The sequence below is a fragment of the Physella acuta genome, unplaced genomic scaffold, assembly GCF_028476545.2.
Source record: "Physella acuta isolate Inbredline_101_S28 unplaced genomic scaffold, ASM2847654v3 ptg000562l, whole genome shotgun sequence".
Classification (NCBI taxonomy): domain Eukaryota; kingdom Metazoa; phylum Mollusca; class Gastropoda; family Physidae; genus Physella; species Physella acuta.
The window spans coordinates 526,260-587,207 of NW_026732081.1; the positions used below are offsets into that span (position 1 = coordinate 526,260).

Genomic DNA, 60,948 nt, shown 5'->3' on the forward strand with positions numbered 1-60,948 from the left:
TCTGATCACTGCTCCACCAAACTCTGGCCACTGCTCCACCAAACTCTGGCCACTGCTCCACCAAACTCTGGCCACTTCTCCACCAAACTCTTGTGACTGCTCCACCAAACTCTGATCACTGCTCCACCAAACTCTTGTCACTGCTCCACCAAACTCTGGCCACTGCTCCACCAAACTCTGGCCACTTCTCCACCAAACTCTTGTGACTGCTCCACCAAATTCTTGTGACTGCTCCACCAAACTCTGATCACTGCTCCACCAAACTCTTGTCACTGCTCCACCAAACTCTGATCACTGCTCCACCAAACTCTTGTCACTGCTCCACCAAACTCTGGCCACTGCTCCACCAAACTCTGGCCACTGCTCCACCAAACTCTGGCCACTGCTCCACCAAACTCTGGCCACTGCTCCACCAAACTCTGGCCACTGCTCCACCAAACTCTGGCCACTGCTCCACCAAACTCTGGCCACTGCTCCACCAAACTCGGATCACTGCTCCACCAAACTATGGCCACTGCTCCACCAAACTCTGGCCACTGCTCCACCAAACTATGGCCACTGCTCCACCAAACTCGGATCACTGCTCCACCAAACTATGGCCACTGCTCCACCAAACTATGGCCACTGCTCCACCAAACTATGGCCACTGCTCCACCAAACTCTGGCCACTGCTCCACCAAACTATGGCCACTGTGCCACCAAAATCTGGCCACTGCTCCGCCAAACTCTTGTCACATGCTCCACCAAAATCTGATCACTGCAATGCTCCACCAAACTCTGGTCACTGCAATGCTCCACCAAACTCATTGGTCATTGTTCTACCAAAATCTGATCTCGTTGAAGTCAGTTTTTGCCAGCAATAGTTTTAAGATATCAAATCTGATGGGGACGGAGTGGTCTAACGTCTCGAGTTCAAATCTGTTGGGGACGGAGTGGTCTAACGTCTCGAGTTCAAATCTGATGGGGACGGAGTGGTCTAACGTCTCGAGTTAGAATCCGGGTTCAAGTCAGGGAAAGGGAAAGTAAGGCTGCTGGGCATAGTGCTGACCACACTATCTCCTCATATGCCGAGGTCACAGAAACAAGTGAACTCTACTTCACTTGCCCTATAGACGGCGAGGTTTGAAAAGGGAACTACTACTAAATCTTATAATCATGAGGCTGTTTCCCAGTGCATTTTACATACGGCATAATTAGTGGATAATTAATTACATCAGACACTTTAATAATTATTTTTGAAAATGGAAGAAGAAAAAACCTGAGTTCTCAATATTTCCATTGCACTAATGAGGCTCTTAATGCAAACACGACATTAGGGGGATCCAAGTTGTCCCGTTAAAACTAAGCTGAAAATTAAACCTAGCAAAATACCTCCCCCCCCCCTACCCGACCCCCTTATTTAAAGCAACACCTGAGTGGGCGCGTGCCGCACGTCATGTGACGATGTCCACGTGAGCTCTAACACCCTCAATCCCGTCACAAAACGTCTCGAATTGATTCCTTCATTGGACAGGCCTGTGTCCACATTTGCGGAAAAGATCTTCGCGTGGTCCCGCTTTACATATTCGCAGCTCAGCCATTTAAGAACATGGTCAAAGAACCTAATCCCCAGTTTTTTTTCGTTCGTAACTCCTCTGCCAACGCGCTAATTCCTCAGCGATCCATAATTTTTACACGCATTTCTTAAGTCTATTTCTCAGTGTCGATGTCTTTAAAATTCTAAAGCCTGGAGTATGACGTCAATTTTTTTTTTGTGTTTGTCCTCAAGCGCTCGCCAATTAAAGAAACGAGCAGAAACCTCTTGAAGTCCGCCGCTTCCAGCTCGAGAAGATGGCCCAATCTGGCCAAGTCGCGTGCACAGGTCTTTTCGTGGGCCAAGCAGACCAAGACCAAAACAAGAGAACCGATCGATCAAGATCTTCAAGGAAGATTTTTTTTTCTGGCATTGGGAGAGGTGGACTCTACGGCTCTTGTAACTGATTGGTGGACGAGGTTACATCCCCTGTCTCGTGCCCCCCACCCCCCTTAGCTGAGCCACGGTCGTCAGATTCCTATCGATCTCCGCCTGCCCTCCGCCCTACGCTGCCCTTTCCAACGTGAGGGCACGTCTTCAGGATATTAGGCCACGCCCCTTCATCCTATTTCTCCCCCCCCCCCCCCACCTTCTCCCCCTCTTGGATCCATTCTTCCAAGATGTGTTTACTAGAGTTCCATCACTTGGAAGACAGAAATTGAATGATAAAGTGGTAAAGTTCATTCCGCCAGGCATACGTCAAAACCTCTCCAACATCACAACATCATCTGCGATAACATCACAACGTCATTTATAATAACATCACAACGTCATCTGTGATAACATCACAACGTCATCTATAATGACATCACAACGTCATCTGTGATAACATCACAACAGCATCTATAACAACATCGCAGGATGAACATCACCCATCCGTCAAAAATGTACGTCTCCAATTCTGAAGAAGCAAAATCTACAACCACCTTTAAAACTGTTTTATTGAACCCAGATATTCTTTATAGCTGTATCCAAATGGAGGGGGGGGGGGTCACTAGCAAGTGCTAAGGGGGTCGCATAAACAATAATGAATTCTATAAAAACATACAAATAAGAGTTAAAAAATTGTAACTTGTATTAACAAACCAGGAGATATTTTAATTCATTGAAAACAACCAATGACACATTTAAATGTTGAGTATAAGTTAAAATGTTATAATTGTAAAATAAAGAAATGTAATATAATAGTTATCTCCCATTGAAAATTCAAAACTAATAAGGGATGTAATCTATAACTACTTTCCCAAACGTTGTAAGAATAAAAATAGAAACCGTAATAAAAAAAATCAAATGTAGAACATTGAACATTATTTTTAAAAATACAAATATTAAACGTTAAATTTGATCATTAGCCTATTTATTATTTTTTCTCTACTACCTCTTTATGAATTGTATTCAAATTAAATTTTAAAAACATTAAAACTATCAAGTAGTTTGTTCCTAGTCAAGAGATAGATCAATTTTATCAAACACTCTACAACTGTTTTTAACGTTTGTCTAGTTTACAAAAATGTATTTTTAAAAAAAACGTTTTCAAAAGAAAACAAATGCCGATGTATTTTAACTGGGACACCCAAGTTATCCTACGATAATTGTCGCATGACAAAAAATGTATCAGAAAGCTGTACAAATCACACCGGCATCTGGTGTATGGTACTGTACGGTCACACAGACAGACGTCTGGTGTATGGAACTGTACGGTCACACAGACGTCTGGTGTATGGTACTGTACGGTCACACAGACGTCTGGTGTATGGAACTGTACGGTCACACAGACGTCTGGTGTATGGAACTGTACGGTCACACAGACAGACGTCTGGTGTATGGTACTGTACGGTCACACAGACGTCTGGTGTATGGAACTGTACGGTCACACAGACGTCTGGTGTATGGAACTGTACGGTCACACAGACGTCTGGTGTATGGAACTGTACGGTCACACAGACGTCTGGTGTATGGAACTGCACAGTCACACAGATGACTGGTGTATGGAACTGTACGGTCACACAGACGTCTGGTGTATGGAACTGTACGGTCACACAGACGTCTGGTATATGGAACTGTACGGTCACACGGACGTCTGGTGTATGGAACTGTGCGGTCACACAGACGTCTGGTGTATGGAACTGTACGGTCACACAGACAGACGTCTGGTGTATGGAACTGTACGGTCACACAGACGTCTGGTGTATGGAACTGTACGGTCACACAGACGTCTGGTGTATGGAACTGTACGGTAACACAGACGTCTGGTGTATGGAACTGTACGGTCACACAGACAGACGTCTGGTGTACATAACTGTACGGTCACATTGACGTCTGGTGTATGGAACTGTACGGTCACACAGACGTCTGGTGTATGGAACTGTACGGTCACACAGACGTCTGGTGTATGGAACTGTACGGTCACACAGACGTCTGGTGTATGGAACTGTACGGTCACACAGGCGTCTGGTGTATGGAACTGTACGGTCACATTGACGTCTGGTGTATGGAACTGTACGGTCACACAGACAGACGTCTGGTGTATGGAACTGTACGGTCACACAGACGTCTGGTGTATGGAACTGTACGGTCACACAGACGTCTGGTGTATGGAACTGTACGGTCACACAGACGTCTGGTGTATGGAACTGTACGGTCACACAGACGTCTGGTGTATGGAACTGTACGGTAACACAGACGTCTGGTGTATGGAACTGTACGGTCACATTGACGTCTGGTGTATGGAACTGTACGGTCACACAGACGTCTGGTGTATGGAACTGTACGGTCACACAGACGTCTGGTGTATGGAACTGTACGGTAACACAGACGGACGTCTGGTGTATGGAACTGTACGGTCACACAGACGTCTGGTGTATGGAACTGTGCGGTCACACAGACGTCTGGTGTATAGAACTGTACGGTCACACGGTCGTCAGGTGTATGGATCTGTACGGTCACACAGACGTCTGGTGTATGGAACTGTACGGACACACAGACGTCTGGTGTATGGAACTGTACGGTCACACAGACGGACGTCTGGTGTGTGGAAATGTACGGTCACACAGACGTCTGGTGTATGGAACTGTACGGTCACACAGACGGACGTCTGGTGTGTGGAAATGTACGGTCACACAGACGTCTGGTGTATGGAACTGTACGGTTACACAGACAGACGTCTGGTGTATGGAACTGTACGGTCACACAGACGTCTGGTGTATGGAACTGTACGGTCACACAGACGTCTGGTGTATGGAACTGTACGGTCACACAGACGTCTGGTGTATGGAACTGTACGGTCACACAGACGTCTGGTGTATGGAACTGTACGGTAACACAGACGTCTGGTGTATGGAACTGTACGGTCACATTGACGTCTGGTGTATGGAACTGTACGGTCACACAGACGTCTGGTGTATGGAACTGTACGGTCACACAGACGTCTGGTGTATGGAACTGTACGGTAACACAGACGGACGTCTGGTGTATGGAACTGTACGGTCACACAGACGTCTGGTGTATGGAACTGTGCGGTCACACAGACGTCTGGTGTATAGAACTGTACGGTCACACGGTCGTCAGGTGTATGGATCTGTACGGTCACACAGACGTCTGGTGTATGGAACTGTACGGTCACACAGACAGACGTCTGGTGTATGGAACTGTACGGACACACAGACGTCTGGTGTATGGAACTGTACGGTCACACAGACGGACGTCTGGTGTGTGGAAATGTACGGTCACACAGACGTCTGGTGTATGGAACTGTACGGTCACACAGACGGACGTCTGGTGTGTGGAAATGTACGGTCACACAGACGTCTGGTGTATGGAACTGTACGGTTACACAGACAGACGTCTGGTGTATGGAACTGTACGGTCACCTTGACCTTCATGGACCACATTACCTCCAACAAGCCCGGACGTCTGATGCGTAAGTTGCCACATGCTCTCGTGAGCATACCGGATGTTGTCGTTTGTACGTGGATAAAAATTAAACGGTTACCGATTTTTTTAAATAGAAATTAAAACCTTGTGTTCTAGTGCAGATTTTTCAGTGCAGAAACGAAAATTAACAAATACGGTGAGCTAATAGACGGATCTAATAAATGAACCGCCTTGATAGACACGGGGTCAACATGACAAATGTCCCGTTATAACTAAGCTGAAACATGACCTGATGTAACGCTATAACTAAGCTGAAACATGACCTGATGTAACGCTATAACTAAACTGAAACATGACCTGATGTAACGCTATAACTAAGCTGAAACATGACCTGATGTCATTGTTGTTTTCCAACAGGCTTACGTCACTCGGCCATTAGTTTTATGCGCTACTAACGTAAGCATATCTAATATATAAAGCTCAGTTCTGTAACGTGTGGCAAAAAAAAAGTTTGTCGTTGACAGTTCTATGGATTTAAGTGTTAGATTTTTTATCGTGCTCATAGTCTAAATTTACGAGTCAAAAAATTACCATTGAAAGTCTTTAAAACAATGTTCACTCTATTTACTTAGAAGAATAATTTTCAATTATGAACGCGACATAAAATGTTTAAAAAGTGTATCGACGTTTATAAAATTTCTAAAATTGTGTCGGAAATGTATTGACTGCACAGTTACTTCCCTTTAATAAAAAAAAATTCTTAAAAAGAAAGAATTTACATTTTATTACTTTGTTTTTGGTGTTAAGAAATAAAAAAAAAATTACATAATTAGCGGGGATTGATTAAGTGCAATGTCGTTAGGTATTTTTAACACTGCCTTTTATTTATTCTATACACTGAACATACTGTTCAATAATTATTATTTTTTTAAATCAATAACATTTAATAAGCCAGGTCCTACAAATCCTATATGTTTATTTCTTTCCATTTACGGATAAGCTTGGAGTATTATCATTTTTGTTCACTAAATTGAAACAGGCGCGTCCGCCGGCGCCCTTGCACGGTTCGATTTGGCACCCTGGGCTATCATGTGAGCGCTATGCTGCATAGTTTTGTTTTTAACAGTGCGATAGACTATGGGTAAGAAAGGTTACTATAGTCTTTAAGTGAATCAAATCCGGGCGTCCTCCGGCACCCCGATAGGGTGCTATTTGGCGCCCTGGGCCTTCCGGTGTACGCTATGGTATATACGTTCGCGTGAGTTCAAAAGACTATGAATAAGTTATGTACTATAGTCGTTTACTAAGTTCAATCAGGCGGTGACGTCAAGGTGCGTCCTCTGGCGCCCAGACAGGGTGCTATTTGGGGTCCCGGGCCTCCCGTGTTCGGTTTCGCGCCTACGTTCATTAAAGTGAGTGCAAAAGACTATGAATAAGTTGGGGTACTATAGTCGTTTATTAAGCTGAAACAGGCGATTCTGCCCCGGGCTAGACTCTGAGCACTGTGCGTTTATGTTCGCGTTAGTGTTTTCTTTGTGTTTAGGTTGGGTTTGCGTTAGTGGTTGCGTTTTGATTTGGTTCGTGTTTGTTCTTTCTTTTTTCGTTTTCGTTTGTGTTTTATTTTCTTTGCGTTTGTGTTTGTATTTGTGGTTGGTTTTGCGTTTGTATTTGGTTTGTTTTCGTTTGTTTTTTCGTTTGTGTTTTTTTCTTTGGGTTTGTGGTTGGTTTTGCATTTGGATTTGGTTTGTTTTCGTTTGCTTTTTCGTTTGTTGTTTTCTTTGTGTTCGTATTGGTGTTTGTGGTTGTGGTTGGGTTAGTTGTTAGGTTTTTGTTTTTGTTTGTATTTGTAATTGTGTTAGCGTTATGTTTGCGTTTTGTTGTTTTGGTTTTGGTTTGGGTGTGCAATGCCGGGTTTATGATGATTACTAAACACACAGGTAATGGTCTTTAACAGAAAGGTTTTTCACAGAAGCCAGAGCAGGGCCTGGCCGGGACGGCTAGTTCTGATATATAGTACGATTTACCAGTCGTAGATAGACATACCACATGATTATGGGTAGTCGTTTCATTGGTAGCCATAATCCTCTGATACATTGATAGTTGGATATTTAGTTTTTAGTCAGATGAAAATATATAGTAGTATAATTAAAGGTTAATTGAGGTTCTAATGTACGGCGTTGGGAGAGCCATTGGTGGGATGGTGTGGTCGGGTAAGATAGCGTATGGTTGCTAAGTCAAAAAGTCCAGAGTTCTGACCCCCAGGTAGATGTAGCTCTTTAATGTGTTGAAGTGAATCGCCTTTTAAGAACGAATATGAAGAAACAGAAGGAAGAGTCGGTTGTTTACTTAATCTAAATTTAACCAACTGGTTTGGAGTGGATGGTTTAATATAGCTGGACAAATGGACATTTAATACACGTGCAACTAGATTGGGTTGAGGTGAGTTTACTTAGTTGGTTTCAGTGACCAATAATGTGGCGTGTCTAACCCTTAAAACTCAAAACATTTATATATCAAATAATTGATCAATTATAGCAGGGGTCTCCAAACTACGGCCCGCGGGCCGTATGCGGCCCGCGACGTCCTCTCGTCCGGCCCGCGGAGATCTTTTTGTCCACGGAAAAAAACGTTTGTTGGTGATGGCTGAGGAACTTTGCCCAGAAAAATCAAAGACATGCCTGGAAGAAAAGGCCCCTGAACTGAAATTTGATAGTTAATGCGGCCCTCGGACTGAAAAGTTTGGAGACCCCTGAATTATAGTCATATCATTAAGCAAAAAAAATTACAGAATAAAAGTTATGAAATAAAGTTGTGTCGGACCCTATACTCAAAGCTAAAATCTACAAAAGTCACCAAGTTTAAAGGATAAATATAAGCGGTAAAAGTTCAATGTACGTATCACTAGCTGACATTAACATTGATATCTAGACTTTCCGGTTCCATAATATACATCGTATATACTTATATATATATATATATATATATATATATATATATATATATATATATATATATATATATATATATATATATATATATATATATATATATATATATATCAGAGGATTTGTCGAGAAGAGCTGCTAGTGGTGCTAGTGCACTGGTCAAAGCGTCATTAGGTAAACGAGTTTCCCCACTCGCTGATTGTGTAACGAGACCACGCACCTCGGAGACTAACGCGGAACTCTGGTCATGACCCAGGGGCGACAAATGACAATTCCAGTTTGACATTTTTTTTCTCTTTTTCGCCGCTTTTCGCTTGATTGCCTGTCCGCCCGCGGGATAGCCTCCCCTGACCCCTGACCCCACCCCCAGCTGTCGCCTCTACCCTACTCATCATCTGCTTTGTGGTGGAGGCCCAAAAATGGAAACACCAAGAGGGAGGGGAAAAAACTTTAAACTGAAGACCTCGGTAATCGATTAGCTCCCTTTATACTTTTTTTTCTCGTGGCTTTCCTCATTTGTGCTGACTGTCCCTCGCGTGATTGTTCCAAAACCAGAAAGTGAGCCGTTTGTTTGATTGTGGTGCAGATTGCTAGGCCGCAACTCTTGGCTCAAGTGGAGAGCGCCATTTTTTTTGTGTGTGTGGGTAGCGGTCAACAATGTTGAAGTTTAATTTCCTGATCAAATAATTGCCTTGAGGTACTCAAGCCCGTGCCGGGTTTGCATAAAAATGATATCGTAAAATGGAAGAAAATTAAAGAGGACAGGGGCGGCGTCATGAGGCAAGCGTGGAGTGGGTTCTGTAGAAGATGAGTACCCCCACCCAGGGTCGGGGCACGCAAGGGGGACTCTGGGTTAGAAAAACATGGATGACGCCCCCTTCCGGTCTGGCAGGTATTGTGTAATAATAAACCCCCATAACTATCTAGGACAACTTCCGGTTATGTATTGTGACCCCGCCGAGACAATGTAACCTCTTGAGGTCGGTGCCGGCAAGTCAAGAAATGTCAAGACAAGCCAGGAGGACAAGACCGGCAAGATTTGGTGTCAAGAGTCTTTACGGTGGAGCCACCACTCGGTCAAATGTGTAGAGAAAGCCGTGTTGTTGTGTGGCTGCTGTTCTGTTTGACTTGCTCTTGTAACTTTGTTTCGTGGCTTTAGTTTTTGGGGTAAATATTGACAGATTTTTGTATTGTCAGTGGAGGCTACCGACTATTGACATGCTACAATCTAGCATCCATTTGACGCTACAATATTGATATACTAAAATATAATAAACAGTGAATGCTACTAACTATTGATAGTACACTATTATCCAGCATTATATGCTAAAATGCAACGTTCGTTGGATGCCATTGACAGCTAGAATGCTAAAATCATACATACATAGAATCTTTTAATTATTAGTGGTCAGCATAGTGACAAGTAGCAAATAATAATTTTCCATTTTTTGAAAAAGAAAAAGATTTTTTAAAATACAAGTTATAAATAAATGCTTTCTAAAAAGTATAACTTATGCTATTACATTTTTCTCTTTTTGAGTTTTTCATGAGCTAGTTCTTTCTGCGTACTCATACATTTTTTTTTCTTTTGACAAACATTTTAAAAACTCTTTATTTAAACATTTAACACGAATTGTAAGCAATATGCTGCTTTTTTCAAATGCATGTGCAATGCACTGCACAGAAATATTTATGTCTTATTAAAAAATACAAAATATAAAACACAACCTCGAATGAAATGTTAGTTTAAAGTCTGAAATATTTTGCTCCCTGTAGCGGGAAAGATTGACAATGAAAAATGCTATTCTTCATTTATTTCATGCATTTTTTCATGCATTTCCATTCTATTATGATTGTTTTTGTTTTTTGTTTTTAAATTTAAGACGTTTACTTCGTCAAAGATATGGCAAAATTTTTGCTTACTGTCTTATTTTCAAATATTTGTTGGAAGCGCCATCTTCCTGCGATCTTCTAGACATTCCATAACGTCCAGGTATTTATTCTACAGGTCAAGCTTAAATGACGTGTGGTGACGTCCTTACCCGGAAGTGGAATTACGCTATACACATTAGCCTTGTATTATAGCCAAGCTGCCAATCCCGCTGTATTTGGCCAAGAATTTGAAAAAATCTGGTCGCGTTGCTGCCCCCACTCTGTGTGCACAACAGACGTGTGACCTTTTTTTTTTGCTCAGAAGCCATTTTTTTCTCTAGCCCCCCCCCCCCCTCCTCCACCACCACCCCCGCCGCGCCTTTTTTTTTACTTGTGTATTTTGTGTTATTTATTTTTATTTATTGTTGGGTTGAAGCAGATTTTTTTTTTTCGGGCTGATACATTTTTTTTTTCCCTGTAAAATATTCCATTCTGAAATCCATTTTCTTGTAAGAAGCTTCCCTAGTTTGTTAAAGATTAACGTCCTGATTCCAATCATTTTGAGGAAACTTAAATGACATTCAGATTCCAATCATTTTGAAAAAAACTTAAATGACATTCAGATTTCAATCATTTTGAAAAAAACTTAAATGACATTCAGTATTCCAATCAATATGAAATAACTTAAATGACGTACCCTCCTCAACTTTGCCATTTTTGTAAAGTATTAAAGTTTATATTAGGATCGAATTGAAGTAACAAACACTGTATCGTCAGAAAACCATCAGACTTCACAACTATAACTCAACTCTCAACTCATTTAGTTGTAGACCGCCGGCTTGTTAACCCGAAAGTCACGAGTTCGAAACCAGGGCTCGAAACCGTGAAATCCCTGTAACCCCCATCCACCCCCAAACCACGCCTACTATCCCCCTTCCCACAAGCTATGATAGCTTATATTAGTAATGGAGAAAGTTAAAAATAATGAATGGTTTTTTTAATGTGATTTCTGTTGCCAAAGTCAAAAAGAAACTAATCAAAAGATGTTTCGTTGAACAAATTGTATTAAACGTGTGTGTGTGTGTTTGTGTGCGTGTGTGCGTGTGTGCGTGCGTGCGTGTGTGTGTATGTGTGTGTCTGTGTGTCTAAGTGTCGATGTGGGTGAGCATGTTCTGTCATTCAATTTATTTTATTTTTATTTATGTAACTAGAAAGTGACGACCACAAAAAACTAAATTGTTTCAGATTTTTCTCCCCCTAATATTGTTTAGTTACCTAAAATATCAGCAACAACAACTATAACGACTCTCTACAAACATTTTCCAAAAATTACAAATTCAAGTTTTTTTTTTCATATCTATGTATTTTAATGCACTGAAAAAAAACAACTTAAAATTACTTTGCAAAAATCAAAGTCCCATAAATGTGAATGTACATTTTGTCGATAAGATCTGAGGTCTAGAGAGAAAAAGATTAAGTTCACTGTACATGAAACGTTTATGTGGTGCTTTTTACCACAATGTCCATACAATGTCCATAAAATATAAATCAAATACTCAGACACGCATACCACAATAAATACAAATACTTACATGTTGTTAACATAATATTAACATGGAATGCCCAATATATTCTTGAATATTTATTAACACCCAATAGTGGCATCCTATCCACATTCTATCCGGGACATAAGCACACCATCGCACCACGGAGCCATGCAAATAATTTGTGTTTAACCTTTGACTTCCCAAATTAAGTCGCACCTCTTAAAACTTACGTGAAAGCGTGGTCGGACAAGAAGAGAGCATGCCGAAATCACAGAAACAGATGAACTCTACTTCATCTGCCATACTGATCACCAGATCAGAAAGGGTAATTTGTTTTTTAATTCCTTAACCTCTACCCTCCCCCTTTTTTCCCCACTGTAGCAGCATTTCTAATTTTTCACAGCTTCCAGGTTGGATCCGAACCCGTGTCTAACACCGTGGGGTTCCCAGCGAGACTGGCTGTATCGTTGCACCATTTCATAACAAGATAAGCTTTATCAGCTCGCCAACACACGGGCGCCCCCCGGGCTACTCATCTCAAATATAAATGTCGGAACTGTGTGGACCCCCCCCCCCCCCCCACCACCACACCCCACCCTCCCACCGGAGTTTTTAGCGTGTGGAGGGGTTAGAATACAGAACTTTCTTTTTGTTTTGAATCACTCACATAATTATAATTAATGTTTAAGCTTACTTTACTGTTGGTTATAACTTTTTGCTAGGGTGTTTAAATTACTTGCTGTGTGTTTAACCTTTTGTTGTGTGTTTAGATTACTATTAGCTGTGTGTTTAACCATTTGTTGTGTGTTTAGATTGCTATTAAGTTTAGTATTAACTATGTGTTTACACTTTTGAAAAGTTAAATCGTGACTGAATGTAAAGTTGACTTATGACTGGATGTAGAGATGACTTATAAACCTATGACTTTATAAAAAGTTGAATTACAACTCAATGTAAATAAGATATGTAACATGATTCACATAATCTAATTATTAATGGATGTTGAAATGACATGATGACATATGTCATTTATTACAACACATATACACGAAGTTCGAAATATAAAGAAATAACTGTATATTGTATACACACCAACATTACACACGAGCCTGACCGTGTGTATTTCATCATTTTAAATTCAGCCATTTTTAACAGCACATTTGTCTAATATTATATACAGCCTTTTATTTCTCCACGGGGGGAAAAAATCGATTCTTTTGTCTTGCCATCAATAAAAACAAATAAAAAATAATGTGAAAAAAAGTTGTTCTTAGTATCTCCTCCTGCCCTTCTTTCTCCCTTCCCCCCCCCCCCCCCCCCTTCATACGCTTTCGTACTCTCCTCGACCTATTTCTGGTAAAGGGCCTTAACTCGCCGGGACGCTTTAACTGAGTTGTTCCCCTTGGAACAGACGTAATCAATAGGAAGAGGCTCGCGAAGGTGCCGAGACTGGGCGATTATTATTTAATCGAATAGAGTTGACGAGGGAAGAATTTCCTGTCATCTAAAGTCGGCCCCACTCAAATAGTTGAGATGGGGCTCCCGATTAACTTCGGTGCTGTAATTATCAACACTAGGGTTCTATGGTTAATATTTAATTAAGGAATATTCTATTGACGAGGCGTGGACTGCGATACCGGTAGCTGATGAGGGAATTAATCTTGTATTTGGTTACGTGAAGGGTTGTGTTACCGCCCTTTAAAAGGTTAGATAACTGCGGGGTGCCGGGTGTACATCTGTCGGGTTATACTGAAGGGTCTGGTGAGGTGTTTTACATGAAAGTTATATTTTAAAATGTTACATAAAGGTGTGAGGAGTTATTATACGTACATGTTACACAGATTATACAATTATTTTATTAATAAAATGTGTTCGTTTATACAAAGTGTGATTTTATTATTGGGTAGTAAAAAGTAGTACCCTCCCTTGATTTTGAGGGTAAAGTAGGCCGAGTTAGAATGCTATGTTTAAATTAAGGTAAGGAACTGTGAAGGTGTCCTGGTATGTTTCGGTAAGGTGTTAACTTTAGGCTAAGGTTATGAGTGTAAGTTAAGGTGTTCAGGTGTAAAGGTTAGGGTTTGGGTAAAATCAGTAACAAACATTTATGACACCAGTTTAGTTATATATTTAAATTAATAGTGCCATTGCTAGTTGTAATATTTGAGTGCATAGAGATGCATTCATTATTTCTTTAAAGATCAAATCTCGGTAAAGCGTTTCCTGTTTACAGGTTGAAGAAAGTTTTTTTTTCTTTTCGCGGGACTTACCCATTCTAATCTTCAAACACTTTCTAGGTAAAGCCGTGAGGAGGGTTAGGGTTTAGTTTTTAACTCACAAACAAGATCAGCGAATGATTATGTGCAAGCCTGGAAACTAATTTGGTTGCATCTCTTTACAACGTGAACAACAGCTCTGCTGCAGGAAGTGTGGATGTGGAGGTGTGGGTGTGGGTGTGGGTGTGAGAGTGTGTGGGTGGATGTCTTCGTGTGTATCTTTGTGTAGATGTGTGTGGATGTGTCTCTATGTGTCCTGTTTTATATCTAAATAAATACATACATATATATATCTATATCTATATCTATATCTATATCTATATCTATATATATATATATATATATATATATATATATATATATATATATATATATATATATATTCGCCTCTGTAATTCTTGTGCAAGTTTATCTGTATGTGTGAGTGTCTCTGAATGTATGTGTGATTAAGTGTGTGTATGTTCTTCTCCCTGTATAAGTGTGTAATAGCATGTGTACCTGTGAGTTTGGATTTATGTGATTTATATATAATACGCGTATATAAATATATAAATATATAAATATATAAATATATATATATATATATATATATATATATATATATATATATATATATATATATATATATATATAAATATATATATATATATATATATATATATATATATATATATAATATATATATATATATATATATATATATTTATATATATATATATATATATGTGTGTGTGTGTGTGTGTGTCCGTGGATGTCTGTGTGTAGTGACTCGTGTGTGTGTTGGTATGCGCGCATGCATTTGATTCTAATCACCATTCAACAATTTTCTGACCCACTTTCAACTTGACCTTCAGTCCTCCAACCGACCTTCAACGTTTTCTCAATGAACGAGGAGTCTAAACTTGTTTTTACCTCCCTTTCCACCTGACTTTTTTTTTTCCTCACTCACCACAGGGCTAAAAGATAAATAAAGATTTTTTTTCTTTCTTTTTTTTTCACCTTTCTAAATACGTGAGCTCTATACTCTCATTTGCTTGTTAACTCCATGACATCAGTACATCTTACACACCCACACACACATACCTCCTTATATATATATATATATATATATATATATATATATATATATATATATATATATATATATATATATATATATATATATATATATATATATATATATATATATATATATATATTCATATACATATATATGTAATTGTGGGGGAGGGCTGCGGGGCGTGAGTGTGGGTGAATATAAATATATATAAATATATATATATATATATATATATATATATATATATATATATATATATATATATATATATATATATATATATATATATATATATATATATATATATACATATATACAAAATATATAGGACCAATATGTGTGTAAATATTCAGGGTTCATAGTTTGACGTTTATTTACTTATATCCTGCACGAGCACCCGTCCCTTGCCCTTACCTGCATGCAATGACCAAACAAAAGCAGATCGTAATAAACTCACCGGTATGACGTAACGACCAGGCAGACGAGATACAGCGTCATGGGAAAATACCCGAAGATCAGATGGTCTGGAAGGAACGTTTTTTTAACCTATATTTTCTCTCTCGCCCTATCTGCGCGTTCATTCAGCCCTATTTCCGGTGTTTTTCTCCCCTCTCCCCACTTTTAAAAAAAATTCTTTGGCATCAGGTAAAGTCGCAGAAGGAAACAATGATAACTCTACATGCCAGCTAATGTGTTCTACAGAGCGGGGCGACGCCTTGGATAGCTATGTATCCACGACACAGGATGGAGCTAATAAAAATTTCAGCAGCCAATTTTTTTTTGTTTAAATGCTCGTCAGAATTGTTTAAGTTGCGGGTATCATGTCGCCTCGCTCTGGCTTGAAACGAGATCTCGTTAACTCGAGAACCTCGCGGGTTGAGAAAACAGAAAAGTTTGGGGAATAAATTCTCTTGTTGTTCTTTCTAGAACATTCGGTACCCAAGAATCTGTCCAGCGTCGCATATGTTGTATAGGGTATATGTTATAGGGGTGGGTTCAGTTAAGCGATACCCATATTTAAAACTGTATTAGGAGTCATTTTCAGAAACTTATTCTGAGCCCCTAAATTATAGACATAACAAAACGTATTAGAGCCCACATAATTTAGACCGTTCTTGCATATATCTTAGCATCACCTAAATGCAATACTGAATTCAAAGAAACACAAACAGCTGAAATAAATCAAGATAACTTCGAGTATTCTACGAATTTCTAATTGTTTTTGTTTTATAAAATGTTCAATATTCATGAGTGAGTACAGTTTAAGGACAATGGGTTTAAAAAAAAAAATTCACAATGTGGTGATGGTGTGGTTTGCTCTGTGACCCACCATCTTTACTATCCCCACCCCCAAAGGACTGGTAACTTGACCCAGGAGACGACTGGAGACTTTCTGGCAAGCAATCACGTGATCTAACAGATTTTCATACGAGATACTTTATTTGCAGTCGAAAACAAATGTTGGATTTTTTTAATGTGCTCATGTGTATACATGTACGTATGGAGACAAATGAACATTACTTAGTAAGATCGTGTCTAATTAACTAATAATGAAGCAGCTGTCACAGTTTCAATGAAAGGATCTAATTGAGTGATTACAAGAACGGCTAGCTCTCATTGTGACAAGTAATGAATCGTTCCGTGTGACTTGAGCTAAACTTTAGCTCCGGGGTGGGCAGTGAGCCCATTATGTGTTGTCTAGCTTAACACAAAGTGATATGATGAGTTTAGGTAACACTTACAGGTGAGTGGTTTCTGTTTTAGAAATAGACTGCTGTATTGTAAAACTTGATTAATAAGACTTAATTAGATATGCTCTTCTTGAAACAAGGGTTAAATTTTAATTCTTTGAACTCATCACAATTTATTTTTTTCGGTGTTATTTCGAATTTTAAATATTGAGCAGGTATTTTAATTATCTTTAATCGATGTGGACACGTCTTGCAATGTAAAATAATTAATTATTTATGCACATAATTCAGCGGTAATGGTGGAAAGTGAGTGAGTTGTTAATATATTTGTACCTTGTGGATTTTTTTTTATTTTCAGGAAAGATAGAAAATGATAGGTTAGGCTTCGATCTGTTGATGGTGTGGTTTGGTGGTTGGGTGTGGTGGAGGTGTTGTGGTGGTGAGGGTGTGGTTGTGGGGATGTGGTGGCAAATGTGCACTTGTGGTGGTGATGTGGTGTTTAGGATGTGGAAGTGGTGATCTGGAGGTGGGGATGTTGTGGTGGGGGTGAGGTTGTGGTGGCGGGAGTGTAGTTATGGTGGGGGGGGTGGTACTGGTGTGAGAATTGATTACAATAGATCCCGTCGAAGAATAACATTATAAACAATTAGCCTCGGTGCTGACCAAACATAACTACAGACCCACCTCTCTTCTCTATCAAAATCTAAATACTTTTATCTCATTTTGACATCGATATTTCCAATTACTTACAAATACAAAATAGTATTCGTTACTACATTTACGTAGAAAACTAAAACACCCTTCGTCCTGTCTGAAATTAAAGCTTCAAAATCTGAAGGAGAAAACTCTAAAAACAAAAGCCTTGCTGAATGAAATGTCATGGTGACCTAGTTTCCCTACTGACCTGCTTTCCCTCACCCCACCCACCCCGGGATCCAATATCATCTTACTACGTCACCGGTGCGCACGTGCCGTGTGAAAGTAAAACCTACCAAATGCTGGTGACCCCCCCCCCCCTCCTCACCATACACTCACACTCTACTGTAGTTCCCTCCCTTACCCCCCCCCCCCCTCGAGCTTCCTGTACAGGTACTGCAGGTGTTGTTTGTTGGTTCCAGGTCTACACTGCTACAGGTCTCACCATCTGATTACCACGTCAGCTCCCCCTCCCCTCCTCCCCCTTACCCAGAAGGCACCTTGTGTTTTTATTTTTACAAACATTTTTCCCTCGCTTCCGTCCTGCACTTTCGCTTCCTTTACCTCATTCACTATCGTGTGTCGAATCAAGCGACTGCGCATGCGTTAGAAGAGCTGTTTATTCTTTTTTTTTTCAAACTCTGAAAGGAGGAACAAGTTTCTAAAGCATGTTTCTAATAATCTATATATAAGTCGAATAACCTTTTTTTCTTTAAAATAACCCGTAAACTCCGGTTAAAATACTAGTATCACCATAAATACCAATTAATTCACTCTTTTAACTACTACCCCAATATTAAGCCACTTTCTTCAAATCGCAAATCTTTCTATTTTTTTTTACCTCTCTAGCGCGCAAGATTATTTGTTTTCTGTGTGTGGTTTGCCCGCCCTAATACGATACACTGTTGATATCACAATAGTCAGGCTCCTATATTTCATTTATTTCAACTAACGAAAAGAAAAAGAAAAAAAAGTTGAAAAGGATAATAAGCTAAAGATGTTGGCAGGCGTGATGTTTACCCGCCTACCGGAACCTGCACGGCAATCTCATCAACGATGTGCCAAAATAAAACTACAGGATACTCACGCCAAACTTCACGTGCACAGCAACGAAGCGTGTGCGCGCGCGTGAAACAATGGCCGAAGACATGGGGCAGGCACCTATAGGTGCACACCAAACCTTTCTTGCTGTACGATTGCCGAAGTCGAGCCCTGTATGCCAGGATTCGGCGGGACTGCAGGTTTTAGCAATCTGGCAAGGTTTTGTTTATCTGGCAACCGGAAGGAAAATCGTTCACCAGTGCCGTGCCAGGATATACGAAAAAATGGGACGTATCCCTGAGCGGGAGGGTGGGGGTCTAGAATACAGGGGAAATAATCCTGTTACAGCAGGATTAAAGAAGGGGAATAACCTGACACTCAGACACCATAACTAGCCATACAGCTGACACCATAACTAACAATACAGTTGACACCACAACTAACAATACAGCTGACACCACAACTAACAATACAGCTGACACCATAACTAGCAATACAGTTGACACCACAATTAGCAATACAGCTGACACCACAACTAACAATACAGCTGACACCATAACTAGCAATACAGCAGACACCATAACTAGCAATACAGCAGACACCATAACTAGCAATACAGCTGACACCATAACTAGCAATACAGTTGACACCACAATTAGCAATACAGCAGACACCATAACTAGCAATACAGCTGACACCATAACTAGCAATACAGTTGACACCATAACTACCCACAAACCTGATACACAGACACAATAAGTACCCACAAACTTGACAAACAGACACCATAACTACCCACAAACTTGACAAACAGACACCATAAGTACCCATACTCCAGACACCCAGACACACATAACTAGCTAACACCTGTCATTTAGAAACCATACCTCACCATACTGATACTCAGACACCATAACTAGCCATACACATGTCACTAGAATATATGTTATTCAATTAACCCTAATTTATCTAAAACGGCATTTATTTTTGTTCGGAATATGGAGTCAATCATCCAAAAAATTAAAATCTATATTCACACGATAAAATCTAATACAGTATTGAATTTACTTTTCAATTATTTTAGCCATTAATATTTAACGCTCAAAGTAAAGTTGCAATATTTCTGAAGCGATTAAAGTATTTTTTTTGTTAATACACAAACACATTACTATATATAGATTGTATTCCTTAGAGGCCAACATTACTGGGCCTCGTATATTATACTAAACATGTCATTTTTCGTTAGAATTTAATGGAACAGCTATAAAAAATAACATAAAATATAGAATCAACCCGGAAAATCAATACAGGGTTAAAAAAAAATATAAAAAGCCGACTGTTTCATTCGGGCTTAAGATCGTGTTTTTATGGTCAACATTTTTAAAGCCCCAAAACCTGGTTCCAGAAGCCATTCAGTTCCAGCCCTCGTCCATGCCCGGCCAAGATTGAAAATTTTCCCCCGCCTAATCGCGTTACAGCCGGCAAGTTTGCCGGTTGTTGCCGGGAGACAGCCCTGTACATTTCATTTACTCACCCCCCCCCCCTCCCCACAACGTGAGCACAGCCACGCGGAAAGACGGGTGGTGGTCGGCCTTTAGGCGGTGTCGTGGTGGCGTGAGGGGTAACACGTCATATCCGGGTCGACGTGAGTCTCAGGGGGGGGGGGGGGGAAGATGGGCATGGGAGGGGCGAGTTGAGGAGAGGGGAGGTAAGATAGATGAAAGGGAAGGTAAGAAGGGTGGAGGGGAGGGGAGATAAAGGGGGGAGGGTGAGACACATAAGGATAAGACTTTGTCAGAAGAGAGTAGTGAATAGAGTGAGAGATATGGGATAGGGGAGGTATGACAAAGTAAAAGGGAGGTAGGACTAGAACAGAAGGGAGGCAGAGAGTTTGGGAGATGGGAGATTTGGAGAGAGAGGAAGAGAGCGGAGGAGACGGGACTGTGATGACGCAAACATAACTATATTTAGAAGTTAGGAAATAGCCATCGGTCAAGCAGAACCAATCAAATAGCCCGACCAATAGAACATTAGGGAACCGGTCATGTGTGACGGTCAGCTGATTAAGGCGGTTGATCCTTTCAAACGTGTAGTAAGTAATTGGATCAAATATTAATAGATAGTTAAGTTGGAGATTTGAGCGTATATTAGTTAGGTTATAGTTAAGTAGTAGATCGTGGTAGTAATAGAAAGTTATAGTCAGGCTAGTTGTAGAAGTTAAGAGTAGGACAGTAGAGTTAGAACTAGGAGTAAATTGATTGTGCATTTATTAAATAAACATTGAATTTTGAACTGGAGAATATCTATACGGCATTAGAAGTGTCGATCCCCGAAACCCCTTGTATACACATTACGGGTAATGTAAAACATTTCACTCACCACAAGAATGTTAGGTAGGAAGAGGGAGGGAGGGATGAGGTGAAAGTGGAGGTAGACGAAAGATGAAAGATCTTGAGACTTGAGAAACTCGACTGTGGTCTCAACTGTGGACCTACGCACGTCTCCAAAAACACACAGAGACAGTCGAGACTTTTACTGACATGTTGTTGTTTTTTTAATGTAGACAATAACTCAATGTTGGATGTCACAATCGTAAGGACACTTGGACTTGTCCATAACCCTCTCCATAAATTTGGTTACGTTAGTAACCAGTCTTTTGTGAAAGAAAAAAAATTCAATTTAATTTAACGTTCTTGACGTGTAGCATTATCTCCCCTATGAGCGTCCCTAGTTACGGGAGTGATGTTTAATGTGACACTAATCCAGGTGACATGGACTGTCACAATTTATATAGCATGTCAGTAAGGTGACGTACTGATATTCAGATAACATAAGCTTTCAGTAAGATTACACAAACCCTGCCTTTTAGGTCACATAACCTGTCATTAAAATGACATAACATGTCATTAAAATGACATAAACTGTCATTAAAATGACATAACCTGTCATTAAAATGACATTACCTGTCAGTAAGGTGACAGCCTGTCACTGTCGTGTCACATTGTCCCACCTCGATACAAATACAACACCAGTAAAAACAATTGAATACATGCTGACAGTTTTGTTCCAATAGTGTATGTAAACTCCAATATTATCTCAGCTTCCACAGTTCAAATACAGGTAGGTATGCAGCGAAGCACAACAGTGATTGTCCATCAAGTCGTCTGCTAACTATCAGAAGTGCGAAAACCACAGCAACAGTGTATCATGCCGTAGGATGTATAGACCAACAACGTGCCGTATAAAATCAAAACAAAACTCTTCTCTACAAAATTGTTGTATCTTTTATTGACTTTTGTTGGATAAGTTAAATATTGTTTTCTACGTACTGAAAACAAAACAAATAGGTGTCACGTGAAAATTATTTTTTGTGTTTTTTTTAAGCAACTGTGAGATCAGGAATCACCATCAGAAAACTTTCTGGGACCGTGGGGGGGGGGGGGGGGTTAAATTTAACAACAATAAGAAATATATATAGTATATATATATATATATATATATATATATCGATTAGCTAAAAATACACGTTATGCTAGAGCAGTCATTTATAAGCTTCAAGCTTGCCAAAACTTATATATATATATATATATATATATATATATATATATATATATATATATATATATATATATATATATATATATATATATATATATATATATATATATATATATATATATATATATATATATATATAACTGTGTATAACTGCACTATGTGACTTTGGTGACTATCTGTTGTTACACAGATTAAAACACAAGCCAATATAAAAACTGTTCTCCAAGATGGTTCCTGATCTCCTTATATCGTTTTATACATCATAGAAATATAAACCAAGTATAAATAAATATAGATTTGTCTGTAGAGATGAAATTGACAACAATAAACAATAGCTCTACTTCTTAATTACATGTCATTCTTTATACAACGCAGAGCTAATTAAACTTAATTAAAGATGGGAACAAACACGTAATCAGTGTTCGATAACCATTCAACGCCTCCATTGGGAGACCAGGGTTTGAGCAGGTGATAAAGAGAAAGGATTACAGGTAAGTATAGCTGTAGGCTATACGGTTAACATTCAGAGTTAACAAAGTTAACATTCAAAGTTAATACCTACTTACATATTTTAAAAAAAATTAAGTAAAAATAAACTTGCCGACAAATATTCAGAGTGTACACAGTTGTTAGGTATGTAAAACGTATACAAGCTAATTATACTTACTACACTCTTCACATTTCTCACATTCTCACTCTGTCTCTCTATCTCTTAAAATATGTCTCACTATCTCTTTGTGATTCATTTTGCCTTTTCTCTTTCATATTTCTCTGATTCTCTCTCACTCAGAAACTTTCTATCGATTTCTCTCTCAAGTCTATCTATTCACATCCCATGATTAAATCAAGTCAACACTATCAAATCTACTTTCTATTTTGATGTCTTTAGATTGTGTACATGTACATACAAGTACTAGTGCTAGCTGGTTAGAATGTGTACTTGTATTGGTGCTAGCGATGTCTTGTACTAATTATAAGCAAACGATAATTAATTTTAAATAGTTATGGGGTCTGGGGTCTGGATCTGTGTTAGGGGTCACGGGGGTCTATATTATGTTCTGAGTGGTTATGTTATAGGATAAAGGTTAGGGGTCTAATCTATGAGGGCTGGGTTATGAGGTCAATGTTAAGATTTTATTGTTTGAGCTTTATGATTAGAGTTAAGGTTGGGTTTATGGTAGTATAGCAATAGAGGGAAATGAACTATTCATTATTTAAAATAGAATAGCATAAACCATTTAAGTTCACACACACACACACACACACACACACACATACGCAGTTGCATTTAAATTGGGTTTATTTTGTTCTTTGTGTGAAGTATTCATATTTTAAAACTTAAAAGTTTTACTAATACGGTCGTTGTGTTTGATCTATGATTAAAGTTAAAAATAATAAGATCTTTAAGACTGCTGTAACTTTAGTTTAATAGTAAGATTTTCATACCTGATCTATTGATACAGTTTTAGTATTACGATCTCTGAGTTGACTAAATGATTTTACGATCTTTATGGTTACTCAGTGACTTAAGTTTTACTTGTAAAATAGTTATGTTTGTTTTATGAGTTTAGGTTTAGAAGTTTTTCAGCGGGTCTCAAAATCTGGTAAGTGGGGAACTTGGCCTTTGTTACAGATTTAGGTAACGGAAATTATGGGATATAAAATTATGTTAACCCTTTTACTATCACCGGTGCACTACAAAGTAGGATTTCAACAAATACAACAGAAGTTTGGATTAGTGTTAGATGTCACTATAATGGGACTAGGACTCAGTTTATAGTTATGGTAAGGGTTATTGTTTTTGTGGTTGCTTTTCTACGGGTTAGTAAGTGTAATAAGCATGGGAAAATATTTTTTGAACAAAGATCAAAGTGGGTGTTTAATAAGAGCCTAATATATCCAAACTTAGATTGAATTTAAGTAAGTTTATATTGTGTTTACATCTCACAAAATTAAGACACAAAAAGTTGTTTTACAGCTCGTTCGATTAATAATAAAAGAATTCCTAAAGACAAAATGTATCAAGGAAAATACTAAGACGAATGGCCGATGGGGTAGTTACTTCCCCTGAACACAGTTATCTCCTATGTTGTAGTTCTCAATGGAATGTCACTATTGTTATACTGACCAATCATCTTGTTCTGCTAAATATAGCACTAAACACGAGCCCTAGATAATAATCCCCATGAATTAGTGCTGAAACGTTAACAATCATCCTACTAAGTCTAAAATAACGTTAGATTTTATCTTACTCTTTATTCTTTTTTTTTACAATACACAGACACTAATTTCATAATTAATTAGCATAATTCATTAACATTTTAATAATATTAATCTTATAAAAATAAAATAATTAAATAACCAAAATAAATTAATACTTAATTTAAAAAACGAGTTTCTACATATTAGCAAGTAATAGTTACAGCTAAAATTAGATTTTCGCGAGATGTGATGCCCTCACAAATATGGCGTTTCGGGAAAACCCGCTAGATAACTTTGGCGTCGCTATGTGATTGCATACAAGTGAAATACAGAAATCAGATTCAAACAATAAACAAACCATTATGTTAAAAAACTAAATAATAATAATAATAATAATAATATACTTTAAATACTGACGTCATGAAGGAATGGAATGATATATGTACAGAGAATATTGTATGCTTGAATCACTTGCTAAATCAATCAATTCATTTATTATACATGTATATTATATATATATATATATATATATATATATATATATATATATATATATATATATATATATATATATATATATATATATGGCGATGGGACATGAATAATTAACATCTAAGTTTGCCATAAAGGTTTTGCTATCTCCCTCCACTGTTTTGAATAGAGTTCTGTATTGCATTGTGCTACGGCTATGGTTACACCTTGAGTCACGTGAATGCCTTGAAACTGTAACCAAGGACGCGGAGTAAAAAAAAACAAGTGTTGAAATCAACGTTCGGTTGATATCGTTTGACACTTGTATCCAGCGTTTGTAGGTAAATTGTCAAAACTAAGCAGGTGATCAACACGTTGAACTGTTGACTTGACACTCATGTAACTCACGTGAACCAATTCTGGAACATTCTTTGTATAGTATCGAGTTGTGGCACATTTGATTTATGGTATCGAATCGTAACTTTTTTGTCTTGTATCGAATCCGTAGTCTGTTTAGGATTCAAAAGTATCGAAGTATCGAATATCAAGAATCATGGTATCGATTTAAGTGGTATCGAATATTCTGATTTCAAGTATCGAATCAGTGGTATCGAATGTCAAGAAGTGAGTGTTGAGGAGACACCCTGCCCTACTGAAATATCACAAGATCATGATAAGTCTCGTCGTCTGCCGACTCTCGTCTGCTCTATGATGGCACAGTTGTCTGTCCAGTCAACTTTGACCCGCAAGGGTCACCTTGACCTGATGACGTAGAACCACAGTGACCTCCAGAATTATATTAATACCTTTTATAAACATACAAGAAAGTCTGTCTAGAAAACTATCTTTGCTCAGACTTTTGTCGTAGCTGCTATCAGAGGTACACAGAGGGCCACCGCTGGCCAGGAAGTCATTGAATGGCCATGTAGGGCCAACTGAAGGAGCCACCACTGAGGAGCATGTCACGGATGAGAGTCTCGATGGGCGTCTTCCCCACCAGGCGGACGAAGAAGAGCTGCTCGATCACCTGGGCACTGACTGTCCGTAGGGAGGGGAGGCGGAGGAGCAGCTTGCCGAACCTGGAAGAGAGGGGTAGATGGTGGTCAGTTGATGGCTACTGTGGGGGCGGGGGAGGAGAGGTCAGTTGATGGCTACAGGTTGTGGGGAGTAGAGGTCAGTTGTTAGCTACAGGTAGTGGGGAGTAGAGGTTAGTTGTTGGCTATAGGCTACATATATATTTTATGCTGACAACCAACAAATAAATTATAACTAGATCTAGTGAATGAACTACTGGAATGTATATCCCTTATATTATACAGCCTACTGGCAACAGACTAAGTATCACAACAGTGTTAAGTGTACTACAGCTGATATTGTATAACACCAACTTACCTGGTAGGTTGGTTGGGGTACTGACTGCGGACGTATTCTTCTAGGGCGCATTGGGACTTCTCCTGGATGCTTTCTATATGGTTCATGTCAGACAAGCCACAGGCATCTAGAAAATACAAGAGAAACACGTTAAACAGTTGAACTACGGGTTAACACGCTAAACAATGGACCTACGGGTTAACACGTTAAACATTTGAATTACGATTTAACACGTTAAACAGTTGAGCTAAGGTGTAGCACGTTAAACTGTGGACCTACTTTTAACACGTTAAACAGTTGAACTACGGGTTAACACGATAAACAGTTGACCTACGGGTTAGCACGGTAAACAGTTGAACTACGGGTCAACACGTTAAACAATTGACCTACGGGTTAACGCGTTAAACAGTTGGACCTACGGTTAGCACGTTAAACGGTTGACCTACTTCTTAACCAAAAACACATTAAACATGAATAAGAACATGGCTGGCAATGAAAACAAAACAATGCGTTTCTGTTCATCGTTGCTAATTAAAGCTAATACAATGTTTTTGTAGTTGTATTTATTTTGAAGTTCTAGTCAAACGTTTATAAAGCATGTTTGTCAAACTAAATCAATGTTTTCATAATATTCTGTTCTTTTGTTTTAGAAGATAAGAAAAACAAGACATTGCGAAAGATAGGTTACATAAAGTATGTGGTATGTTATAGTCGTGATTTAAATTTGTTGACATTGTTGTTTACGTCTAGGGGTGGTTGAGTCAATAAAAATATACTTCAGCAATTTGGTATAACTGGCGGGGGGCAAAAGTTCAACTCGGGGGTTAGATATTGATTGGGACTGGTTAATTGTCCTTGGTGCGCTTTGTACTCGCGGGCGGTGAGCGCGAGAATTGTGACGTTGTACTATCATTAAACAATCCATGAGAGCGACTCCCGGCTCCGTCATCGAGCTGGGTGGGGGAGGGGGGGGGGGTGGATTGTCTTTAAGAAAATTATAGAATGGGAGCGCAACGTGTCGCTCGCGGAGAGGACGATCTCGTCTTGGATAGGTATACGCGGCGTGAGAATGTGAGTTCATTGACTAGTGGTATCGAACTGTAGGGAGGGGGTGGGTGTCGCAGGGTCGGGTCTGGGGTGGGTGTCGCAGCGCCGGGTCTGCGGGGGGGGGGGGGGGGGGGTTGCGGGGTCGGGTCTGGGGGTGTGTGTTGCGGGGTCGGGTTTGTTGAGGTGGGTATCACTGGGTCGGGTCAGGTTGGGGTGGGTGTCGCTAGGTCAGACCTACATGCTTTGCCGTGTCGCTAGGTCAGACCTTCAGTTGTAGGGGATGTTGCAAGCCCGGCCTTTTATTTTGGTAGTTTCACAAAGTCAAAACTACAATTTATTAGGTCAGAAGGTCAGTGTGGACAACTGACCTACAAGTTGATATGGACGTCAAAGGTCAGACCTACAAAATGAAATCTCAGTTAAGCTGTATAAATCAGAGACCTGGAGATATGCTAATAAAATCATAGCTGGTTTCTATACCCAAACCCCACTAACGAGCTGTGGTAAACCAACACAGACCACATGTTGTGGTCGCTACTTGAATGCCGTAGCTACACCATCGCCCACAGCTTTTGTTGATCTATTTGTTTATCTCCACCGCGACATTACTAAACACGGATCAACGCACTAGATTTAAGAGCTCTCTGGAAAATAAATAAAACTCTCAGTAGAGATGCGTACGTATTCAGAAATCTGGAACCTTGGGGAGAAAAGGGGGGAGAACTCTAGGGTTACAGGCAGTGGTGGTGGTGTCCCTTGGAAAGGTTGGCAAACACGGAGAGACAACAAACTGTGGTGGAGACATGGAGTAGAAACAAGGAAGATCTCAAACATTGCCTGCTCAAACAACCGCAGGAGTGAGGGCAGGGGGAGCTAATTGAAGGGAGTACACGCTTACTTCCCCCTTCTCGCTCTTACACCCCCCCCCCCTTTCGTCTTTGTGGTTGGACTTGACTCATCCAACTTCAGCTTGACTTGGAGACGACAAATACTGTTCTTCTCACTAGCAAGTGGACGCCAATGATCCCCATCGTCCCGTGTTTGTATGGGCTCGTATACAACGATTGGGTTATGTCCCTTTCTATGGTAGTGCTTTACTGGCTCGTATACAACGATTGGGTTATGTCCCTTTCTGTGGTAGTGCCCTACTGGCTCGTATACAACGATTGGGTTATGTCCCTTTCTACAGTAGTGCTTTACTGGCTTAAAAAAAAATACCAGGCTATTTCGGTATCGACTCCAGGCAAAAACAATTATGTTATTGCTTTCTCCATTCAGCTACTCTGACATTACACCTCATCATCCGACTTCATCGATTGTCGATCTCACGAGATACCAACAAACAACAGATCTTGAAACAAAAGATCACAAATATGAACATTTTGAAACAAAAGGTAGCCGTGAACATGGAAGATCATCATCATAAAGATCTTGAAAGGATAGATCACCATCGTAAAGTTGACGAAAAAAAGATCATCATAAGATCGTGTAACAGAATCACCAAGATCATGAGCCTAAAATACTGAATTATAAGTTATCAACCAGCACCAATATATCGCCATATTACTGACTATAGCACCATCGGCCATATTCGTGACTGTAGCTGATTATTATAGCTCTCTGACAACACTGTACATAACGATCCAGTTTTGTTGACCATAGATTAATAACGCTGACCTTCGGTCAACATCAACTGACCACCATGCCACACCCACATCAACTGACCACCATCCCACATCAACTGACCACCATCCCACATTAACTGACCACCATGCCACACCCACATCAACTGACCACCATCCCACATCAACTGACCACCATCCCACATTAACTGACCACCATTCCACATCAACTGGCCACCATCCCACATCAACTGACCACCATCCCACATCAACTGACCACCATCCCACATTAACTGACCACCATTCCACATCAACTGGCCACCATCCCACATTAACTGACCACCATTCCACATCAACTGACCACCATCCCACATCAACTGACCACCATCCCACATCAACTGACCACCATCCCACATCAACTGACCACCATCCCACATCAACTGACCACCATCCCACATCAACTGATCACCATCCCACATCAACTGACCACCATCCCACATCAACTGACCACCATCCCACATCAACTGACCACCATCCCACATCAACTGACCACCATCCCACATCAACTGACCACCATCCCACATCAACTGTCCACCATCCCACATCAACTGTCCACCATCCCACATCAACTGACCACCATCCCACATCAACTGACTACCATCCCACATCAACTGACCACCATCTCACATCACATAACCATCTTCCAACATATTAATTCTCACCACACATAATTGACCATTGTCAACAACACGAACCATCGACCAACATCGTACACCATCGGCAAACTCCGTCGACCTATCACCATCCACCACGTATCACTCCCACAATCCCCCCTCACTCCACACTACTCACACTTAACATTGGAACCGCGATCGTGTCGAAACGCCAACGAAAGTTGGATTTCCCTCCAGTAATGGAAAATCATTGAACAATTTATCCCGGGAACCCCACGTCATCTTTAACAGAACGGTTAAAACTTGTATTACGACAATCCTTTAGTACGGCGGCCATAATGGTAACATTAAGTGCAGTAGACGGGGAAGGAAAGGGGGGATAAACAAGGGGAGCTAATGATCAACAAGACGGAAATAACATGCCTCGCGTATGATAAAGACGCCATGTTTAATCCGAGTAACATCAACACTTTATGTTAATTAAACATCGCCGGTTAGATCCCTTTGTGACGGCGTCTTACGCGTTTTACCTAAATTATTTCACAATCTGCGTAATACATGTTTGATGTTTTTTAACACTAGCATTCTCGTGTTAAAAAGGGTTTTATTTTTAAAGAGTGAGTACTAGAAAGTAGGGACTGATTGTTATATCGAATCAACAATGCTGTTTTTTTATTTTATTTTATTCAAACAGTCATGTTTTAAAAGCATGGACATGGTAGTAATGAGATGAAATCATGTGGTAGTGCAGTGAATGTTATCTAACAGGAGGGTTCAATGAAACTATGTTGGTGTGGGATTATTATATTTTTTTATGCAGCTGAAACCATTAGATTGATCAATGTTAAATGTGTAAGATGGAGGTGGTGGTAGATGGGGGGAGTGTGTATGTGTGTGTGTGTGTGTGTGTGTGTGTGTGTGTGTGTGTGTTGAGGGGGGGGGTGTGAACGCAGGCGATTGTCGTCTGATTGCCGCGATTAGCCCCAGGTCACGTATCTGTAAACCGTTCTTGTCCACACGTCATGTGGGCTGACGACATGGGGGTCGTGGGGGGGGGGGGTCGTTGGGGTCGTGTCTACCTGTCTTGTTGAGACCATATCTGTCTCTCTTATATCTATTTAGTCAGGGCCATAGCTACCTATCTTGTAGGGGCTATATCTAACATTTTTGTAAGGGCCATATGTAATATTTTGTAAGGGCCATATCTAACATTCTTGTAGAGGCTATATCTAATATTTTTGTAAGGGCCATATATAACTTTCTTGTAAGGGCCACATGTAATATTTTGTAAGGGCCACATGTAATATTTTGTAAGGGCCATATCTAACATTCTTGTAGTAATATGTAATATGTAATATTATTGTGACATTCTTATAGGGACCATATATGTCTATCCTGTCTTAAAACCCCCTTATATCATACCTCAGGAGTCTATCATGTCTTAAAACCCATATATCATCATACCTCAGGAGTCTATCATGTCTTAAAACCCATATATCATCATACCTCAGGAGCCTGAGTCTAGCAGCTCATATCCTAGACGTGTACAAGGAGCTGTGTGATAAATAATAGACTGCACAAAAGCCCAGTTTCTATCAAACGAACGCAGTGTGACATTCATTGAGTCAGGCATGACACTACACATAGTTTCAATACCGGCTCTAGAGTCTTTCATCTGTAGAATTCAGTAAACGATGGCATAATTCACCCACAACCCCACCCCACATTACATTTAACACCCGGTCTCGCCTCTTAATCCAATAGATTATCTCCCCTTTTTCTGTATTCACACAGTTTACTTCGTCCCATAATTACTCCCCCTCTCCTACCCCTCTCCTCCCCCAGGAGCATTAACACCCTACGTACCGTCCTAACGGCTAAATGCTCAATGTCTCAAATAGCTATCTCTTCTACTTGTCCAGCCTAGCGTCAAGGGCCGCTACTCTAATACGAATACAGGTTTATGTCTTGTTGCTGTTCATATCCGGCAGGCAATGTTTACCCCCACCCCCTCCACCCCTCCCCGTGTGGCCTAGACGCCATACAGCTTGTCACGGCTCGTTGGGCACGAATAGCGAGACAGGGAGGGGGGGGGGGGAGAAAAAACTAGAGCACACCGCGAGGGCTAATATTTCACCTCATGTCAACAACGGGCGGGAAAAAAATATTTGCAAACGTCGGGGCCGAGTTGACACTGCTTATCTGATCGGCTGCAAGGATTGCATGTAGGTCACCTGGGGCTCCACGGATCAGCGATCAGCACGTCTGCCGAGGCGCTGGATTGTCTGCCCCTTGCGACCTACACCAGCCCTCGTATCTACGAGTGTGTGCTCGTGTAACACACGATATTCCCGTTTAACACACGATATTCCCGTCTAACACACGATATTCCTGTTGAAGAACACTCGACACGAAATTTAACACACAAGTCCCAGTTGGTTTTTTTTAAATTACCGTCTTCATGTTAAATATTCCCGACATCCTAGTTAATTATTTAATTAACATTTACACGGAAATTAACCTGATTGAATATTACAATATTAGAATAGTTTTCGCGCCTTTTTTGTGTGAGAACAATTGAGTTGTTAGACGAACCGGGACGAGCAGTCCAGACGGGCGAGTGTTTGTCTGGCCGGCAGACGACTGTGGGGTGTAACAGATTTTGTGGGGTGGAGCTAATGCATGCTGGGTCAGAAACTCGCGTCTGACACGGGTTTTGCGTTACGTCTGCAGCCATCTGTTATGACGTTATGGAGTCCCGTGAACAGACGTCACCAAAAAACATTTCATAACCAGATGCGTTGCAGGGGAATCGCGAAATGGGAGGCCACTCACATCAATTTTGTTTTCTATAAATAGATTTTTAAAGTTTTTCTGATTCGATTTGCGTTCACAGCTAGTTTTCAGAGACTATGATGTTAGTCTTGGATTTATGCATATGAGACGTAAAGCCAATAGACGTACAGTGACACCTATGACCTAATTTAGTCACGTGACAATAAACCCGCGTTAAACTCGCGCTGTTCATCTTCTGATGAAGCCCCAAATGACGCGCGAATCTTTATTGTAGCAGTAGGCAGGTGAGATGTTGGGACAAGTGTGAGTGGTTGTCTACGTTTGTGTGGGATCTGTCCTCAAGATGCTGCATCGCTCACTGTCATCCCTCGGTGGGCGTGGCCAGTCACGCTTCCGTGAGCACAGATTTAGGACAGATAACTCCCGCAAGCCGTCACGGTCAATTGAACCGCTAAGTGTCTGCTGTACCGTCGTGAGCTGTTACGTCCCAGGTCACGTGAGGTCACGCCCGTGGTGACGGAGGTCACGTGGTGCTGTGTGACACAGGCACACGCGTGACCTAGATTCCACAATGGCCCACAGGTCCACGTCTTTGTGCTGTGAGCAGGAATTAGAGCGTGCATAATTTCATGTGTGAAAAAGATTCACGGTTCATTCGATTATCTTCTCTTTGTTTTCTACACCGAGTCAACGAAAACAAGTTTTTAAAATTATAGTTCTTTATAACTTCGCGGGTTTTTTTTTCTATTTTTATACAATAGTATCCTTGTCAAGTATAGTTGAAAATAAACAGTAATTTTGTCACAAATATTTAGTAAGATAACGCAAGCATTACTATTGTTACGATGTTACCATAAAAAAAAATATGTAAACATAATTCCAAAAACTTTGCTGGGTTAGTAATCAATCTATTGTGACGTAAGAAGTAAATGCGTTGCGCAACATAATAGAACTGCAAAGATTCTTCTTCTTCGTTCTTAATTTTTATTGTTGGAAGGGATTCCCTCCAACACAATTAACTATTACGTATCAACTTGTTATGCGCCATAAAGGCCGTTGACTTCGATTTCAGCCTTTAAGGGTTAATACCTCAGATTTTCAGACGGAACTGCAACGGTTAATTTTTCACTGTACTGTAACTACAATGGAGATGTTTGTTCTTTTCTGCCGTCGATTGAATGTATCAGTCAATAAATCATTTCTTTATTGCTGAAATGCCACTTGACTGAGTTAATTGACTTAAGTCAGCTGACCAGGTCAACCAATCGGACACATCGCCGTGACGGAAGCTTCCAGACCTGTTGGTAAACCCGCGTCGGATATCGAACTTTGTCGAATCGATGATCCGTGAGCCGGCGATTGATTCTCACTTGAGATGCTTGGTCAGCTAGACAAAAGACTCGAACTCGCCCATGGGTGGGCCGAGTACTCCCCGCAGTAAGCCAACTTTGACGATACTCGTTGGTATCGATTCCAGATAAGGCCAGAATTCTTTGACACGAAGCACAACAAGAAGACAATGACCTTTTGTGTGCCGGTTGTGTGCCGGTCTTTAGACGGGTAAACACCGCACGGCATGATACGGACCGGCTCCGCTCTTTGATTACCACTGCATGAGCTAATGACATGCTCTTATATTCGCCACCACGACTGCTTTAGAAACTGTATCGATTTCAAACTTTGATCTTGTCATCGATTACGATTTTGACACAGAAGGGACGTTTCTGAATACAGGCCACTAAGCACCGTTTAAAAAAGTTGTTTGCTGAAAGATCGATGATCATTCAGCTCTTTTATTTACTGAAGATCTTCCTGAGCTCGGCTATTGGTTGTGTATCTATCCATTCTGTGCTAATCGAACCTAAATCAGAATGTCAATAGGGGTTGGGGATCTATTTCAGTGAAAGGATACGGTGTTTAGAAGGCTTTACTGGTGAGATATTACGGGGTATTACGTGGGGTGGAAGTCTGCTTTAAGATATGCAGAGTTGAGTTATATGAGAAATGGTATGTACATTTAGATGTGCATGAGAAAAGTGTGTACAATAAGTTGAATGTCTTGTTATGTGTACAGTTAAGTGATTTGTTAGAATTTTCTGTACAACTATTTTTATGTGAAGTCAAGTACATAACACGTGATATATTGTGTACAGCTGATTGTATGTGATATAGTGTATGTATTAGATTTATATATGATGTTACGGAGAGTTTAATTGCCTGTCAGATGTGTACAATTAGTATAGTTAATTTGTAGGTGATTTGTGATTGACGAAGTGTGTACAATTTAGCCGTAGCTGTATGTGACATAGCATAATCAGTTGAGTTGTACGACGTGTACAACTTCACCAGTCTGCTATGTGTACATTTTCCTCACTCTCTCATGTGTACATCCCCCCCCCCCAGTCTCCGTGTACGAGCATAGGGTCAGTGTTGAACCAAGGATGTTTACTTCTAGCTGATAAACAAACATTTCTAAAAGCACGATAACTTTGTGAATAGCTGCCTTCACACGGGGTAGGGCGTGGTGTAGGAGCTAGTGATTCAGGCTCACGTTTTTTTACATCAACCCAAGCTCACGCCGGCTAGGTGCGGGGCCGGCCACTGTATACATCTGATTTGTTGAAAGACGCTTCCAGGATGAGTACAGGGCGGTGGCGAGCACGGGGATCATGTGACCACAAGGGCAGGCCACAAACTAAACACATGTTGTGTTTTACAAACATCTCGCGCCGACTCGCGAGACGAGTAATTACTGCGAGATTACACGACAGTGTCCGTCTACTCGAGCTAGCATAACGCTCGTAACTCCCAAGTGTTAAAAAGCGAGGTAACTCCTTTCAGTACAACAAAAAGTAAACACTTGATATTCGGTCCCTTTGTGTTTATGTTTAATTAGTCTCCTGATAGCAAAACTCGTGTCTTGTGTTCACAGAGGCGAACATGTAATTCATTCACATGCCTTGTAATTATCTCAGGGGTTAAAAATAGCTAGCGGGAATTTCCGTGAAGTGGTGACTGGCAAAGTGCTGAAATAGTTAGCATAGAGACAATAGTGGGAGACCAACTTGATACGGTAACCTGTGGTCTACAGTGATACCGCGTGGAGAAACTAGGCCGTAGAGTGAGACTATCCTAGATTATCTAGTTTGTAGAGTGAGATTCCCTTGGGTGCTCTGGTTTACAGTGAAACTGGGGTGCTATAGTTTAGTAAGACTGGGGTGCTATAGTTTAGTAAGACTGGGGTGCTATAGTTTACAGTGAGACTGGGGTGCTATAGTTTAGTAAGACTGAGGTGCTATAGTTTAGTCAGACTGGGGTGCTATAGTTTACAGTGAGAATCTCTGGGGTTCTATGGTCTATAGTGAGATTCCCTGGGGTGCTATGATCTACATTGAGACTCCCTGAGGTGCTATGATCTACAGTCAGACTGGGGTGCTATGATCTACAGTCAGACTGGGGTGCTATGATCTACAGTCAGACTGGGGTGCTATGATCTACAGTCAGACTGGGGTGCTATGATCTACAGTCAGACTGGGGTGCTATGATCTACAGTCAGACTGGGGTGCTATGATCTACAGTCAGACTGGGGTGCTATGATCTACAGTCAGACTGGGGTGCTATGATCTACAGTCAGACTGGGGTGCTATGATCTACAGTCAGACTGGGGTGCTATGATCTACAGTCAGACTGGGGTGCTATGATCTACAGTCAGACTGGGGTGCTATGATCTACATTGAGACTCCCTGAGGTGCTATGATCTACATTGAGACTCCCTGGGGTGCTATGATCTACAGTCAGACTGGGGTGCTATGATCTAGAGTGAGACTGGGTATTATGATCTAGAGTGAGACTGGGGTGCTATGATCTACAGTGAGACTGGGGTGCTATGATCTACAGTGAGACTCCCTGGGGTGCTAAGATCCATAGTGAGACTCCCTGGGGTGCTCTGGTGTACAGATGTGCATGGCCTCGCCTAATGAGATGCAACAGGGTCTAATACAGACACAGGTGTCAAGTACCGTTTCAACATTTAACCAAAAACAAAATGGCCGCCACTACAGCAGGCAAGGTCTGATAAAGTGAAGGGGCAATAACTCAGGCCGAGATTTTTTTTTTGTTTCATGTAAGAGTATGTGGGAGAGATTAGCTTAGACTTTTATTTACTTAATAGTGGCTTTGGATATATATGACAGTGGATATATTTATTATTAAGAGACATGTTGATAAACGAGATTTGTTAATGGAGATATGTTGTGGTTTTGATATAGATTGTGGTTTGTTCTTAGCGGTGGTATTCTGTGTGAGTGTCATCTATGTGTGTGGATGTGGTGGATTGTGTGTAAGCCAGGTGTGTGGATGTGGTTAAATGTGTGTAGGGTATGTGTGTGGGTGTAATGGATTTGTGTAGGGTATGTGTGTGGATGTGGTGGAATGTGTATAGTGTATGTGTGTGGATGTGGTTAAATGTGTGTAGGGTATGTGTGTGGGTGTAATGGATTTGTGTAGGGTATGTGTGTGGATGTGGTGGAGTGTGGTGGATTGTGTGTAGGGTATGAGTGTGGATGTGGTGGATTGTGTGTAGGGTATGTGTGTGGATGTGGTGGAGTGTGTATGTGGTTGTGGTGGAGTGTGAGTAGGGTATGAGTGTGGATGTGGTGGATTGTGTGTAGGGTATGTGTGTGGATGTGGTGGAGTGTGTATGTGGTTGTGGTGGAGTGTGTGTAGGGTATGTGTGTGGATGTGGTGGAGTGTGTACGTCAGGTATGTGGTTGTGTTGTACTGTGTATAACTCCGGTATAGACGCGGACAAGCTAGCCAGCACCAGTGCTGTAGCCACATAAAAACCTGACCAAGATTGTCGCTACACCGTAGCCCGGTGTTTTCCCTCTTAACGTGAATGTTATCAAACCCAGAGGTCACAGAAGGTCAAATGACTGGCTTGCACTTTGGCTGCAGATAACCTTTGCCTAGCCCGAATCTTTTTTTCCCTCGACTTCTTTCTTTTAAACTGACGTAACAACAGTCGGCCTGGGGTTGTCCGCCCTTTGATCCCTAACACACCCACCTGACACTACAGTCAAAATATGCACATCTTTAATTCGCGTGTCGCGATACGGGAACATAAAAGGGGGTCGTGGGGGGTGGGGGTCGGTATTTAACATCAACTGTTTTATTTATTTACTCAACACCGACGTGAATCCCCTATATCCGTTATCATCTTCTTAAGAAACCATCTTCAAATAACTTTTATTTTAACTGTAAATAACACCCAACCCCTGGTCTACATTACCCCCCCCCCTTTCCCCGAATTCTGAATTAACATCTGCATAACAGACGTTCTATAAGATCCTCTTCAGAACCCTGCCACTTCTAAAGACTTCAACTTCTGCATGCAGGCATTAAACCAGGTCTCTAGCAGGCCCTAACCCCAGTTATTAAATTCTTGACTCGGCGCTTTTATCCTAGGCTTGACATCGAGGCCCCATGTGCAGGATGAATTCATTATGCACAAACACGTGGTGACGGTATCACTTCCTGTTTCAAATTAACTAACCGCATGACCAACTAATTAAATAACTACGACGTAAGAAAATAAAGAGCGTGCAACTAGATTGACTAACCCTTTGGTATATAGAATTTATACACATATCACATAGTGAAACTGGAAAGTATGTATAGGTAGCTCATTATTGTCTAGACGAACTTTCATTTTCAAGTAAAGAAATCTCTGATAGCCAGATTTTAAACCTAAGGTGTGATGGAATTTAAACCTACGTTGGTTTTTAGTTTGTGTTTATGTTTCGGGTTAGGTTTAGTTGAGGGTTATGGTTGAAATCTATAGGAGGTATGGGAATGTGTGGGTTTGGTAAGTCGGCGTGGGTGGACGGGGAATAAAATTCTGTTAACGTCAGGTGTATGGGTGGGTGGTGCAGGTGTATGGGTGGGTGGTGCAGGTCTGTTAACGTCAGGTGTATGGGTGGGTGGTGCAGGTCTAGCAGACATTAAACGTCACAGCTGCAGGTGGCTGTCACTCACTGACATGCTGGCATGGCGAGCAGTGTCATGACAAGTGTCAGTGACGAGAACAGGGCGTCTTTTAATGTCAGTGTAACGCGAGGTGCGCAGTGCGAATGTACTGTTCATTCCCTCCTGAATACCTATTGTTAAAGTATCGTCAATCCTATCTGAATACCTATTGTTAAGTACTGTAAATCCTATCTGAGTACCTATTGTTAAGTACTGTAAATCCAGTACCGTCAATTCTATTTGAGTACTTACTGTTTATGTACTGTAAACCATATTTGAGTACCTCCTGTTTATGTACTGTAAACCCTATTTGAGTGCCTACTGTTGATGTACTGTAAACCCTCTATGAGTACCTACTGTTTATGTACTGTAAACCCTATTTGAGTGCCTACTGTTGATGTACTGTAAACCCTCTATGAGTACCTACTGTTTATGTACTGTAAACCCTATTTGAGTACCTACTGTTTATGTACTGTAAACCCTATTTGAGTACCTACTATTTATGTACTGTAAACCCTTTATATACCCGGCTACTGGTCACGTGATCCCTTTAAGGCGAGGCAAACGTCAGCATGCACGTGCATTACGTGTCTGTGCTCACGGTGCATATCCGCTCGTGCACATGCTATTAACTGCCTTCAAAGGGGGGAAGGGGTGGGAACCTAGGCTTGCAAAAGACTAAAGGTAGTTTTGGTCGTTAAATGACGAAAGGTGGGGGCGTGGAGGAAGACTAAAGGTATTTTGTACCATATTTAGTTTTGTTATTTAAAAGACGAAAAGCATTTTCGATAGTTAAAAGGGGAAAATTAGTTTCGTATTAAAAGAAGAAAGATTTTTTTTTTTAGATATGAAAGTTGTTTTGAACTAGAGTAAGCAAAGGCGTTTAAAGTCAGCGATGGCGTTTAAAACACTGTTTGTGTTTAAACCCGGCTATGTGTGTTTTGAAAAAAAATTGTGTGTAGCTACAAGGAGGTAGAGTATAGTTTAAATGTCGTTGTGTAGGTGTATACAGAAGTAGTGTAGGTGTTTTAAAGTAGGTATTGTTAGTTTAAAGGCGTGGTTTCAGTGTTTAAAAAGTAAATTTAATGAAGGTATTTAATTCAACGCGGTAATGTTGGGTGTTTAAACGCCATAGTGGAGGGTGTTAAAGGTGGTAGCGTGGGTGTTTAGGGTAATAGACGAGTACTTCAGAACGTGCGCCAACACCCAACAGCTGTCTCGTGTCTGAGACCGACTGCGAGACACGTGCATGGTGAGTGGATGCGGCATTCAGCACCGGTGCATTTTTTTAGTGTACCCCCGACAACATCGCGCACCACAAGGTCCCCACATACCCACTGAAGGACGAGCGGGTGTTGAATTGATCACAAGAGGTGTGTTATTCATCAAAACACCTGCGTGCCTCTTCTGCCTATTAGATGTATCCTACGCCACCCTCTGTTTCGTGTTTATCTACTGTTTATTTATTTAGTTACGTGGATGTAACAATCATATGTAGTCCTCGTACGCCGATGTACACCTAGATTCTACTTATTTTTTGTGCCGTGTCGTATTCGTATAATTCTACGAATACCTGCTTATAAACTGCTGAATAGACTTTATAATTTACTAGTATAAAAACCCGACTAGCGACGGAACTATAGGAATATTTTTAAAAAACTTAAAACCGTGAAAAATAAACGAAATACGAATAAATTTATATTTTCTTAACGGCAATTATAATTTGAAAAAAAAAAGATTTAATAATAAACTGGATAAAAATTCGAATTCAAATTTTGACATTTATTTACGATTACGAAGAAAATACAATAGCCAGCGTTTGGAGTACTCAGGCTATTAAAAAATACTCAGGCGGAATGCAGTAAATAATGGCATAAATCCACTTCTAACTCGACGCTTAAGTGATACACCACAACCGACGGCTGATCCGCTTAAAAGAGTCCCCCCGCGTAAACGATCAGCGTAAATAAGATTTATACGCGGATGTAGTCGACTCATTAAAGCCCGGCCATTGTGTTGCCTTTAATTCGACTGGCAATAAACCGCGCCCGCCCCAGCGTACGACAACTGTTTTCACGGGGACTCGCTACACGACTAACGCGGCCAGACAAATTTAATGAGCGCGCGCCATTGTACGGGTTACAGCGGGAAGAATGTTTGGGGGTCAGGGGTGATGACATCCACCGTCAGGATGCACTGGGGTCCTGCCTGGGGCGGGGAGGGGGGGGGGGTTATAACCACAACAACCTGGCTACGATGCGGGCGGGCGGAGTTTTGGAGAGGTGGGGGGGGGGGGAGTGTTGGAGAGGTGGGGATGGGGGGGGGCGGAGTGTTGGAGAGGTGGGGATGGGGGGGGGAGTGTTGGAGAGGTGGAAATGGGGGGGCTACCTCTTACAATAATTTCACAGCAACCAGGCTTGTTGGGGGGAGGGGGAGCATGTGCTTGTGTATGTATGTCTGTGTGTGTGTCTGTGTGTGAATGTTAAGCATTTCATGTTATAAAATCTACAAATAAGTGTAGGGGTAGAGGGAAAAACACCCCCCCACCCCCCGGCCTTCGAGGCCAGCAAAATCCAGCAAAATAAAACATTTTTTTTAAAAAAACCTAATGTGAAAAGTTCCAGAAGAAAAACAACTTTAATTGACTTAACTTGGTAATTAGAAAACGCCCAAGTCGTGTGTGAAAATGTCTAGTTAAAAACCTAAAAGGGGAAAGGTCAGACACGCACAGCTGGTGTTGCTGTGGTTACATTTCTGTAGCGCTGCTGATGTGGTCTTGTTGTAATAATATGTGTAGGTTTAGCTTGTGATGAAACTTATTTTTAGAAAAATCCATCAAAAGTAATTTGATACAATTGAACCTTATTTCCCCTTTTTAAAGAAAATACTTTTGATACTGTGTTTGAATCAAGAGTTGCTTTAATAGAAGATACGCATCTGTGACGTGGAAATATATTCCGGCGCTGTCAAAGACTTCAGAAGGCTACTCACTCTCATATAGCGCGCACGTGTGCACATTTCGACTCACCATCTTCATCCCCACCTCACAGACCATGCACTTCCTCTTGCGATAGATGCAGTGGAAGGGGGAGGGGGTCGCATCAAGAGGGAAGGGGGCATGTGTGAGCGGGTTGTCCCACGATTAAGTAGGTTGCTCAAAGACTACATGCAGCACTCATACCAACCCTTCCTTGAATTCTAGACAAGGTTTTCATTCGCGTTCAAATCTACCTAAAGATTGATAAAAACATTTTTTACCGCTGGTTCTACCACTGAAAACGTTATTCTAAATGGTACCTATACCCAACACAAACGCAACCTACAAAGGTGTATTTGAACTAAAAGGTTACAGACAAGTTTACCTTTTAGAGGCCTAGCACCTTTACCTTACTATAAAAGCTTCAAATACCTTGAAAAATAATGCTTTTTGTCGAAACAAGCCGTTTTTTAAAGAATAAAAAAAAAAGTGTTTTTGTGTAATTTTTCTTTACCTGGAAATGTATTTTATTTTGAAAATGTGAAATGTCACGGGCATCTCCACAGAGTTATGTATCTACAATCTTAAGGTTACCGCCCTTACTTTGAGTTATAGCCCCTATCAATCTGCTCGCTCCCCAGCAGGGGGAACAACTGAGTAAGACGATCCCCGGATATGACCCCGTGAGGACACCGGCTAAACAGCTGCGCACTCGGCGCTGCGCGGTATTACCGCATGGGGCGCAACAAGGCTCATATTCGTGGCCCCCACAACATGGCCTGACCTGGAAGGGTGACCTCTGACCTTCCGAGGCTGGGTGGCAGGCGGGAGCAGCATCAGGTAGAAAAAAAATGGCAGGCCTCGCCCTGACTCGCTGGATGCCTAGGAGACCTCTAGGCTGAGTACGTGTTTCACAAGTCTCCAGACGGTGTATCTTATCTTGACATAACCCGCACAGACCACGTGACAACCGGAACCTCCCCCCTCTCCACCCCCCCCCCCTCCCCCCTCAAGTGTTTAATTAGGCTCGTCTGACAACTGGTTCCCTGCACACACGCGCACACAGACACACACACACACACACACACACAAACACACACAAACACACACACACTCACATACACACACATACAAACACACACGCGCGCAAACACACAATTCGACCAACTACTTTTCTTAATTTTTTTTTATTTAGCCTCGACATTTTCAATCTCAAACCTAGTAGACTTAAGCTAAATTCTCTGGCCCATAGCTAGACATTTTAACAAGACTTTTAACTGTGTGCGAACGATATGCAAGTGGTATGGTGTTTCGTAGTTCACTGTTGGGTTTTGTACTCACCTTTCATGGTACCAGGTGTATGTCATGTTGAGGGGGGGGGGGGTGTCACATTCAAACAAATGAGATCCACTATTTTACGCCATGCTACCTACACATACGCACAAATCACCAAATAGGCCATTCAACTTCCCATCATCCCTTTTATCATCCACCCTCTCCGGTATTCATAACCCGAACACAAAAAAAGACACTTCCCGTACCCCCTTCCCTCCCCCTCCCCCATAAACCATCCAGCATAAGATAATGTGGGTGTTTCCGTGTTGCGCTCAACAAAAGGTTGCTCTCTCGTTAAGTCTTCAGATGTCCTCTCCATCCTAAAGACGAGCACCAACCCCGGCACACGGGGAAGGGTTGCCCTTATTCCCTCCCCACGACAGCTGTTACCAAAAGGTTACGAAACATGGTACCTCTCGGCCTGCCTCGTTTAATGATCTCACTTCCTGCCTTCGAGTTTTTTTTTATCTCTCCGGCTTTATGAATTTGCAGGAACATTTCGGCACCCCCGTTCTCACCGACTTCAGGGTAGAGTGACATATCCCAACATACAAACAAACACCAAGGAAAAAAATTTAAAATTTAGGAGGGGGGTGAGAAGGATGCACACTTCCGCCCAACACCTTCGCTCGCCCCCTCCTTACCTTTAAAAAATTTTTGTAGCTCTGTAACCGTCAATTTAAGAAGGAGACAAAATAAAGAAAGGGAGAGAAGAAGGGAGACCTAGTTCACCTGAGATGCAAGACTCCCACGCAAGATGCGGGGTAAAAAAAAAAAGCGATGAGTTACAGTTCTTGAATTATCCTGGCTTGTTGTCGTCGGTAGGATCAGGAACTACGTACAAACACGTGAGGGTATCGCGTTTTGTGGTGAGCATCAAGGGCACCATTCGATGGCATCATGAGGGCATTATGTTGCGTGATTAGGGTTATAGGCATCATAGCGATGTCACACTTTGTGATTAGAATTACGGGCACTATTCCATGGCAAAACACGCCAGAAGTTAACGAACATCATGTGGTCGACTACTAAAACTACTATTGCCCTTTGCCTAGCCTGTAAAATTCGCACCCCATTTAAATCTTAGGCATTCAAATCATAGACATCATCAAAATCATTGACAACATCAGAAGCATATGCACCAATAACATCATGGCCAACATCAGCATCATGGGCACCATCAACATCATGGGCACCATCAACATCATGGGCACCATCAACTTCATTGGCACCATCAACATCATGGGCACCATTAACAGCATGGGCACCATCAACAGCATGGGCACCATCAACAAAGTCATCAAAGTCCCACGCACTGCATGCCGTGTCACCAGATTCACGGGCACCATATGCCCGTAGCACCATATGCCCGTACACCACGTCCACACCAAACGCCCGCATGCAATCATCCAACTCGAACCAGCATCACCAACACCCAAGATATAATTAGCCCTGTGAAAAGGTGCTGAAATCTAAATTACAACCCCCTTCCTCCCCGGGGATATTTCCCTCCAGTCGCCCGTAGGTCACCAGCAGCAGACGCGAATGCTGCCTGTTGCTGATTCACAAGGACACGTCCCCTGCAAATCTGACTACAACCGACAACTACATCCAATAACACCGGCCATGACATGCAAAATACAGGGACAAAACCCCGAGTAACTATCTTTTGATTACTTCCCTTCTGTTACTAGTTCCATCCCCGTTAAGATGGGCCGGAAATGTATCAATTGCTAGCAGAACAAGGGCGTTTTCAATTAATAGGGACAATATTTATGCATCCTGGTACCCGGTCGCGAAGACGTCTAGAAAATAAGACGCAACACTTGATACTTTGCAGAAGACTGACCAGTGGTCAGCGGATGAAATCAACCCCACGGAGACCCGTGGCCGGAGCGTTTTTTCTATTTGGAGATGTCAGGACCACACAAAAGAGGGGAGGTAATTTATAGTTGACAGACGAAAGGCGGGATAATCCTGGTCAGAGTGTGGGAAATAGGGAGGTAACTCGAGCCACAAAGAAAAATATATTAGTAGCACGTCTAAATTTAAACATTTCGCTTTACAGAACAAATCTGTTTTAGATTCTTTTTTAATTTCTCAAAACCACGTGATTTTGTGTACACATTTTTATGGCATGAAATAAAGCTTTGCTTATAAAGTTTTGTATTACTGTGTGATCATACATTTTTTTAAAACTTAAGCTATCTCAAAATCGCAATAGATTTAAAACAATAGATTACTAGATTTATCGCACTAGATTAGTCGCAATAGATTTCCTTGCAAGATTTATTTTTATAACCCAAGCTAAAGCAGAAATTATCAGTGCATGCTGACATAGGTAAACAGAAAATGTCTTGGCAGACAATGAATCAGACACACTGGCAGACATTAGCAAGGTGTAAACACGCGAGTCGTCCCATCACGTGATGCTGGGATGTAGGTGGCACCCGCGCTCGTCTGCTAACTATCAGCCTAATGACATCCATATTACGTAAGTTACTGCAGATATGTGGCGTACATCGTGTCGGGGGTGGGGAGGGGGCAGGGGGTGAAATGTCAGTGGCGACATTTGAATATATTTTCTATAGGAATATTTATTTGGTGCCCCGCTACGAGAAGACAACTCTGGGAGATTTATCAACTGGGTTGATGCGGACGTTAACACGAGATTCGTGAGGTGTCTGGGTCCCGTGGGGTCTGGGTCCCGTGGGGTCTGGGTGTGAGTACAGTTATAGTACACTGGGTGCATGCACGTGTAGGGTCGTGAGCTGTTTCTAATGGACAATGGCTGGTTTACAATACAGCATAATGCAGTAGGAAGTATTACAACATGATCAAAATGGCAAAGGTACATGTTTTTAATAAAAACTAGCAAAATCAAATAAATCTATGTTCTTAATATATTACGATGAAGTATGTTTACTTTATTTTATAACTACATAATTATACGCAGTATCGCTAATCAAATAAAAAATTATTTAGATTCATAATCAAATAGAAATATTACAATGCTAAACAATGTTACTGATTCATAGAAACAGCACTTAAATTTAATCCGCACACCTTCTTTAATAAATCATATATAAAATGTTAAACAGAATATTAAAGAAATGTAACGTTTTTTTCCGTAGACGCATGTGTCTGTGGAACTGTAGGTCCAGGACTTGTAGACTTGACAGTCTTGGACAGGGAAGGGATGGGAGTGGGGGGGGGGGGTCGACCATCCAGCTCACTAATGGCTGACCAAGTTTGACTTACTAAATACATCTTTCAAGCTTAAATTCTAATACTCTTGTTGCCTTCAAACATCTCTCCCCCCCCCCTACACACACACCCTAACCCCAATCTCCTAATAGTCAAATCACCGATTGATGATGTATTTCGACCACCTTCAGTAACACATCCACACGTGTAAACATCTATAAACACATGTCAACACACATAAACACATGTCAACACGGAGCGCCTCCATGTAAACAGGTCAACACATCAGCCGAGCCGGCAGTGGAGGATCCACCAAGTGCCGGTCACGTACGGTTGTTGGAGCAGCCGGCTGGACGCGGCAACCGGCAGGAGAGCTGAGAGCCGGTTGACAGTTTGTTCACGTCATTGGGGGGTTGACACAGGGGGCTGAACAAATGGGGGATGGAATGTGGGGCTGGTGACGTCACGGTGAGAACCTGCGGCCAGGTGGGGGGAGGGGGATGGGGGGTGTGAGGGAGGGTGAGGATGGAAGAACAGGACTGTATGAGGGTGCGTAGTGGAGAGAGAGATAGAGAGAGAGAGAGAGAGAGAGAGAGAGAGAGAGAGAGAGAGAGAAAAATGAATTAAATATGAAGAGGGCTTCATTAGAACGAGAAATTGGCTGGATGCATGAGAGGTGACACAATGTTGACAACATGACAGGAGGTGGTGGCATGGCCAAGGAGGAGGTGGCAGTATTGACGGGAGGATGTTAAATAAGGAGGAGAGGAGGTGTTAAAGAGAGAGGAGGTGAGAGAAGAGAGGGGGGGGCGACGAGACGGAGGAGAGGAGGTGTAAAAAAAATGCAGAGGAGATGACAATTATCCTTGGAGGAGGATCGTGTGGACACAGAATTGATGAGGGTGAACTGAGGACATTTTTTCTTTTTAGCAGAGTTCTCTCTACCTCTCTCTATACATATATATCTCTCCCTCTCTCGCAACCTCTCTCTAGACGACACAAGAACGAATCCTATTCCCACCAAGTCTTCAACAAGACAGATACAAAGTAAGTTAAAAAATGATTGAAGATTACTAACGCACCTAGCTCGTTATGGAGCAGTATATACCAGTACCATTAACCAGGGACTACAAGGGTCGATTGTCTCCCATGTTATGTTTACTACAGCTAAAAATTACTTAGAAAATACTTCAGTTCTTATGTAAGTTAATAATTAATAACACATAATTGAAGGAAGTGATTATTTTGAAATTAAGGACAACTGCGAATGCGGTTGACAGATTGAGCTTAATTATCTGAATAATTAATCGACATAATCAATGATGGTAATTAATGAGTGATATAATTTCACTGCATCCAGATTAATCGTGACCTAATTATGCTATTGTTTTAAAAACGTGTTTAATAATTTATTCTTCTAACATGTAAACAAAATATGTTTATAGTTATCTGTTGTTGTTTTTTTTTTTTGGGGGGGGGGGGGGTATTTGATGCTTTAAAGCAGGGGTCTCCAAACTACGGCCCACGAGGTCCTCTCAACCGGCCCGCGGAGATCTTTTTGTCCACGGAAAAAAATGTTTGTTAGAGGTGGCTGTGGAACTTTGCCCAGAAAATTCAAAACAAGTTGAAAATGTAGCTTTTGGTGCAAATATTCATCGGTGGGGAGTGAGGGGAGGGGGGGGGGGCTCTGCCATCCCCAAAGAGATGCCTGGAAGAAACTGGCCCCCGAACTGATATTTGATAGTTAATGCGGCCCTCGGGCTGAAAAGTTTGGAGACCCCTGCTTTAAAGTGTGACTAAGTTCCAATCCATTTTTTAAAATTCGAACACTCAGTCCCAATCCAACTTTTTTAAAAACCCAGCGTTTCCGATCCACTTTTTCTTGTTTTGAGAGCTCGCGTGGATGACGCTCCGTGGTCAGAAGGTCGCGCCCTGGGATGTGTAGACCCACCCTCAGGTCACGAAAAGGGCGGGGCTACCAGCCCGGGCAGTCCGCTGATCAATGAGAGACGACCAACGCGCGGGGGCCGGGCGGGTGGTCAGACATGAGAGCGAGGGCAAGATCCGCGGGCCGGGGCCAGCACGCGACTCAGCCACGCGCCGGCTTGACCGCTCGATTGTTGGACTAGCCCGGGCAGGGGGAGGGCGTGACGGGGTCCAGGGGTCGCGTTTTTCTACAGGCGCTGAATGGAGGTCACTCTCAAAGCTGGCTTAGGATATGGTCTGACCCATGAGCCCACACTGGATATGGTCTGACCCATGAGCCCACGCTGCTGGCCCAGGAGATGACCCGTGTTTCTTTCAGACAAGTCCACCCCGGCCCAAATAGACAGAGAATATTATATTTAAGTAAAAAAACATATAGGCTTACTTAAACCATCCTTGTAACCCCCCCCCCCCCCCACTCACACACCACACCCGCACCAGAAGTGTCAAAATGCCCTTTCCCTGAAACAAAATGTTTGCAAGAAATGCGTCTATCATTTCTTAACTTTTTCCGTCAAAAAGAACCTCATAAATCAACAAGAAAATCGATAAAGTATTATTGATTAGTTTGGTTTAGGGTTTTATAAAAAGTTCTTGATATTATTTAACACCATTGGAGATAAGCACAAAAATGTCGGTACCATATAGTTAAAGTTATGTTACAAGAAAAATGTCAAATTTTATTTAATCCAACTTGAAAACTTTAAAATGCTTTTTAAAAAAAACAAGACTGTAAAACTGAAACGTTGCAAAATAACGTTTTATTTATTTTCTTCACTAATTGCTCGGGTTAGTGTGATCAAGAACACCACGTACGCTAAATGGAGGGGAGGGAGGGGGAACCTCACACAATTAGCGTCGTTTGTTTCTCTCTCTCCACACTACAAACGTATATCACCATTTTAAAATATGTCTGACTTCATCGGTCCCCCACCTTTACGCACTCCCAACTTTTATGAAAAAAGTTTTAAATGTCACAAAATCATCCTAGCTTTGTACCTATTTCCCTCAACTTTAAAATAAAATAAAATTGTCAAAAAATCATGCCAGTAGTGTTCCCATCTCCCCACCAAACCATGCGTTACACTGTCAAGTATTTCTCCTCTATACCTCGTCATCCCACACCGACATACATATAATTACATATCGACCTGCGCGTGAATCGTGAGCCCGTCTCAGATATATTTAGCAGAAACGTCGCCGTTTTCTCTTTGCTTTCATCTAGCACGCGGGCCAATTAGTACTTAGATTATTATTAAGTTTATGATGTCAGAGGTCAAAGTTCAGCCGTGGCACTCTGACGAAACAACACGTGGACGTAAGGAACACCCCCCCCCCCCCCCTTCTCCTCCCCCGGGGTCGAGGGCGTGTTTCTCTTGAGTGGGGACTATAGATTTTTGTTCTGTACACGCGGCGCTTTCTGATTGGACGAGATTTTTTTCTTCTAGATTTTGATCTTTAAAATATATCTGTATTTTTTTTATCTTGTCAACGTGTTATTGTTTCGTTTTTTATTTTTTTTTATTTTTGTATTTGTGGGTCACGTGATGTGAAACGGGGTCAATTCAATGTTTAAATAGTGACGTGTACATTAGAAAGGAGCATGGGATCAATACAGTGAATCATGTCTTGATCAACTCACTTTAACCGCTTACAATTTGTCTTGTACTACTTGTAATAAAGTAGCATTACCGCATTAGAATCACACGAGTATTAAATTTCAACCTTCAACAACTACTTACGTGACGAATTCAAGCAATATTTAAATCTTGGGTCAAGACACCTCGTGGATGAATTTAACAAAATCACGGGATTTATTTGCAGCGCGCGCTACGATGTTTGTCGTTAATCTTTAGTCGTATTAAGTAGCAATTAACAGGCAATTAGGACGCACGTGGTTGTTTGTTTTATTAAATGCATAATTCTATGTTTAATTCAGTTTTGACATTCTGTTTGTAAGGGAGGTAAAGTGAAATGGCAAGGAGGAAAATTTGAGGAATCAAAATTTTAAAGAGGGGTTGTCGAGAGTTTTCGTTGTGTGAGGCGGAAGTGCTGTGTGAGATGTTTGAATTAACTCACATTACTTGGATGATTACTCAAGTAACTTACATTACTTGGGTGATTACGTACGCAACTTATATTGATTGAGTAAATACTGAAGTAATTTACAGTAAAGTTAGATTTTCTTTAAAGTTCTGACTTTGAAGTAAGTAACAGGGATAATACTGTTGAGTAAGATATTTTTCAAAAAGGGATTTTTTTTAAATGTGAGAAAAGGTTTAATATAATGATGGTGATGGTTTGGTGATGGTGGTAGTGGTGTGGTGGTTGTCATGAGTAGGGTTAGTTTGTATAGTTATGTTATACTCGTGTTATGATATAGAGATGATATAGACCAGTTTTTGTAAAAAGCTTATACGAAAGTCTATCAAGTTTATAGTTTTTAAAAATAGAGGCATCATTAAATATACGGTGCTTGAAATAACTAACGGGGACTTTATAATGATCTCTTAAAAATTTTAGAAACAGATTTAGACTAGTAAAAAGAATATTGTATAGGGGCCTAGTTAAAATAATTATATAGTAGAAAGTACATTCGATTACAAGAAAAGCTATGATAAGTAAGTTATATTTACATTGAAAAGATGGTAGTGATGATAATGATTGTAATGATGTTTAGATCAGGTAAGATGGCGCTCTAAGAATGGTTGTGATAGTGGTGTATTGATGGTTATGATGAAGATGGTGATGGTGGTGTATATATGGTTGTGATGGTTGTATATATGGTGATGGTGGTGTATACATGGTTGTGATGAAGATGTATAGATGGTGATGGTGGTGTGTATATAGTTGTGATGGTTGTGTATATGGTGATGGGGGTGTATACATGGTTGTGATGAAGATGTATAGATGGTGATGGTGGTGTGTATATAGTTGTGATGGTTGTGTATATGGTGATGGGGGTGTATACATGGTTGTGATGAAGATGTATAGATGGTGATGGTGGTGTATCGATGGTTGTGATGGTTGTAAATTGATGGTAACAACGAGACCCATGAAATCACGTGACATACCTGACGAAAAGAGTGCTATCGCCTTGAGACAACTGTACTCAGCCGAGTCTACATGCAGTGCCTTCAATTTCTCCACCTGCTCCTGGAAAATTCGGATATGGTCCATGAAAGCCACCACCCTCTCGGCCGCCATCGGGCTGGCGTGGAGCCCCGCGGCCGCCAAGAGGGGCGCCACATGCAGGGGCATGGAGCACTGGGCCGCGTTGAGGACGAACAGTTCAGACCAGCCCAAGCGGAGCAGCGCCACCTGGTCAGTGACTTGGAGTTCCGGAAAAAAACGGGATGTTCCTGGCCCATTCCACGGCGGAGAAGAGCAGGCGGGCGGCCAGCTCGCAGATGTTCTCAATGCCCATGATGTTGGGCTGCTGCATGCAGTTGCCGAACCTGGACGTGGGGTAGGGCTCGGCCCGCAGGAGCATGGAGATGAAGCTGGACAGGTAGGTGTGGCCGTTGAGGGGGTCGCCGTTGTGAAAGGCCATCTGTCCGTGAAATGGGTGCTGGGTGGGTGGGATACGGCCTCTCTGGACGGCTGGAAGTAGAACAACAACAAAAACAGAATTAGTTGTGGTTCATTGGTTAACTCTACAATACCTTAATATATGAATTTATTGTCTACATTTTGAAACAAAACAAGGCAATGAGATTAAATAATCAGAGACACCCGTATCTAAGATGGACCCGTGTTGAAGGATGATATGTGAGGGAGTGGAATATTAGAGGGAAATCCCAGTCTTTTAACATCTACAATATGTGGGTTTTTATTTTTATTTTCGCTATAGTTTATTTGGTGCCAGTATATCAATGCTATCACAGACCGGAAGTTGCCACACAAACAAGTCAACGAGTCGAGGTTTTCATTGGTCCCAACCATCAACTTCCGCTTTCTGGGCAGTGACAGTCATGCCAGGTTTTCATTGGCCGAAAGGCTTAATTTCACATTTACATTGTATACTAAGATATCGTGTGAATTTAGATTAGGCTATCTAAATATAATGTATCCAATAACAAACGTTGTTCGGCAGTATTGAATGATACTCAGTACAATGGTACTCAGTACAATGGTACTCGGTACAATGGTACTCAGTGCAGTGTTGCTCAGTACAGTGGTACTCAGTGCAATTGTTTTCAGTGCATTGGTACTCAGTACAATCCTACTCAGTACAATGGTACTCTTACCAATATCTAAACGTAGCACTGGTCATTTTAAATGCGTTTTGTTCTAAAAACATGACGCTCATTAGTAACAGTAACACAAACACTCTGTGAACAATATTGTCAGATTCAATTGAGTAACTAACATCACAAAATCATGGAAACATTTTCAGCCGAGAAGAGGGCCTGATGTAGTTGGTAATATAAACACGCTACTACTAGTAACGTAGACATATGACAAGCGACATATGCATTTTACTGCTAGTTTTCTAGACACGACTAGCAGCATAAATGTGTAACTACTAGTAACATAGACACGCTACAATTAGAAAAACAGACACAATGTGAATAGTATCGTAGATATATCACTACCAGCAACATAAACATTTGACTACTAGTAACGTAGACATATGACTAGCAACATAAATGTGTTACTACAAGTAATGTAGACATGACTAGCAACATAAACATTTTACTGCTAGTTTCGTAGACACGACCAACAACATAAATGTGTTACTACTAGTAACGTAGACATGTGACTTCTAATTTAAGAAGGATGTGTATCTGTCTGTGTGCTTTAAAATTCCCTAGAAAGCCGTACAGAAATAAAATATGTGAACAAACAAGCTACGTGTGTTGATGACATGGGATATTTAGTGAGAAAAGTACTAGATGAATGTGTTAAGGCTCTGTCTCCACCCCCCCCCATCTTCCATCCCGCCACCCCCACCCCCACTTCCCACTAAGACCCTGTTAACTGCCCTTCTGGGGCCTGTGAAGGACTGGCGCTAATGAACCCGTTAACCGTTATCTTCTGCTGGGAAAGAAGAAAGTAGAATCTACGGAGACAGCCACCATTAAACATGTCGCTTCCCGCTTACACGCTAACCACGGGGGGAACGAAACATCGGGGGAGGGGGGGGGGGGGTGGTTCACACGTCCAAATTAAACAATCCTGGCCGAATTTCGGACCACTGGTTGAAGAAAATCAGAACAAGACGAACCGGTTCTGATATTTTCATGCAGTTGGTGCCGTCCGTTACAAAACCGACGGTTCTAAGTGCTGGTCAGGGAGTTCTGGAACCACGGCAAGAAACAGATGGTCGCTATCAGGCTGCGGGTAACACTGTAACAGCGAGGGTAGGGGAGGGCAAAGGTGTTATCTAAGGTCACATAACATGCAGGGACCAAGTGTGCAGCCAGCGAGGTGTGTACGAGACAGACGTGAATTTCTTTATCTGCCGGTCTGACAGGCTTTTTGTGGGGGCAATGGAGCGGTGAACTTTGACCCGGGGACTTAACTTGTAGGCAGTGGGTGAAGTCTTATGCACGGATATTATCGGGGGGGGGGGGGGCAATTAACAGCTGTGTAATCAGGCTTGATTTACTTAGAGGTGGGTTGGGCGTGAGTGGAGTTTAGGGGGTAGGGGTGTTAAGGGTGGGGGGGGGGGGGGAAGATGCATATCAAGGTAGGTGTAAAGTGTAAAAAGGGTAGGGGCGTCAACAGGCACAGTGGGAATGAGGATATCAGGGTGGGTGTATAAAAGGGAGGGGTGTTAACGGGCAGGATAGGGGGATGGATGCATATCAGGGTGGGTGCATAAGCGGTAGGGGTGTCAACAAGCAGGGTGGGGGTGAGGATATCAGGGTGGGAGGGGAGGGGATCAGGTGTCCGGTTAAAGAGTGCACGAGAGGGCATTAAGTTTCTGCGCATGTCAGCGTGTGTCTAGTAAAACTCTTTAATTAATTAATCCAAGCCGGCAACGATTTCAACATTTCTTCGCTAATTAAACCCCTACCCTATGAGTCTCGTCAGACGCTATTTTTAGTCTGTGATGTGCTAAGTTAGTAAAACATCAGTGCAGTATATGGTCAAAATGACTTTAGTAAACATCTTTATCGATATAGTCAACATAAGTTTCAACCAGTAAATATATGCGTATAGGTTTAACAATATCGTCATGTATCTTTCCCTTTAGAAACTAAAGCTCCATGGAGCAAGTGAAGTTACGTACCCCTGTTTTTGTGACCTCGCATATGAAAAGATAGTAAGGTCTTCGAATTCGAACTCGAAACATTCGGGTTAGCAGTCGTAAGCTCTACCATTCCACCAGGCCATGTCATATATTTACATAGATTATATTATCAGATTTAAGCCATTATTTTAGTACATTAAACACCAGCTCTGCATGGGGAAGCATTCACAATATACCAGGACAGTCGTCACCACCTGTTGAAGATTGTTACCGCCGGCTAGGTAAACAAACTACACGGTAGTCGTATTTAGTTGGTTAACAATATAGTTAACACTCGTATAGTCTAGTTAACATCAGTATAGTTAAGTTTACATTAGTAATGAATGTTAAATGTACATGTATAGTCAAAAGAACATTAGTATGTAAAGTTAACACGATTATTCACAGGCTATGCTAGTAAATTATAGTAATGTCAATGTCAATTTAGAAACGTTAACATTGTTTGTAGATAAGTAGATTTAGTATAGTAAGGTTAACGTCAGTTTTAAAATAGAACGTTATTGTTGCAAATATCTACATTAGTATAGTAGTGTTAACAACAGTGTAGATAAGTTAACATGAGTATAGTCGCGTCAACATTAGTTTAGACAAGTCAACATATACTGAAGAAGTTAACACTAGTATAGCCTATCACCCCAAGCATAACATAGACCACAGCTCTGTAATGCTAGACCTAGTGACAACAAATCTTTGCAGGCAGTTCCCTCGACGTTGACATGCGTGTGCCACATTTAATTTGTAACTTAATTCAACAACTACAGCACCTCCCCCACCCCCACAACCCTCGCCCCCACCCCACACAGGCAACAAACAGAACGAGCCTTTCATTCCGGCACTGGAAGAGATTTAATTTCTGTAATGCTAGAGCTGATCACATGGGCTGTGTGTACGAGTGTGTGTACGTGTGGGTTGGTGTGCTGGTAGAAACGGACGGAAAGACATCGAGCCTTTCAAAAGTCACCGTGACCTCAGACTACACAGGCAGTGGATTTGTTACAGCACGCTGTGTGCTGTTACGGTCCGTTGTAGTGCAGTTACACTGTGCTGTGATAATAGTGATATGGTACTTGCTGCAACCGTGATTGTTACATCTGTAACAATCTTTGCTTTCTATATCTGTAACTATCTTTGCTTACTATATTAGTGATAATCTTAGCTTACTACATCTGTAACTATCTTTGCTTACAAAATCTGTAATAATCTTAGCTTACTACATATGTAACAATCTTTGCTGGCTACATCTGTAACAATCTTTGCTTACTACATATGTAATAATCTTTGCTGGCTACATCTGTAACTATCTGTACTTACTACTTATGTAACAGTCAGTGCTTACTAATTCTCTACAATCTTTGCTTACAACTTAGCCATTCATTTCTTTTGTAAGAATATTTGTAACAATGTAATCTCAGCACTAGCGTAACAATCCTAACTTTTGTGACAAAGCTAAGCTTGTCCCTGTCTTTAAAATGTCTGTAATTTTGAAATTGTTTTAAAATCGCTCATACCGCGACAACTACATCTACGCATGAGAAAGTATTTAGGTCTAGGTGTCACAAACGTCACTCACATCAACATAACACCTAGACCTGTTTTAAAACAGCAATGAAACTAAGAAAGAACATAAATTATCAGTTAGTATAGACACTGTCAATATTGACTTATATGTACTTTTATAGACACTATTCACTTTTAGAGACAGTGTGAATATTCACATTTATACATTCTGTCAATTCAACATTTCGGACTGAGAAAATATTGACGAGACCATAGGTATTTAAACATCCCGTTTTGGTGAGATCGTATCGCTCGGCATTATGTGTGTAATATTTCGGATGGTTCGACTTCAAAATATTTGATAAGTTAGGTCTTCGCTGGTCTCGTGAAGGTCAACGTTAGGTCTTCGCTGGTCTAGTGAAGGTCAGCATTAGGTCTTCGCTGGTCTATAGAAGCTCAGAGGTTTTCGCTGGTCTACTGAATGTTAGCGTTAGGTCTTCGCTGGTCTATAGAGGCTCTGGGTTAGGTCTTCGCTGGTCTAGTAAATGTTAGCGTTAGGTCTTCGCTGGTCTAGTGAATGTTAGCGTTAGGTCTTCGCTGGTCTATAGAGGCTCTGGGTTAGGTCTTCGCTGGTCTAGTGAATGTTAGCGTTAGGTCTTCGCTGGTCTACTGAATGTTAGCGTTAGGTCTTCGCTGGTCTATAGAGGCTCTGGGTTAGGTCTTCGCTGGTCTAGTGAATGTTAGCGTTAGGTCTTCGCTGGTCTAGTGAATGTTAGCGTTAGGTCTTCGCTGGTCTACTGAATGTTAGCGTTAGGTCTTCGCTGGTCTATAGAGGCTCTGGGTTAGGTCTTCGCTGGTCTAGTGAATGTTAGCGTTAGGTCTTCGCTGGTCTACTGAATGTTAGCGTTAGGTCTTCGCTGGTCTATAGAGGCTCTGGGTTAGGTCTTCGCTGGTCTAGTGAATGTTAGCGTTAGGTCATCGCTGGTCTAGTGAATGTTAGCGTTAGGTCTTCGCTGGTCTACTGAATGTTAGCGTTAGGTCTTCGCTGGTCTATAGAGGCTCTGGGTTAGGTCTTCGCTGGTCTAGTGAATGTTAGCGTTAGGTCTTTGCTGGTCTATAGAAGCTCAGAGGTCTTCGCTGGTCTAGTGAAATTCACAGTTAGGACTTCGCTGGTCTATAGAAGGTCAGCGTTAGTTCTTCGCTGGTCTATTGAAACTCAGAAAATTACTTTTTTTTTAAACCACTGACCGCCACTTATCAGCCGTACTAGACCTAAGTGGGGTTGGGTTTAATTGTTTGACCCGTGGCGTGCGACCCTTGAGCACCAAGTGTGGCCACTTTAAGTACTCATCTAGAGGGCGAGCGTCACGCGGTGTTTCTTTATGCTGAACCTTTGTGTCGGGGTTTTTGCGTTTATCTGCATCATACAGCAAGATGCCATGCTAGGTGACCATGAAAGATAAAGTCGAACTAAGTTTGTAGGTGATACAGAAACTTGAGTCTTTATTTGGTAGAAGCATCTGTTATACGTCGTACTAGGCGAGTTGTAAAAATAATGTAACACGCGAAGAAATTGCGCAAGTGAAAACGTCTCTACATAACCATCGTTTCTTTTATATTTAACAATTGAAAATATTTAGATTCCAAATGTAATTATATTTTAATGGTAAATTTTAAAATAAAAACATAAACATTAAAAAGCAGGCCTTAATTTAATTATAATATTTTTTGCTAGATTTAAGAATGTAATGTTTGAATTACATGTAGTCGTTACACCTAACTATTCAAGTACTTGTACTGTGAGGAATACACTTGATATTGTAAACACAGCAATAGTCAATATAGCAATGACAAATACGACTGACATATCTTGACATAACTAATTCAGCCTAACCCATGCATTATATCATCAACATACAGGAGATTTAGCCTAACCCATATAATCTATGATCTACAGAAATAGCTGTTAACGAAATTCCCCCTGACCGAACCAGCTGTGTAACGAACTTAACGAGATGATATTGTTTACAAAATCTTGTCACATTACAGTCAACATCAACTAGCGGGTTGGTGGTTGATTGTCATCCTGTCAAAGTTTGGTCAACAATTGCCGACTCAGTTTAATGTCATTCTGGGTGAACTTAGTTCGTCTCGTGGGTTGTATGTGGTTGGGGGAATACTGTGATGGGGTGGTTGGGGAATACTTTGATGGGTTTGTTGCGGGAATACTGTGGTGTGGTGGTTGGGGAAGACTGTAATGGGTTGGTTGGGGAATACTGTGAGGTGGTGGTTGGGGAATACCGTAATGGGTTGGTTGGGGGAATACTGTGATGGGTTGGTTGGGGAATACTGTGAGGTGGTGGTTGGGGAATACCGTAATGGGTTGGTTGGGGAATACTGTGATGTGGTTGTTAGGGAGTACTTTAATAGGTGGTTCGGGGAATATTGTGATGGGTTGGTTGGGGAATACTATAATGGGTTGGTTGGGGAGTACTTTGAATAAAAAGACTATGACAAGTCTGTAGTTTGGTGACTTCATGTAATAAGTAGCGTAGCTTAGGATTAGGAGAGAGAATTGTAGAATTCTTCCGTTTACGGTTGTTAAAAAGTGGCGGTGTTTGGGGTGGTGCATAGATAGTTGGGTAATAGTTGGCGTGGTTCGATGGTTGGGTTATGGTTGGTGTGGTTAGATAGTTGGTTTATGGTTGGTTTGTTTCGATGGTTGGATTATGGTTGGTGTGGTTCGATGGTTGGGTTGGCTTTGGAGAGGTTGAACATTAGTTGAATTATAACTTGGAGTAGTTGGGCAGTTGGGTTGTTGGGTTGTAGGTTTATTTAGAGTGATTATAAACCATAGGATTGTGACTGAACTAGGGTATCGCACATTCAATGTATGGGTTATACAGTTAACGTGCTAAAGGAACAAAAGTAGCTGTAGTTTAGCAATGTGAAGTAGACAAAACAATAAAGTAAGCTGTCCGTATGTATGTAAACTATTGTTAATTAATGAAGACTGATCAGAATTTGAGTTTTAGTTGAGCGTAAAGTGAACTTATAATGTCTACGGCTGTAGCAACATTAGTTAGAGTTGAATGCAAGCAGTGAGGTCGATTTGCAACGATATGGTATAGTAGCATTAGGTAGGTTGAGATATTGAAGGATCTGAACCAAGACACTGGTCAATAGCTGATGTGGTTATAGAAATTGTATAGCGATCTTCTGGGTGTTATAAGGGCTTTGGATGACGTGTATGATTGTGTGAATTAGAGTTGGTGTATGTGTGTGTGTGTGTTTTTGGATACGGGCGGTTATGATTGTGTAAGTGAACGATCACAGGGACGTGTATGATTGTGTGAGCGAATGAACCTAGGGATGTGTATGATTGTGTGAGTGAAGGAACAAAAGGACGTGTATGATTGTGTGAGTGAATGAACCGAGGGACGTGTATGATTGTGTGAGTGAACGAGTGGATGAACCCAGGGACGTGTATGATTGTGTGAGTGAATGAGCCGAGGGACGTGTATGATTGTGTGAGTGAATGAGCCGAGGGACGTGTATGATTGTGTGAGTGAATGAGTGAATGAACCGAGGGACGTGTATGATTGTGTGAGTGAATGAGCCGAGGGACGTGTATGATTGTGTGAGTGAATTAGCCGAGGGACGTGTATGATTGTGTGAGTGAATGAACCGTGGGACATGTATGATTGTGTGAGTGAATGAACCGAGGGACGTGTATGATTGTGTGAGTGAATGAGCCGAGGGACGTGTATGATTGTGTGAGTGAATGAACCGAGGAACGTGTATGATTGTGTGAGTGAATGAACCGAGGGACATGTATGATTGTGTGAGTGAATGAACCGAGGGACGTGTATGATTGTGTGAGTGAATGAACCGAGGGACGTGTATGATTGTGTGAGTGAATGAACCCAGCAAACACCCACACTGACCTGCATCCCACCTACCTTCCCTCCTCATTCCAGACTTGAGGCATTTTTTCAGCCGGCAATACTGGCACTGGTTCCTGTGGTGCTGGTCAATCGGGCAGTTCCTGCTGCCCCGGCACGTGTAGGTAAGGTTTCGGCGGACACTCCGTTTGAAAAAACTCTTACACCCCTCGCACGTGAACTGCCCGTAGTGCTTGCCGGAGCTTTTGTCCCCGCACACAACACACTCGATTTGTTGCTTGTTGTTGTTGTTCTCAGACATGTTGGAGTTGGGCGTGCCGCCGTTGTGGTGGTTGCCGCCGGGGGGTGACCCGGGGGGGACGGAGTCGACAGGGACGATGGTTGTACAAGACGAAGGCGGCACGACGGAATTACCGGACGGTTGAGACGGTGCTGGAACGGCCGGGTGTCCGACGGAGCTAATCAAAGGCCCGTGTCCAGTCATATCGTCTGCCGGCTCTCTCCATGGAATCACAGGCGCTGGTTGAGGCATGTCCATCACACGCGCCAGACTCACAGCCATAAATCGCTCGCGGTCCGTCACGAAAATTGTTTTTATTTTCCGAACTAAAATCAACAAATGTACATGATAGTCCAAGCTAAGGAAACTGAACACGCTACACACTAAGTCAAGGTACTTTGTCCCACAAGCGAAACACTGACACGGGCAAGTTGATATCCGCTTGAAGGAACGAAAAAGTCACAAGTGTGGACACACAGATATCAGCAGATAATCCCGGGTAGTCGAGAAGGACCTCTTGAGATGTAAGTCTGGGTTTAGTTAGTCCTGCATGAGCTACGACGGACTGCTGGGAAGGTGGAGGTAGAGCTAGCCTAGACACCAGGCTCACGTTATCTGATACGCTACGCTAGAAGACGGGTCCGGGTTGTGAAAGTTAGAACCTGGGGTTGTAACCCCGACACCGCTAGTAAAACAAGTAGCAAGTCGGTGGCTCGGCTACCCTTATAAGGGCGGACGGTGTCAGAGGTATCATGCCAGGAGCCGCGGACTGACAATTAGTAAGGTCTGGTCGTGGCCCCTGACGACTCGGGGGGGCCTTCCCTATACCGGAGATTGGCCCGTGCTCATTGGCTGGGCGAGGCGAGCGCGAGATATCAAGCGAGGGTTGATGGTACGCCGGGCTGGCCTCGCCGCCCGCCAGCCGCGTAGGTCAGCCAAGGAACGGGCCAATCAGCGACGGTACGCACCTCGGGAGGAAGGGCAAGTCGGGCCATTACCCCGTGACAGGGCGGTTACCAACACACCCCCCCTGCTCGTCAACATGATTACCACCGCTGACACGACTCGCGCCGAGTGAGTGCTGGTCGTGGTGGTGCCACGCTCACCCCGTCCCTGACAGGCATTAGCACTTTCACAGTGAGCGACGGGCAGGGACGGGG

The 60,948-nt window shown here is 41.7% G+C and overlaps 1 protein-coding gene across 1 annotated transcript; it reads right to left on the reverse strand.

Moving 5' to 3' along the window:
• Window positions 1–24,873: 24,873 nt before the first annotated feature.
• Window positions 24,874–60,595, reverse strand: LOC131946505 (COUP transcription factor 2-like). The gene is given in 5 exon segments (XM_059307322.1): window positions 24,874–25,881; window positions 26,195–26,300; window positions 50,919–51,195; window positions 51,197–51,447; window positions 59,566–60,595. Coding segments are annotated over 5 exon segments (1,308 nt in total). The 5' UTR covers window positions 60,071–60,595; the 3' UTR covers window positions 24,874–25,712.
• Window positions 60,596–60,948: the final 353 nt, after the last annotated feature.